Genomic DNA, 72089 nt, shown 5'->3' with positions numbered 1-72089 from the left:
TATTAAGGGGTAAATTTTTTTTTGAGATAGACTCACACTTAGATTTTTTTTTGGGAACGCATTACATAGAAAGAAAATTTCATTAAAAGTCCTATTAAAATATGATCAAATGCCGGACAGAATTCCTCGTACTCCAGTTGAAACAAGAAATAGTGAAGGAGCAGGAGTAGCAAGATCAGGTTTAATTCCGCGAAGTTTAGAGCGTGAGTTTGAAGAAATTGCGCGGGCCGATCGCGAAGGGACTGAGTTGGAACAAGAGAGGTTAGAAAGCGAACAAGAAAGCATAGAAGGAGGTGAAAGAAGCCAGATAGGGGAGGATTTAAGAGAGGAAAATAACGGTGGACAAGAGATAATTAATAGAAATCTAACAAGAATGGCGGTTAATGACCAGGGACTTGCTGTTTCAATTAAATACGCGTTAGAAGCAGTGCCAGTCTTTGATGGAAATACGACGCATGTTAGTCATTTTATAGAAGGATGTCAGGAGGCCAAAAGAATGGTGCCACCAGCAAACGAACGTTGGCTAGTGCAGGTGCTAAGAAATAAACTTAGAGGGGAAGCGCGGCGGTGTATTCAAGGAACTGATTTTGAAAATGTAGAGGATCTAATTAAATTTTTAAAGAAGATGTTTATGCCAACCAAAACACTATTTGAATTACAAGGAGAGCTGGGAAGAGTAGTGCAAAGAGACAACGAAGGAGTCTTGACATATGCGAATCGTGTAAAAGATCTCAGTAACAAGATTAAGGAGATGTATAGGGTTAACGCTGGAGGACAAGCCATAAATGCAGCCACAGCTGAGAGTTTAGAAAGAGAATTTGTTAAATGTTTTATTAAAGGATTAAAATCGCCATATGAGCAGCGGGTTCCGCGAGACAAGAATTTAGCGGAGACAATAGATTTCGCGATAGCTACTGAGAAAGAGTTGAGAGCCATAGAGAGTTTAAGAGATAATAATCAAGCTGAGAATAATAATAGAGATAGAAGAGAGTACAGGAAAAATTATAATAGAGTAAATATGATTCAATCGAATCCAATAGTTTGTCAGCTATGTAACAAGAAAGGACATGAAGCGTCGAAATGTTATAGCTTAAATAGAGGACAGGGCCCGTCCCAAGGCAGACTAATTAACGGAAAGACCACAGAGGGAAACAGTTATGGAAGACAGAATTTATATTGTGAAAATTGTAAAATGACCGGTCATACAGTAAATTATTGTAAAAAGAGAGGACGAAGTAATTATCGAAATTTTAATGAAAGTATAAATGACAGGAGGATGCAGCAAGCTCCTCATAATTTTGATCCATATGGAAATTCTAATGAAAATAGAGGCCCAGGGGGTACTCAGAGTTTTAATAGAGGCCCAGGAGGCACTCAAAATTATAATAGAGGCCCAGGGGGTACTCAGAATATTAATAGAGGCCAAGGAGGCACTCAAAATTTTAATAGAGGAGGAGGTAATGGCGCCCAAAATCAGGGAAACGGCCAGCCCCTCCCGCATTATGGCGCAGCGCGGGACACGGGGCGAATTGCGCGCCCGGTCTTGCATATTCAGGAATCGGAAGAGAGTCAGACACCGGCCCAGGATTGTCTAGAAGAATATACTCTGTGGCCACAGTTAAATTAAACTGTGAATATATAGCGCCGACAATAATAATTGATGCAAAAGAATTTATTCGCCCGGTGGAAATTATGATAGACACGGGTTGTGAGATTAATTTGATGAAAAGAAGTTTAATTAGAGACGAAGTGTATGTCGATAAAGAAAAAATTTTAAAGTTGAAAGGGATTACGCCAAGTTTGGTAGACACAATAGGAGAGATAATATCTATCCTTGAGGGATTTTCAGTAAATTTTCAGTTGGTACCTGACAATTTTCCAATAGCTAGAGATGGAATTTTAGGGTCCGACTTTTTAGGGAGAAACAACATTGATGTCATGTACTCAAAGGCATGTTTAAGGTGGGATGATGGTTATTTACCTTTTCTGCGTGAAGAAACAATGATAATACCAGCAAGAATACAGCATGGGTTTTATGTTCGAGTGACAAACCCGGAAGTTAAAATTGGATATGTCAAGAAGCTAGAGGTCAAGCCAGGGGTTTATTTAGGAGAAGCAGTAGTCACAAATCGAGAAGGAAAGGGGTACATGTATATCTACAATACGAGAGATCAGGATGTAGAGGTGGCGGTACCAGCCATCGAGCTAGAAGAAATCTCACAGTACAGAAGAGAGGATGATGAAGAAGAAATGAATGCAAATGTAGCAGTAATTAGTGTACAGCAAGAGGAAAGAGTTGAAAAGATTCTAGAGCTGATGCAGTTGAAGGATTTGAATGAGGAGGAAATAGACAGTATCAGGGAACATTGGGAGAGACATTCTGACAGATATTATCTACCTGGGGATAAAATAGGGTGTACTGATGTTTTGGAACATAAGATTCCAACGACAGATGATATACCTATCAACACGAAGCAGTACCGTTATCCTCCACTGTTGAAGGATGAAATAAATAGACAGGTAGATGACCTTTTGAAGAATGACATTGTACAACCATCTCATTCACCGTATAACACTCCTTTATGGATAGTACCTAAGAAGCCTGATGCACAAGGGAATAAACGTTGGCGCATGGTCTTAGACTTTAGAGCATTGAATGAAAAAACAGTGGGAGACGCCTTCCCAATCCCACAAATATGTGATATTTTAGACCAAGTAGGAAAGGCACAGTATTTTTCAATTTTTGATTTAGCAGCAGGTTTTCATCAAATTAAAGTACATGAGAAGGATAGGCACAAAACTGCATTTTCTACGGCTTTAGGACATTTTGAATTTAAAAGAATGCCTTTTGGATTAAAAACAGCAACAGCAACGTTTCAACGATTGATGCACAGTGTTTTAAGTGGACTGATTGGTATAGTAGCAATTGTGTATGTAGATGACATAATTGTTTTTGCAGAAAGTTTAGAGGAACATATGATAAAGCTCGATAGACTAATGAGTAGGTTGAGAGCTGCAAATTTAAAATTGCAACCAGAAAAATGTGAGTTATTGAGGAGAGAGGTTGCATATCTGGGACACATTATCAGTGCGAAAGGGGTACGACCAGATCCAAATAAAATAATAGCGGTGAAAAATTTTCCTGTGCCAAAGAACATTAAAAACATCAGGCAATTTTTAGGACTAGCTGGCTATTACAGGAGATTTATTCATAAGTTTTCTGATATAGCGGAGCCACTAACTAATTTGTTAAAGAAAAATTTACCGTTTGAATGGAAGCAAGAACAACAAGAGGCATTTGAAAGGTTAAGAGATGAGCTGTGCAAGGAGCCAGTGTTACAATATCCTGACATGACTATACCATTCATAGTAACAACAGATGCATCTGGCTATGCCATAGCAGGTATACTGAGTCAAGGACCTCTAGGGAAAGACCGTCCTGTTGCATATACATCCAGAATATTGAATGAAAATGAAAAAAGGTATAGTACTTATGAGAAGGAAGCTCTAGCAATTTTGCATTCAGTGCAACAATTCAGACCATATTTATATGGTAAGAAATTTACACTAGTCACAGATCACAAACCCTTGGTGTGGATGCAAACTGCCAAGGATCCAACTTCGCGATTAACGCGATGGCGACTAAAACTTGAAGAATATGAATTTACTGTAGTCTATAAAGCTGGCAAGACAAATATCAACGCAGATGCACTTTCTAGGAATCCACCTCAAACCGATATGGAAGTTGATAGTAACCAGGCTAAGCAGGTTATGATGTTAACGAGATCTAAAGCTGCAGCAGAATTAAAATCAAAATCTACAGATCAAGTTAACAAGACTTAACCAACTGAGGATATGGAATTAGGAGGAAGACGAAAGGTTTCTCAGAAGAGAAAAATCGCCAGTCATGATGAAGGGACACAGCCTCCCAGTGCTAATCCAGACCCGAAGAATAAATCTAAAGCTCATAGCTCTGAAGAATCAGAGAAAGTACCAAGATATGCAACGCGGTTCCAGAAAAGGAAGACGCAACAGGCATTGGAGAGGGAAGAGAAGAGTGGAAGAGGTCGCAGGAAAAGCACAAAAGGGTTGGTTGCCAGTAAGATTGCAGCAAAAAAATCATTTGTCAAGGAAAAAGTTGCACAAATTCCTCGAAAAAGAGGGAGACCGAGGAAGATCATAGAACTCAGCTCGAGTTCAGAAGAAGAGTTGATAGAGGAATTAGAAGAAGATTCAGATGGAGAAAGATCCAGTGAGGATGAAGATTTAGGAGAAACTGAAGAAAGTAGTAAAAGCGAAAATGAAGGAAAAAGGTCAGACAGCGAAGAAGTAGATGAGGAGCTCAGGAAAAGTGAGGAGCATGCCAGTGGCAAGGAAAGAGAGGAAACACCACAGGGCTGGTGCAGGTCAGGTGTCTGGGAAGAAATTAGTATAGACGCTGACACAGAAGATTCAGAGATGGGGGATTTCAGTGAAGAAGAAGAAATTTACAATGAAAATATTGAGAGTGAAGAAGAGCAAGAAGAAAAAATTGATGATAAACCAATGAGATCAGGAAAAGGGAGATACGTCATAGAAACCAGAGATCAGATTTACATGTGCAGAGTAAATTATTTGTATTTCCTAGACGAAGAAGGAAATCCACAAGATGAAGGGTCAAAGAGATTGAAAGAAAGATCCTTATTACCAAGGTTTAAGCATCTTGAAAAGAAAACAATAAAAACAACGAAGATAGGCAAGAAAACACATATTGCAATAATAATAGGAAGAAACTATCAAGAAGATTTTAGATGGATGAAGGATCCTTTTCGAGAGTTATTGAAAAAACTTAAATTAAAAGCAATAGCTATAGCTTTCAGTAAAACAATAAACGGAGTGACATGGAAAAAAATGTTTAGATATATTGAAGATAGTGTAGAAGAAGTCAATACAGTAGTAGTGGTTTGTTTGGGAAAGGTCAGGTATGTCCCATGGAATGAGCGTACAGCTGTTTTAGAAGAGGCTCATGCAACACCAGTAGGGGGTCATAAAGGGGTCTCAAAAACTTATCGAAGGATCAGACTTAGACATTATTGGGAAGATATGAAGAGGGATGTACAAGATTACATAAAGAGTTGTGTATCTTGTCAAATAAAAAAATTAAAAAGAGTGAAAACAAAACAACCTATGCAGATTACTGATACACCAGATGCAGCATTTGATAAAATTGCATTAGACATAGTGGGACCATTACCAAAGACAGAAGAGGGACATACACATATCCTGACAGTACAAGATTTGTTAACAAAACTCACCATAGCCATACCATTGTGCAAAACAACCTCAGAAGAAATAGCAAGAGGATTGGTAAAAAGAGTAATATGTGTATATGGAGCTCCTAAGACAATTCTCACCGATCAAGGAGCGAATCTGACTAGTAAATTAATGAAGAGGTTAGCAAAAATATTTAAAATAAAACAAGTCAGCACAACTGCATTTCATCCACAATCAAATGGATCATTAGAGCGATCACATCACTCATTAATAGAGTATCTGAAGCAATATACTAATAGGGAAACAGAAGACTGGGATGAGTGGTTAGAGCTGGCCACCTTTTCTTACAATACAAGTGTACATGAAGGGACACAATATCAACCTTTCCAATTAGTTTTTGGACGACCAGCAAGACTGCCATCGAGCAGGGTTGGAGAAGATGATGATGTAATGACTTATGAAGATTATTTGGTAGACTTAAAGACGAAAATATATGATTTACAGCAACAAGCAAGAGGAAACCTGATTCATGCTAAAGAAAAATCAAAGAAATATTATGACAAAAGGGTTAATGAAGTAAGATTCACAGTAGGAGATTATGTGTGTCTAGCAGTAGGTAAGAAATCAGGGAAGTTAGAGAATCAATATGAAGGACCATATAAAGTAATAGAAATAATGCCAGATGGTAATGTACGCATTAAAGTTGAAAATAAAGCAAGAGTAGTGCATCCTAATAGACTTATACTATCAAATATTGATAGTGGCGACAGCGAGTAGAAAAAAATTATTCTTGTCATATTTCTTTTTTTAGACTGGTGACGAGATGGATCCAAGTCTAGAAGGGATAAAAGTGGTGGTGCATATAACGGGTTTCTATGATGAGAACGGACAATTGATACCTAAAGAAATAGCTATAGTAGGGGTGGATGAGCCAATGATAGAAACTTGGATAGTGGATCCACCTTATGATTTCTTTAAGATGAGCCCTGAGAAGAGAGACAATTGCACGATAAAGGAAGCACTGCTGGGAATTAAATGGACACAAAAGGGGTATGCTTGGAATCAGAGTTTAGAAAAATTAGCAGATATATTAAATAAAGTTGGAGACATTTATGTGATGGGAGCCGAAGTTGAAGAGCAAGTGAGAAACTGTCTTAAGACACGAGTTTTTATGGTATGTCCACCTGATTATCCTTTTTACAAGCTACAAGCTACAGCTGAGTGTGAGGCGAAGGTATTTTTTGGTTACGAAGGGAAAGTACCTGAGGACTGTAGAGTAATAAAAAACTCAAGTCAAGGGATACAATGGCAAAAGCTGGTGAACAGCAAGGGGTAGATATACACTACGTATTACAGAAGAGACGTGAATGTAAGCACTTATCGAGGAGAGATTAGAAAAATAGATATAGCCGGCACAGGGATAATAGGAATAGATAGTTGTCACATAATTAACTCAGCAGATACTTTATTATATGGGGAAGCTTTTCAAAATAGTACTACACCAACTGCTATTCATAGGAAACTGTCATTTGATGTGAAGATAGAAAAAAGTTCAGAGGCCATAGAAAACTCAAATAAAAGTGCAATAATTGTCAAGACAATTTATAACGAAATAAGTCGACAGATGGAGAAATTGTTAGAGGAAAATAAAAAAATAAGTCAAATAATTGAAAATTCTGAGCATAAAATATTTAAAAATAAGGTAATTACTATAGTGCTCAGCTCATTAGTTGGTTTTCTTATTATTGCAGGTTTAGTCAGCAAATATTTCCGAAGATCGCGCAAGTTCACAATAAAAAAGACCATTGCTACTCAAGTAGAATTAGGACCAATATATGATGTGCCCAAGCCACCGCAGCAAGCTGTAAGATTTACCTTCCCTGCAAGGAGCTATACTGACATTGAAGAAGAATTACTAAATGAGCCTCAAGCTGAGATAATAGATTTGCTAAAATAATAGGAGTTATATTCCCGATAAACAGAGTATCACCAAGCTGACTTGACTGCTAAAGTTTTTTCTTAAGGTATTTAGTGTGAAAATTTACACCATAAAGTTTGATTTTTCTTTTTGCACAAAATGAGTGGAATTAGTATTGAAGTTGGAGGACAAGAAGGAGCAGAAAATTATTGTTGTATGTGTAATGATGAAAATTGTCCAATAAATAAATTGGGAAAGGAAGCGTGGAATGTTTTCCAAGAAAAGGCTCGGTACAATGGAGACTTTAACATACATACCAAGACTAGAATTGTGTTCATTAAGCTAAGGGGAGAGATGACAATGGGAGAAGATTATGATATACACTATGCAGCCAGACGAGCAGCAGATCAAATGCTTTGGAAACTTCCAGTAATTAAGGCTAGCGTGTTTGGAACAGCAATGTTGGGACAACCTAGTGAACAAGGTTCTATGCCTGACATTACATCTCATCAGCAAGGATATGGCTGCGTATGTCTAGCAGAGGATTGTATGGTTACGCTGTTGGTAAAATTCTGTAAGGCGAAAATAAAACAACATGATCCAAAGTATTTTGTAAGTAGAGGAACAACAACTCTCTCAACAATAGTGTTTTGTGCAGTAGGAGAAGTTTTGACGATGCAGGAGGACTCAAATGCAAACGTACATAGTGCTGCACAGGGTGCTTCAAAGAAAATGATTGAGCGATTTCAATATGCAGAAATGAAGAGAAAGGAGAGTTGCAGCACTAGAAGAGAAGCAAGAGAACAACATGGTCAGCAAGGATCAGGTGTAAAAAGAACAGGTAAAGAGTTACAAGTCAGCGTGAGAAATCGAGTAGCAGGTACCACGAGCATCGAAGGTATTGAGAGAAATCAAAGGGAAATAGAAATACAGCAGTGGTTAATGTAAAAAAGAGAATACTATAAGAGAGTAGCAACCAACGAAACAACAACCCCTGAGAGCAGGAATGAAAATTACAACACACCGATGTTGTGCGTACGATATCTAGGAGGGGGAATTCTGAGCCATGAGTGCAGTATAAAAATGAGCGGAGAAACCGAACTAGCAGCCATTAGTCTTGGAACCACAGAAGCAAAAGCAATTTTCAACTGTTTGGACATCATCATCAGCCAACGCAATCATCAGCCAAGCTTGTCATCCAGCTACCACTCAAACTAAGAACAAGACGAGAAACAAGATTATCAGATAAGAAGATACCTTTTTTTCTTGAGTTTTCAAAAAAAGGGGAGAAAGAAGAAAATGGCTAGTGCTGAAGGAGAATGCTGTGTAGGATGCCGTTATAAAGCGTTGAAAATTAGGAGCATGAGGACCTTGGGACAGAAGCCTAAAGTAATAATTGTGGAAGAGCCGGGAGAGAGAGAGTTGACAGTAGAGCTGTGGATTGGAGACAGGTACCAAGTCGGGAGTCATCCAGACGTATACGAGGCACTGTTACAAGCGATTCGAGCAGCAGAAGACCGATTGGATTTTGAAGTAACCAGCCTATTGAGAAAACACGATCAACTCAGATCTTTGCTGGCGCCTTACTGATTCAAGTTCAGCATCAACAGCCATCAGCACTATTTAATTAAGACAGAAGCACAAAATGTTAATAAGCAACACCTTCACAACAAAAAGGGTTGGGGATCAGCTGGGTCTCCGTGAAGTGCAGAGATTGCCGTGAACGTTATTGCAGTGTGACCAAGTTACAAAAGCAGTGTCTGCGAGGTGAGTTCAAGGAACTCACGTACCATACCAGGACCATCCGAGGAAGTGTGCTTGTGAAAATAATCTGTGAAGGATACAAGGCATATGGGTATAGCCACTGCAGACACGCTGCAAAGACCTACGCTGCAAGGAAGATGCTGAAGATCCTAGCATGGAGAAAGAGGAAGACCCAACGAAAAGAAGAAAGCACCAAAAAATTGCACCGGCGTTATAGTGTGTGAAAAACATATAAATGGACATTAGTAGAGACTCTAGAAAAATATATATTATTAAATTGTGTGTTATCCATGGTACTTACATGTCTGTATTAATCTTGTGAATCATGCTTAAGTATTTGTGTTAATCTTGTGTGTTATTTATCATATTTATGTGTTTACAATGCTTGATTTTTAAGGGAATATTATAATCTATTGACAATGTGTATGTAAACGAATTAAATATTGATGTTGTGTGCAAACAAAAATATACAAAAAAATACAAAAATACGATAAACAAATAAACCTTTTTTTTTTACATAAACAACACTGACACTACCTCAAATAAAACATCCTCAATAAAAACACTACCTCAATAGAATAGTACTAATAACAGCAATCAACCAATAGGGCCAATTTTGTAAGCATAAGTTTTATGTAAAATTGTAAAGGTAGCAGAAAGTTGAGCGAAGATAGAAACAGGGGGAAATTTAATTTGGATTCGCGTAGTAACCATTGGGATACTAACGCTTCATCCTAAAGTGGGGAGTTATGTTATAAACTGGGTTTATATTTTTTTTTATATTAATAAAAACTTTAACAAGAAAACGGTGGAAGCAAAGGAATAGAAGTATCAGGAACACAGAGAAGAAGAAAGGTAAGCAGGCAAAGAAAACCTACAAAAATCAATAATAAAAAATAGAAGCGCAAGGAAAAGGGTCTACGCAATGACAGCTCAGGTAAAAACCATGTGGGGGACATAGAGCTTCGAGGCGCATGCTAAGTAAGCACAGGTGAATCCTGCGTGGGGAAGCGCTAGAGCCAAAAGATGCGCCGGACACTGACCAAAAGGAGAAGGGAAAAATTTGCGTAGATGATTGGAGGAAATTAGGGCTAGGCCTAAATAATTAAATTAATTAAAACTTTGGATTGGAGAACGCCAATCTAGAAGCTTCCAAAGGATGCGCGGAAAGCACCTTAAAAAGCGCGGACTTGGACGCAAGAGACACTCTCTTCCAAATTTTTACTGGGCACGGTGCAAATCCGAACTCAGCTTGATAAAATTTTTCAAACTCAGAATACTTTTAAATTAATTCTTGATTCAACTCTAAAATTCAAAGAATAATTTTTGGGCTTGAAACATACTCATCTGAGATTAGATAATCCTACGTGGATTTTCTCTCAAACAAATTGCATATTTAAATTCTTTTATTTTAATTTATTTATCTCCTAACAAAAATTATTAAAATAAAAATCGGGAGTGTAAGAAGAAGGAAGATCAGTCAACTAGAAGGCTTCAACGAAGATTTCCAACGAGCCAACGACAACCTTTCACCAAGGCAGCCATAAAACCATAAAATCATCTCAACTACGCCGAAGGACGCCGCACCAACGCCGAGAGCTGAGAATCGAAGCATCAACCAAACCAAGCAACTGCAGCCTTTCACGCGTATACAACCTTCTGCTACCTAGCTACCTGTTTAGCCAAGCTGTAAAACAATTTAGTGAGTAAAATGATGACAAAAATTAAATAAAGAATTGACTATCATAAGAACAAATCTCTATCTTTCTTCGAGAAAACTAAATGCACCAGTGTGGTTTGTAAAGCACTAAGAACCTTTCCTATTTCTTTAATTCTCCATCTAAAGTACATTCTGCGTGGTCTCCGCACCCATGGTGAGTAGAGGACGATTGGGTCTTGACTCGAAAAAGAGACTATTCTGTTACTGAGACGTAACAATAGTTAAATATCAATTTTTGATTAGATTGATGTCTAAAAAATCACCTCAAGTAACATGAAATTTATTTATTGAGTTTAATTTAAAGCCAATGTACTCATATCAGAGTACTTAAAAAGGTCATACATAAGTTAATAATCAGATATATAAGATTACATAAAATTCATATATAATTCAGGAATGATTCTAGTAGAATAAAAATTAAGGTTTGAATCTCATGTGAATCTTATGTGATTCTGATATAATTCACATGTGAATTTGATGTGACCAAATTCGTATATGAATCTTATAAGAATTATATCAGAATCACATAAGATTCACTCATGATTCTGACCTGAAATTTTTACCTGGGTGGCAGCATCATGCTCGCAGATGACCTCAGTCATCTATACTAAAAAGATGTTTAATTCATATCCAAAATTGATGTTGCCCTTGCACTTTGGCGACAATTACAGTAAATATAAATCGAAATGATCAGACTTGTTAAGTATTAATTGATATAATGCCTGAAAATGACTTAAGATACACAAACTGATTTGTTATTATCATTTCTTTCAGTTATAAGTACTAACAACCTAGCTCAGTTTCAAGCCAGTGAATCCAAACATGTAGTTTAAAAATAAATATACGTATGCCATTGATTGCGAGTGTGTTGACTTCGTTGTTAAAATGCCATACTTCTACTTTGCCGAACCGGGTTTAAATCGAGTGATAACGATTTTTTCTTTCCGCTAAAACAGCATGTAATTAGGATTTAAACACGCTGAAATTGAACCAATAACAAAATTTGTATTTTTTTTATAATTTTTCTCCGAAATAATTGAGAAAGAGTGAAAAAAATATTTAAACGATGAAAAAAAAACTGACGATTCTCAAAACTTCACGGATAAGCTCTATTCCTGGTTTGGGTAATATTTTATTTTGAATAACTGTAACCCACGTTGTCACACACTTTACTGACTTGTAATTAAATCTTAATTCTATTTTGGATAGGTATAAAAAGCCGCGCTCCCCCCCGTCCGAAGGACGGAATTGAGTACCTCGCCTCTTTGGGCATAACTCTGGGAAGGCCTCGGGCTTGTTACGTGTAGTAACAAGCCCAAGGCCTTACGACATACCACTACGAGTCCGACCTCAATTGGCTAGTTGTACCTAGGACTACATGTCATATTTTGACTACGCAGCCCCAGGCACAGGGCTTGAAATTTAGCCTCCCGTAGTACCAACTTTCTCCGCTTTGGTCCGGAGACCCCGGGGGCCCTGCAATGCCGGGGGCCCTGGATAGGTATAAGAAATCAAAATTACACTGAGTACGATGGAACTTGACTAACCGTAAGGTTCACCATTTTTAAAACTATATTGTAAAATATTTGTATGTCGCCATCTAATGACTATTAGACTAACGACAGTTTGTTAGTTAACGACGTTTGCTTGACGATTAGATTATTTATAGCAACGAGGGGAGATTATGTTTATCTCCAGTTTTTGACTGAGACTTGAGTTGACCGTACGGATTCTTTCTTTCTAATTTATTGCTGTCATTCTTTAATAAACTTTTTCCTTTATTTATTAATTTTCCTAAGTTGTTATTTGATCTTATTTTACATTGGTGTCAGGAAGTGGTTCGTTTTGCGTGCTGTGAAAATTTTTGTTAATGATTTTTGAAAGAATATTTAAAAAATCATCCCAAAGAGTTCAAGTTGGAGGCAAACTCGAGCTGGAAGGAGAACTCAATTTGCCGTTTGTATCGAAGAGGGTACCAATGGAAGATTTATGGCATCAGAGATAAGAAACTTAATTACTACTATTAATAATCATAACTATCATAAAAATAATGTGGGAATTCATAATTTAGAACATAATTCTAATAATTTGGTTGAATCGGTCTCAACTTCTTCAGTTAATAATAGTTCTTTAGCTTTTGCAAAACCCGGAAAATTTGATGGTTCTCAGACGTGGGAATCTTATTACCGTCAATTTGAGACAATCGCTCGTCTGCATAACTGTACAAATGAAGTTAAAGCATCGATTTTAGTGTCCTGTATGAAGGACAAAGCTCAAGTCATTTTAGAAAATTTGAGTTTAGACGATTTAAAGGATTTTAAAAAATTGAAGAAAATTTTGGAACATCGTTTTGGTGAATCTCAATTTTCTAGAGCTTATTTTAGTCATTTTTAGACTAGAAAACAGTCTGAAAATGAAAATTTAACAGAGTTTTCAAATGATTCGGATAGGCTTGTCAAACTTGCGTATCCTCCCGTCTCTTTTGAAGAAAGAGATAGAATTGCTGGTTTGCAATTCATTTCTGGATTAAAAAAATTAAAGTTATAATTTTCCCTTCGTCCAGAGAGAATTGAGTCTCTTCAGTTAGCAACTCAGAGAGCTTTAGAGCTTGAGTCGATTGAAGATTTGACCTTTTGAGGTCAGAATAAAAATAAATTTAATAATAAAAATAATAATAACTTTAGTAAAAATAATTATAATTTCAATAAAAATAATAATTTTAGAAATAATTTTAAAAAGGATGATAAAAATAATTCGTTTAAAGGAAATTTTAGGCCAAATTTCCAAAATCAAAATTCTTCGCAAATTTTCCAATGTTGGATTTGTGGTAAAAAAGGACATTCTAAAAAGAATTGTCAAGTTCTTCAAGCTGTCTAAGCTAGTTTATCAAGTATTCATAATTCTAATGAGTCTACCGGTGAAAGTTCATCAAAAAAAAAATTTCGTCAAAACTAAAAATTAATTCAATTGATTTTTCTTATTCTTCTGGTTTTAAACCGAAACTTTTACTAAGAGGAAAAGTTAATGGCAAAAAATGTGTTATGACAGTTGATACTGCTGCTGATATTACGGTTGTTAATTCTTCTTTGTTTAAAGGGATGGTAACTGTTTCGAATAATTCTTCTATTTCTTATTCTATTTTTACAGTTTCAGGTGATAAATTTGATTTTGATTATATCGAGACTGTAGAAATAAAGATTTCCAATATTGAGGTTAATTTAGAGGTTGTATTTGCTGAAATTGAAGAAGAATGTATTCTAGGATTAGATTTCTTAATCAAGTCTGGTTGATTTACTGATTTCGAAGATCTTCTTGATAAAAAATTCTCAGAAAGTAATAAAGTTGTTTCAATTAATGAAATTAGTTCTTCTTTGAATAAACTTCCAGAAATTGTTTTAGATTTGTTTGAAAGATCTTCAAGATTTTTGGATGTCAATGATGAATTTCGTTTTGAAGAACTTTTACTGAAGAATATGGATATTTGTGCGAAAAATTCTTTTGATTTAGGAAAGTGCAAAATTTTACAACATAAAATTAATGTTGGAAATCTACTTCCTATTAAACAGGCTTCTCGTCGTATTCCTCTACATTATAGGGATAAAGTTGATTCAGTTATAGAGGAAATGAAACAACAGAATGCAATAGAATCTTGTAATGGTCCTTGGGCTTCTCCTGTTGTTCTTGTTCCAAAAAAAGGTGATGAAATTAGATTTTGTATTGACTATCATGAATTAAACGATGTTACAGTTAAGGATTCAACACCAATTCTTCATCAAGAAGACATATTGAATATGGTTCTTGGTGCTCAATGGTTTTTTACCGTTGATTTAAAAAGTGGATATTGGCAAGTTGAAGTTGCTCCGGAGAATAGATCTAAAACTGCTTTTTGTATTTGGAAGTTTGGCAATTTAAGGTTCTTCCTTTTAGTTTGTGTGATGCTCCTGCTACCTTCGTTGAACTTATGAACATAGTTTTAGAAGGTCGTCTCGGTAAAATTTGTTTAGTTTATTTGGATGATCTTATTATTTTCAGTAAAAGTCTTAATGAACATTCTATTCATCTTCAAAATGTTTTTGAAAGACTTTTACAAGCTTCTCTTAAGATAAATCCTAAGAAATGTATATTTTTCCAAAAAAAAGTTATTTTCCTTGGACATGTAGTTTCTGGTGAAGGACTGAAAAGTTCTCCAAATAAAATTTCTGCTATTATTAATTGGCCTGTTCCTAAGAATAAATCTGAACTTAGAAGTTTTCTAGGTCTTTGTTCTTATTACAGGAAATTCGTCAAAAATTTTGCTACTATCGCAAAACCTTTATATCTTATTAGTCAGGAAAAGAAAGATTTTATTTGGGATTATCCTAATCCAAATTATCCTTTTATTCTTGATACTGATGCTTCGAATGTTGGCATTGGTGCTGTGTTATCTCAAAAGATTCCAGTTAATAATAATGGTGAGACTGTTTATGAAGAAAAAGTTATTGCTTACTTTAGTAAGACTTTAAATAATCGAGAACATAACTTTTGTGTTACGAGGAAAAAATTATTAGCTATCGTTATTTCTGTTGAACATTTTCGTTATTTTCTTCTTGGCAAGAGGTTCACTATTAGAACTGATCATGCCTCTCTCACTTGGTTACTTTCTTTCAAAAATCCTCAAGATCAAATAGCTTGTTGGTTTGAAATCTTATTTCGATATGATTTCGAAGTTCAACATAGACCTGGTCATAAAAATGGCAATGCTGATAGTCTTCCTCGGCGTCGATGTGATTGTAAAAAATATCTCAAAATAGATTCTGATGAAAAATGTGATAGTAGGCATGTTTTCCGTGTCATTTGTGAAATTAACAATGATTCTGATGGAATCAAATTTCAGAATGATGATAACATTTTCAGTTTAATTATTAAATTCAAAAAGGAAAATAAAGTTCCCGAGTTTAATGATGTTTCACATTTGGATTCTACTTTTAAAATTTTTTAACTTTATTGGAGTTCTTTAGAATTAAAAAATTGTGTTTTAGTTAAACGTTGGAAGGTCCAAATCTTTCTCATAATATTTTTCAGGTTGTCATTCCTCGAGCTAAGGTGAATGAAATAATTCATGAGGCTCATAATTCTCCTTCTGGTGGTCATTTTGGTATTTGTTCTTACTTCGAGTCGGCCGGAAGAGAAAACTAAAACTTAGTGGACTGTAATGAATAACAGCAGAATAAAGAAAAAGATTAGATGCTAGAAGGTTCCTTAAAATAGTTTATCAACACGATAATTGTATGGTTTTCTCACTTTTATTAACAATTAACAATTACTAGTACAATAGAAAACACGAATCACTAAGGTTCATTGAGTTGTCCGTAATTCAACTATTTCTACACTTGTGAATTGTCTGCTGGTCAATGTTTCACCAAAAAACATCTCAAAACAGTGAATAGCAACATTCACGTTATACACCAGAGTTGTTCGGGTGTGCGATGTATATGTGAATGTCCGTGAGGCACTATGGCGCCGACGCCAGTTCAGCTTCGCGCCCAAAGACACTACAACTGACTGTACTGGACCACTGGCACTGATGAGATTGATTATAAAGCTTCAGTTATGGTCACGAGCGTTGCCTGAATCTGTTTGACCCTATTTGTAACTACAAAGGGTGAGCTGACTGCAAAAATCTGCGATTCGACTGCGAAAAGTTATACAGAGATGACCGCGTGATTTGCCTGGAGCTAACTGACGCCACAAGTGCTCGACCGCGTGCTTGTTGGCGTCACTAGGGCCGTAGAGTTGCCTTCTGGGCCATGAGGGAAATACTTCCCGATCATTGGTCCAGTGAGTTGACTGACGCGCCGGTAGACAAGTCCGGCATTAACAATTTTCGAATATTCTGAGACTTGCTGACTTGGGGCCCTCCAAGTCAGAACAATATTAATAAAACGATTTCAAAAATTCGTCAACGATTTTTCTGGGCAACTCTTAAGCAAGATGTTGAGATTTGGTGTAAAAAATGCAAAGTTTCTTTCGCTAAAAAGGGTCCCCATAAAAAGTCTTGTGGTCAACTTCAAATTTATAATGTTGGTTCTTCTTTTGAAAGGGTCACCATTGATATTTTTGGTTCTCTTACTAAAATCTCCTTTGGAAATAAATTTTTACTTGTTGTTACAGATTATTTCACTAGATGGCCTGAGGCGATTCCTCTGCCTAATCATCAAGCTTCTACTATTGCTGAGGCTTTAGTGACTCAAATATTTTGTAGATGTGGTGTTCCTATTGGAATTCATTGTGATCAGGGTCGAGAATTCGAATCTGAAATCTTCAAGGAGGTGATGAGTCTTTTTGGTATTAAGAAGACAAGAACCACACCTCCTCATCCCCAATCGAATGGTTTAGTTGAAAGGTTGCATAGGACTATTCTTCAATATTTGTCCGAATTTATTATCAAGAATTAAAAAGATTGGGATAAGTAGATTTCTTCATTTTTGTTGGCTTATCGTTCTTTAAAACATGAAACTACTGAGTATTCTCCAGCTTTGTTGATATTAGGTCGTGAATTAAGGTTGCCTATTGATCTTCTTAGAGGAATTAATCCTTCAGATAATTCTTTTGAGGATAATTCTATAACTGATTTTGTTTTTAATCTTCGTGAACAATTAAAGATTGTTCATGATAATGTACGGGATAAGTTGCAAATTAAATCTGAAAAACTTAAGTATATGTATGATTTGAAATCTAATATTCTTTCTTTTGATGCCGGTCTGGTTTGGTTATTCTTCCCTAGAAGAGTTAAAGAAAAGTGTCCAAAACTTTAATGTGAGTGGGAAGGTCCTTATATTATCAAAAACAAACTTAATGATGTTGTATTTCGAATTCATAAAAATTCGAATGGTCGTTTGAAAGTTGTTTATGTGAATAGACTCATTCCTTATGAAGATGATTAGTTATTTTGACTTTTTCTGGATTCCTAATTTCTGTTGAATTCAGGGTTTTTGTAACTTCCAGTCTGAGAATTTTGGCTCTCATTGATCATTTGATTGTTGATTTAAATTTACAATGTCTGTCCTGGAGCGTTCTCGTGGAGTTACTGTAGGATATACACGGTTGGAGTCATTGTATCGGAATCCTTTTCTCCATTCATTGGCCAAAGTGAAGCAAACTGAGGTACTAGATGTCCATGGTATCCTAATATTTTTGTTCGGATAGTATGCGTAACTGTAAGCCCAATTTTTAATAATTCAGTTTACACAGTGAGCAGAAGCTATTGAACTTATTTTTGAAAATTCCTTGCGCAAGGTGGAATTGAATTGGATGTTTTAATGATATTAAATCATGGATTTGAGAGTCAGATTTTATTTTAAAAGGATGCGAAGTCGGAATTTATTTGGAGAATTGACTCCATGAAATGTGACCATTCAACCTAATTATTAATTGAACATTGAATTTATGATTAAAATGGAATTTTTAAAGAACTTTGATTCTGTGAGGATCTTTTATTTTGTTTAGTTCCATGACCTTCCAGTTCTTGGCATTTCCTACTCTTTGAGATCGTTTGGTTTTTCCCAGTGGTTCCTCCTGATGAAAAAGAAGGATGGAGAGGGAATTGAAGACGGAAATTTTAATTCTTAATTTGACTAACGGACGATTAGTTTTTTTAAGAAATTTTTTACTGTATAGAATCACGTTTTTTTAGTTTAATTTAGATCATTTTGGTCTGTTTGGAGGTTCTTACCCGCCGCAGGATTTTTCCCTCCTAATTATTTGTTTTATTTATTTTAAAGCAGACAGAGTTGGGAAGCGGCAATATTGGAATCTAGGATGAATGATTACAGTGGTTAACAATGGTTTTGCCCATGAATGATAAAATACAAAAATAGGCAGTATTTAGTAAATACTAAACATCAGGTATAATATTACAAGTGTCTTAGCTCGAGTTATCGAGCTATGCAAGTTTAATCTGGTATTGTGTCCGCCGCACTCTCGCAAGTTTCGACTTGTTCGTTATTATAGCACGGCTTTACTTTACTAGATTTAATACATCATAAAGAACGTTAAGAATGCGTTGGCGTTCGCTAATAAACACCGTGAAAATACAATCAGTGTATGACGTGGTAATAGCACTATAACATACAGCAACGTTTTAAGTGCAGCAAACAAATTTTGTTTTCAGTTTTTATTGTAAAGTTTGAACTAAAACTTTGTGAATTTATATTTTTGATATGCCTCGTTCCTGTGAAAGCAATCCTAACAATTTTTGTTACGTGTGTGGTAAATTCACTACAAAAAATACGAGCGAAAACTTCAGTCCCAGAATCTGTCGTCGAATCTACCGATGCTGTGGAATGAACAAAAGGATCACATTGAAGATTGTTATTTTTGCATAAATAAGACAGAAGGTCTTAATACGCGCAAAAAGAGAAAACATAGTGACATTGAAACGCCATCTGCTCAAAGACCTCGCCCGCATGATGAAAATCACCCCGTTCCGGCGCCACTAATGGATGCTTCTGAAGGAATTGACCAGCTTAGCACTGAAGAAGACGATCTTACGGATCCTGATTTTAGTCCTCACAGCCAGGTACTGCAACCACATCTAATTACCTAACCAGAATTAAATGATCTAGTACGAAACCTGAGTTTATCAAAATCACAAGCTGAACTTTTTAGTTCGCGTCTCCAGCAATGGAATCTCCTGGCAAAGGGAAAAAAAATTACTGTTTTTCGGAACCGACACGATGATCTTGTAGCTTTTTCTAGTATGGACGATGAGAATCATCTTGTTTACTGCAACGATATTGATGCGCTGTTCGAAGCTTTCGGTATGGAGCATGAACCAAATGCTTGGAGATTATTCATAGACTTGTCTAAAACCAGTTTAAAAGCTGTATTATTGCACAACGGTAACACGTATCCTTCTATTCCTGTCGGTTATGCTGTATCTTTAAAAAAAACCTATGAAAATATTAAACATCTATTACAAATGATAAAATATCGAAGATATTCTTGGGAAATATGTGCAGACTCTAAAGTGATTGCAATCATTTTAGGCATGCAACAGAGTTACACAAAGTATTGTTGTTTCTTGTGTCTTTGGGACAGTCGCGACAAGGAAAACCATTACATAAAAAAAGTGTGGCCATTACGAAAAGCTTTTATACCAGGAACTGAAAATATTTTTTATCCACCTTTAGTGCAAAAAAAAAAATATTATTATACCACCTCTGCATATAAAATTAGGATTGATAAAAAACTTCGTAAAAGCTCTGAATCGCGAAGGTCAAGCTTTTCAATATTTAAAAAAAAAATTTACGAAAATGACAGATGCCAAGTTAAAAGAAGGAATTTTCATAGGATCTCAAATAAAAGAATTAATGAATGACAAGACTTTTGAAAGCACATAGAATAGCAAGGAAAAACAGGCCTGGACATCCATGATAAAAGTTTTTCAAAATTTCTTGGGTAAAAAAAAAATCTGAAGACTATGAAAACCTGGTTAAGAATATGATCCAAGCACTGTATGCTCTCGGTTGCAAAATATCCCTCAAAATACATATTCTCGACTCACATATGGATTTTTGTCCTGAAAATATGGAAGATGTTAGCGACGAACATGGTGAACGTTTTCACCAAGATATTTCAGGCATGGAACAGCGATACCAGGGCAAATGGAGTCCTGCTATGTTAGCAGATTACTGCTGGACGTTGAAGAGAGAGGCTGTAGATATTATTTATAAACGGAAAAGCAATATATTGACTCATTTTTAAATTTTATAATATGTGAATTATGAATATAATGTTATTTTATGTTAAAAGATTTTTATTTGATTCCACAAAAAACGCGAGCTAACTCGACCTAAAACTTACATCAAAATGTATGTTTAGAGGTATTCTTTCGCATTTAGCACTCATTTCATATAAGTTCAATAAACTCATTTCATGGATTAACAAAACCTTAAAGTTTGTTAACCAGTGTTATTAATTTGATTTTCATAATTTCGAATTAGAAATTAAATTTTAGATTTTTCATGTTATTTATTTCAGCCTAATTCAATATTTTCACCCAACTGATAGGAATTGCCAGGTGGCAATTTTTAGAAGATCGGGAGAAGTGTAAAATATTTCTATGTCGCCATCTAATGACTATTAGACTAACGACAGTTTATTAGTTAACGACGTTTGCTTGACGATTAGATTATTTATAGCAACGAGGGGAGATTTTGTTTATCTCCAGTTTTTGACTGAGACTTGAGTTAACCGCACGGATTCTTTCTTTCTAATTAATTGCTGTCATTCTTTAATAAACTTTTTCCTTTATTTATCAATTTTCCGAAGTTGTTATTTGGTCTTATTTTACAATATTATCAGTTTAGATTGGTACTGAACATACATGTATAGGAGCATGTATATATATTATTATGACCATTTCTGCCCCCTTAAAGTGACAAAGTTCAAAATTAAATACATTTGTGAATTAAGATGAAAGAAACAAAAGATATCATAAATACAAACTTTGAACGTAACAAGCATTAAATTTGAGTAAGAAATATTAATATAAAAATGTGATATATGATCAATATATTGTTTTTCTTAATCATCGTCGTTTGGTAGTAAACATAATCTAGTTATCGGTCTTTTAATTTCTTCTCCCGCTGTTTTAACAGTTGCTACCCTAGCAACTCCGTCCTTTTTAGGATGCAGGGTAATGATAAGACCTAACTGCCATTTTAGAGGTGATAAATTATCTTCCTTGATGACAACTCATGAACTCATATGAACTAAATCGGGTTGGTCAAACTTCCATTTGTTGCGTTGTTGTAAACTTTGTAAATATTCTGACTGCCAACAACTCCAAAAATTTTGGAGTAATTGCTGAGTACGGTGATATTTATTTAGACGATTTTCTCGTACATCTCGCACATCTCATTGCGGCATTACAGTCAATGAAGTGCCAATTAAAAAATGCCCTGGAGTTGAAGGTGATTCATCATTTGGATCCGATGAAATTGGAGTTAAAGATCTCGAATTAAGACAGGCTTCTACCTCGACCATTATTGTGTATAGCTGTTCATATGTCAAATGAGTATCATGAAGAACTCTAGTGAGGTGAGTTTTGGCTGCTTTGACTCCATTTCCCCATATCCCACCAAAATGTGGAGCACGAGGTGGAATAAATTTCCATTCTATTTCGTGATTGGTCAGAAAGTTTTGCACCTTATTGTTTTGATTGTCGGTGGTTAACATTTCTGTCAATCGGTAGAGTTCGTTTTTTTCTCCAACAAAATTGATGCCGTTATCAGAATAAATGCAACTGCATTTTTCTCTTCGTGCAAAAAGTCTTCGTAAGCACATTAGAAAGCCATCAGTGCTTAAATCGAAAGCTAGTTTGAGATGTATCGCTTCGGTTGAAAAACAAACAAATAGGCACATATATGTTTTGACTATTTTTCGATTTCTGAGTGTGACGTCTTTAACAAGAAAAGGTCTAGCAAAGTCTACACCACAATGCGTAAATTGACGTGATGGTGTACTACGTGACTCTTTTAAATTTCCCATTACTTGCTCTTTTTTTTTAGGTTTGGCTCGACAGCACTTGATGCAACTTCTTACAGTCTCGCTATTATGATACCAAATAATGGCCAGTATTTCTTTCTAATTGACGTCAATAACGCCTGTTTTCCTGCATGTTGACATGTTCATGATCCATAATCAGTTCTGTTAATTTATGATGTGCTGGAAGTGTTAATTGATGTTTTTCGTCGAAGGGAATATTAGAATTTGTTAATCGACCACCAGTCCTGATCAATTCCCAATTGTTTATGAACCTAAAACACCATGCCAATACTCTGCGTAGTTTGATTATAGACGAAAAACGACCAAATATTGGTATTTTGATTGAGTTGGTGAATAAAACTGTTCTTACAGGCTTTTGCTCGAATGTAACATTTTTATTTTTTTTTATTATTGGCCACTGATTCTCTGGCGATTGCAAAAATGACGGTCCATGCCACCAGAGATGTAAACTTTTTAACTCATCACAGTCTATTTCTCTCGAAATGATGTCTGCAGGATTATCTCCACCAGAAACATGCTTCCAAATTGCTTGTATACCTTACTTATATTAATTGTTAATGATGCTATTACTTTGTGTGTCAAGCGTGTCAGCAACAAGGCTCCACACAGTTCTAGTCGAGGAATGGTTTGTGTTTTTAAAGGTGTTACCTTGGACTTGGCGCACAATAAGTTGATATGATACTGTCCAAACTTATCCATGGATCTTATATACACACAAGCTCCGAATGCTTGTTCTGACGCGTCACTGAATTCGCGAAGTTCATGTTGCACTGTGTCTTGATGTATAACTCTTTTTGGTATTTGAATTGATGGAATGCTCTGAATTGATTTACGATATTGAATCCACTTCGTATAAACTTCTGGTGGAACTGTTCCATCCCAAGATAATTAATGCTTCCATAAAAGCTGAAAAATGATTTTGCCTATGATAATGATTGGACCAAGAAGACCTAATGGATCAAAGATTTGTGCTATGATTGATAATATTTCTTACTTGGTGAACTTTTTACTCGTGTCTATTTTTAGGTTGTATCGAAGTATGTCTTCCTTTGGATGCCAATATATGCCAAGAGCCTTGATTCCATTACTGATATTTTCTGTTTACGTCGGTATATCTTGATCTATGAGTGATAAGCTGTTCGAGTTCTATTTTCGAAGGGGAAATCCATAATTTGAAAGCAGTTGTATTATTTCTCTTTTAGTTATTTTGAGTTCTTCTTAGTTGTCATTTCCTGCTAACAAGTCGTCTACATAAAAATCTCGTTCAATAATTTTGCATGTTTTTCCAAACATTGCCCTATTATTTTTTGCTACTTTTTTTAGACATCTAATTGCTGGAAAGGGTGCTGATAATGTTGCATTACATATTTATACTGTCGGAATCTTAATATTATAGAAACTAATTCATCTTGAATAGTTGGACCTACAATTTGCAAGTTATTCATTGATTTGCCTGTATCGATTTTAACTGAACCATCGAATACAACTCGTAAAGCTTTGAGACTGCCTTTCTTTTTGACGACGTGATGTGGAAGATAATGTGCTATTACCTGTGAATTATCTATATGCTTTGTATCTACTATTGTCATATGACCTAGATTTAAATATTTATTCATGAACGCATAATACTCTTTGGCAAATTCCGGATCTCGTATAAACTTTCGTTCCATTGCATATAACCTTTGTTTGGTCTTCATGTAGGCACTTCCTAGCTGTTTCAAATCTTGTTTAAAAGAATTGTAACTATAAATCTTCCTTCTTCATTTCTTGTGATTGTTGAAAAAAAAAAACTTCTGCTTACCGTTCTTCTTTCGAAAGTTTTTTGGGTGTCGTCGAACGATCTTTCTTCTACCAAAATGATGCTACTTGTTCTTCTAATACTGAACTGAAATTGCATGAATATGTATTTTCTTGATTGTTAGACTTTCCCCTTGTGTTTATTTGGCCGCTAACAATCCAACCAAGTACTGTTCTGTGTAAAACTGCTGGGTGTTCTTTTAGTTTTATTTGTCCAACTCGAATCAAATCCCAAAAAATGCCTGCCCCTAATAGTAAATCAATTTTCGTTAGTTGATAAAATAATGGATCTGTTAAATCAATGTTATTTGGAATGTCAATTGCTGTATTAATTGGAGCTGTTGGTAATACATCTGTAAGTTTAGTAATAACTAGACGGCTCAAATTTGTACTGTAAGAGTTGTATCTCGATCTGATTGTGACTGATGCTTTATTTTTTACATGAGTTGTTGATCCAGCTACTTTTAATACTGGAATATTCGCATTGCTAAGTGATATTTGTAATTGACTGCAAATTCGTTGCGTTATAAATTGAGATTGAGATCCAGAATCTAACAAGGCTCTACATTGATGGGGTTATTTGTTGTGATCTAGGATTTCTACAACTGCTGTTGATAATAAAATGTTAGTGTGTGTTTGATGAATCGAGTGTACTACTGTTGTTGCTGAAGCAGAGCTAGATTCTTGTGTACTTAATGTCTCATCCGTTTTAGTTGGTTCCGATTGACTTAATAAAGTATTATGTTTGTTTTGGCATATTTTGCATCCACTTAACTTGCAATTTCTCATCAAATGATTTTGCCGTAAACAATTCAATCATAATCCAAATTTTTTAACCTCTTCACTTCTTTGTGAAATAGGCATTTTCAAAAACATTTCACAATTGTAAATGTTTTGTGATAACTTGCAAACTGGACATATTGTTTTTGTTGTTGCTACACAATTTGCTGTGTTGCTTTCTTTCACTAGTTTCTTTTTGTTTGTTGAAGAGCTTGAAGATGTTTTGTTACCTGTATCTTTTAATTCTTTATTATTTGCTATACTGGAACTGTTCATTTTTTCTAGAAGCTTGTTCTATTGTTCTATTGTTCTATTCTCTGCTGCTGATTCCCATTGTAGTTTAGAATTATAGTCTAATTTTATTGATAGTATGTGATTGATGAATTTTTCTAAAAGTTCTTCGCGAGAACATAATGTGTCGAGTGCGTTCAGATGATTCTCTGTCTCATTCAACAATTGACGTGATTCGTTTCTCAGCTTCACCTTTAAAAATTGATTTATATTACTGTTTATACTAATCCTGGTTGAAGGAAAGATTTTCCTTCGGCTATAACTTCATAATAAAGATCTTTTGTGTATATTCTTTCAATCTTTTCACGAGCACTTAAATTTTCTGACTTGTCTAATAATTCGATTTCTTCTTGTGTCTTCATCATTTCACTCCATAATAATTCTATTTTTTTCAACCTGATTTTAAATTCGTAGGAATCAGTTTGCGTATTTGACTCTAAAAACGCGTTTTTGAATCTCGTTATTTGAGATGTTGAACTTTTAAAGTTTCTATTAGAAGGCATGCGTTTACTTGTTTTATTTAAGAATTGTTATTGTGTTGACAATTCCTGAGATTGTGAAGTTATCTTGTCAATGTTTGATGTCCGCCGGTAATTTTACTAAATTCCGTTTTTATCGACACCTGATTGACTAGGTTAGGACAGTTATTTTTAGTCGATATCGATTAACTCGAATTTGAATGGTTATTTATTAAGCGTTGTTTCAGCTCGTGATGCTGTATAGATGATTATCAATAATTGAGCTTTGTTGCAGCTCCCAAGTCACTTAATGATTGCTCTAGGCTGTTGAATACGTTTTCTGAATTTGTCTGGTGTCACTAGTTCGGAATTATCCGACTCAAAGTTCTACGGACGCGTTACCTGGACTTTTGTCATACACAATAGCCGTATTTCTCGAAGGACCAGTGGTTCGGGTAATATTTTATTTTGAATAAGTGTAACCCACGTTGTCACACACTTTACTGACTGGTAATTAAATCTTAATTCTATTTTGGATAGGTATAAGAAATCAAAATTACACTGAGTACGATGCAACTTGACTAACCGTAAAGTTCACCATTTTAAAAACTATATTTTCAGCTTAGATTGGTAGTGAATGTAGATGTATAGGAGCGTGTAAGTATATCATTGTAACCAATTCCCAACTTTCGTGCTCAAGCCTGCAGCTTATAATTTACAAGTATAAATAATAATAGTAATAAATAAATAGAAATTGGTTTTGAACAAAACGGAAGTAAAATGGAAGTCTGGCGCTCTAAACACTGTGCTATAATATCGTCTCTGACAATTTGTTTACATTTACTAGCACATCATGTGCACACTCTACGTGCTCTTTCTTTTCTGTCAGTAATTATCATAAATACATTGTAACACCATCTTGTGTAACAAATTATGATTTATACTTTTTAGATAATTTATTCAAAGACTTTTAATAATAAGTAGGAAGAACATAAAAAAATATCTTACTGTATGATTTAACTCTAACATGCATACAATCGATAGCTCCAATAATGCGTATAAATCTAGCTCTATAAAATTTTTTTTTGGGGTCTGCCATATGGCTGCAGAAATTAATGGAAATCTTATGTAATACATACGTTAACTCGCAAAAACCCTGGAAGTCCGATGAATTATATGGCAAACACTTGATTTGCTGATTCCAGTAAAATTACTTATCTACTCTACTATATAAATTTCTGGAGGCTGTCTGTTCTTCTCGCTCTTTCTGTGAGTACCTTGCACGCTTCTTCTTTTTGCTCTATTTCTTTTATGCTTTTTTGCTTGAGACAATGAGTCCACCAGACTAGCTGTCGCGACTCTATTACAGACTTACTAGTGAATCAGACGCGGAACGCTCCAACGCCACACCACATACAATTACAAGATTAATTGACTTATTAGAATTGAACAGTAATTATTAAATTAAGCGTTGTGATTAAAAGATACTTTAACGTAAAAATTTCAGGGAGTATTTATGTTGGTCGTTTAGACGTTGTTTACAAATATTGAGTCTGTCATACACACGACAACAACGCGTAACCTTAGCCAGCAACGACTTCGTGAACCTTCGAGACTTTAATTGAGTTTTAAGGTGTTAGTTACTTGAGAACGAAGTTAAATGTACAGTTAATTGTACAATTACTGGATGATAAGAAAATAGTTGAAATGACAAGAAATCCATGCAAGGAATAATAAGATGTAGAGCAGGCTCATGCTTGTTGCGTCGTATCCGCCTCGTCGAATTCACTAAATGGACGTCGGTAGCTTCTGCCGGTCTTTCTGGCTCCTCCAGACATCTGTCTTGCTCTGGCTCAAGATTCCGTGAGGATACACTTATTCCACAAGCTGAACTATTCTTCTTGTAAAGTGATTCACCGACTTGGGTGACTTGATTACGATAAGATACCCTTACTTTGATTGCTGCTCGATCTCAGTGTATCCCTACTAATGAATAATTTAGGGCAGTGGGACCACTGCACGTTTCCTCATTTGGTTATCAGTTTTGAGGGATAGCTTAATTCACCCGACGGCACCCGATGTTAATCGATTGCCCATTGCGAGCATTGACAGGCTAAGCACAAGATCGCTACAATCATCGTTTCATGCTGTTTCTTTGACCATCGGGCTTTTTAGTTGCAGATTACGCATGCTATTTTTTGCGGTTTATAATACTGCATAATAATTTTTGCACGGGATTGTTTGGTGGCTGCACATTTCACAGTTTATGTTTGGGACCTGTTATTTTGGACATCGTTGAGATTATCTTCTGTCTCTTACATCATTCTACATATTGCACTTTTTCGTGGCGCTGGCAGTGATACCCTGGTTAAACATTTCAAATCTTATAAAAAAAAACTTTGTAAGAATTAATCGGAAAATAGCATCAGAAATATCATACTTTTTATAAGTATATATAAAACATTTTCTCATGAATTCTTATAAAGTAAGTGAAATTTCTGATGCAATTCTCCGATTTGTTTATATAAGATGATAAAAATCTTTAAAAAACTTTTGTATTGTTTTTTATCAGAATTTATAAGAATTCATTAAGAATAATCTGATGGCTTTGTATAAAAATTTATAAGCACGTTTTGTATCGTTTCTATCAGAATTTATAAAAAATCATTGAAAATATTCCGATCGCTTTGTATAAGAATCTGTGAGCGCGTTTTGTATCGTTTTTTATCAGAATATATCGTCTTACCTCAAAAAGAATAGGTTAAACAACGGAAATTTTGATTTGCTCTAAAAGTTTTTCGTTTATACGAATTCGTTGTTTAAATATACACCTGAAATGAAATTAATTAGTATTTTAGTCCGAAAATATCCTGCAGATGAGATTCGATCCTCGCATCCTCGGCCCACAGTCCAGTACGCTGCCAACTGCGTTATTCTAAAATACGAAAACATGATTTCCACTTAATCTATTTAAGTTTTAAATAAAAAATAATTCAAACATTTATCAAGTTTGCTCCCTAGCATGTATTTCAAAGAAAAATAGAATAATTTTTATTAACATATTAACTATTTTTATAAGAAACAACCAGACCGTTTGTCATAAGATCCTATGAGAATTTTTAAGTAAGTGACGCCGTTTGATCTTCTGTTTGGTTCTATATGATTCTATTAAAATGAATGTCATCAGATTAAATAAGTTATTGGTGAATAATCTTCATTAACATATCAACTTATTCTATAAGAAATTCTAGGATGGTTTTTTATAAGAATATTTTCTCATCATGATTTTCTCTATTAGGATTTTGCTTTTCAGTTGATACAATACTCAGAACAAAAGAAAGGGTTATTACTATTGGATGTTGGAGGAGTTCAACCGATTAAATAATGCTGAGTTTTTTTGCCACATTTAGAAATAAAGATAAATGTTTTAAGTCGGATTATCTTATTGAATTGATCGATTTTTTGTTCAAATCTCTACTCTCATATCCTATAGAACTCTTTTTTTGGCTATTAAAACGCTAACTTTTTTTTAGAATCTTGTAATATTTGATTGGTACATTCTTATAAAACTTATTCAAAAATTAAAAAATATGATTCATTTATAATTTCTTATTGAAACTTATCAAATTGTTCTTATCCATTCTTACATATACTTATAAAATTGATCAAGAGGTTTTTAATTCTCATAAATTCTGATTAATTCTTGTTGAATAGTAATAAGATCATTTTTGGTCTTCTTATAGGCCCAATACGTTCTTATTCATTCTTATAAATTGTGTATTAGAATCTTTCGGAAAATAGATGTTTTTATCAGTTTGTTTTACCAGGGTAGTGGACATTTACCGAAACTACTATCTTCACATCAGGCCCCGAAGGCAAAGCCAAGCCCAGTGTTACCGACAATGTGTCATCGAGCTCAGCTAAGAGACCAAAGAGTCAGATGAGCTCTGAAAAGTGTTTTTGTCGAAGTTGCCATCATCAAGAAGACCCGCTAAATTCACTTCGCAGAATATTATGAAAGCTATAAATGAATTAAACACGTCCATCTCCACGTGGGGGGGAACGCGGGCTGACCATGGTGCGGTTATTAGTCTTCAGCACCTTATCAAGCAACAGGCCATGAACACAGAGCTGGTGATATGAAACTTTCCAATAAGTGATTTACTTACTAATCCTCAACCATTCGTTATGGCAGTGTTCGATGCCCTTGAACTATCTGTTTCTTCTAGCAAGATTGTCGAATCCAGGTTTATGCATGGATTGCCTCCTGGATCTACTCCTTCCAGTTCTACTGTTGTCTCTGCTCAATTGCTGCCTTCATCTTCTTCTTTTTCTGCAGTGCTCTCTTTAGCTTTTACTTCTACTCCGACTGGTGTTATCAGGAGAACATCCAAAGCTAAGTCGACTGTCTCTATTGCTGTGAAATGTGCTATGCTCACCTTCTAAATCAACTATTGCTGCCAAACGCAAGCTCGACAGGTTGTCCCCATCCATTCTTAACTGCGCCAAACTAGCACAGGGTACCACGCCGATTTCCTCTCAGAACTTCGAGGTCTCAGTTAATGAGCTGCTGCCCTCCAGGGCGTCATAAATAGCCATGATAATATTGCTATGCTAGTAGCGATTTATTCATCAGCAAAACAGTGATAAATTATTTATTATAAAAATAAAATTCTAAAATTATTGATGTTAATATTTTTACTATTTTCTTGACCTTTTGCTAAAATTTCATTGAACAGCTTTTCGATCATGGCTTTATTGGTACGAACATGATTGTAGCATATCAGGGTAAACCTAGAGAGATTTTTATGGTGTTCCTTGAAACCACAACTGAACAATACTGTCTTGCAATCATTTCTATAAAACAAGTTTTTACCTCTGTATGATTTATACTGTTGAGACGTAATAATTTCTGGAAAAAATTTTTTTTGCGAAACAGTCAAAAAAGCTTGTGCAATATGTTCACTCTAAGGAATTCAAAAAAAAAAAACTAACTCTTTCCACACGAGGAAACCTACGACTGTTAAGCACATGTTTTAAAATTGAAATAAAGTATTACAAAGGACCACATGTGTCTTTAAATGGCAAATAATTACACAGATAATCAGTAATTTCCAATTTATAAGGATAGATATTTAAAAATAACCAAAGCGATACGCTCTGTAGTGATTTTTTTTCTTATTGGTTAATAAAATATACACGTCTGGTAGAAGAAATTTGTGAAAAAATATTGATACTAAGAAAAATAAAAAAAAATGCTACACCTCAAATCGTTTATTTACCAAAGCGTTATGAGATCGTATAAAGGTTCTAAGAATGAAATTTTCTTTTATGAAATTGAAAATGCAAAATCCTGAAAAGAATAAAGTTTTCAAAAACCCTTATGAAAATTGTAATTTTCTGAAACTTCGGGTGTCTATAGACTATAGAATAATTAAGAGAATGAAAACATTACTATGAGATGTGGTCTGTTATTAATGAGATAAAGGAAATTAAAGATAGAGAGTTTAGAAAAGACATAATTATTAATAATGATAACAACAAGTTCTGTAAATAACACCTACAATAGCATATTTTATGGGTGGGTAGAAGATGCGGACTATCAATAACTACATATAAAATTACCACCTCAGTTGAAGACAAGAGTGGTAATTACGTGGTTTATAATCGTTCACTTGTACTCCCAAGATTTAGATATTATTTTTTTCATACTAGTGTAAAAAGGCAAAAAGATAACGTTCAATTCGAATCACCATGGAAATTAAGGAGATCTGTTTAGAATTAAGAAGGGAACCAAGGTAAATTGGTTTTAACGACCATTTGACATACATCTGAATTTTATTTGTTGATTATCAAAAGACTGCTTGAATCAAGGACAACTTCTCTTTTTAGACTCAATTGTTTTCACCTTTAAGTGATCTTTTTCTGTGGTTCCATCACATATGGTAAATTCTGTCGTCTCGGCTGATTCTTTACTTTGTCTGTTCAAATATACATCTTTATATATTAATCTTTTTATAAATCTTACGTGTCTCGACGCTATCAACTTTCTCGTGCTGGAATGTCATAAAATATATCCTGTGGATGTATACCCAACTGAAACAGTTTTTTACAGGTACCTTACTGAACTTTGTCTCAACGAAAGGTAACTTAACGTAAGCAATACATCCAAACCTTCTTATTTGCTTCAAATGACAGTTAGCTCTTGGTGAAAATTTAACTAACGGTACTTTATAGTCAATTGATTTGTGAGGAGTTCTATGATAAGTGTAAACAGCTATTTCAGCAGCTTATTCCTACATGCTTGATAGTAAGCCTGTAGTAATTAACGGCGAATTTTCTGATAGATTTCTATCTAATATATCTTGTAGGCTATTTACACTTTTGGAATCATCTATTTCATCCGTTTGGCATGGTACAAGTTATCATTACACTCTAAACGTGATTTCTCTGAATTTATTTCTTTAGAATCATCTGAAACAATAAAGTTCTCCAATTTCTTCCTCCCGATCGGAGACTTTACACCTATAAACTTATCCGTAGACTTTGAGTTGATTCTCTCCGATCTAGATATTTGTTTATCTATTGTGATAAAATAAAGTAATATTATACAGTCCCGCACGATCTTCGAACGTTCCGGAAAATTCTAGAAAACCATAAAACCTAGAGAGGAAAGAACTACCTATACAAAGGGCCCCAAAACTTGACCTAAGAGCAATTATTATAGACTAAGTCGTGAAGTAGTAATTTTTGTAAAATTCGTTTGTTTAAATCATTATAACAAGCCAGTAGGCAAGGTGTCCAGAGATACCTCCACTGATTCATACGGTGAGGAGTCCACCACTACCAAAGACAAACCGAGCCGTGAGGGCCAATCCGTCGTAGAGTGCCTCCAAAATAATTCTGGACTGAGTGGTACTAGACAGTCGCTGTGAGAGTCCACCTGCAGGACAGGATAAGGTGTGACTCGTTTCCGGGAGAAAACATCAAGCCTTCAAGAGGTGTCCACATCTCCAACTTGCCTAGAGAAAATATACCACGTTTTCGAAAGATTACCGAGCCTAACACACCCCGTAAGAAAAGCCTGAGGAGTTTAGAAACCACAAAGTGAGTTCCAACTACACTCCAGGAGCACCCAGCGGTAGCCAGACCATTTCCATCCTTACTGTGTCACGAGAATTTGCAGAGTCACCACCATAGTTCCACAAGCGTGAAGAGAATCTTCACAAAGTATCGGAATTATATTTATCATTTACTCAGTCATTTTCAGCATGACCTCAATAATTTGCTATCTATCGAATTTAAATTTTTATAATTTTCTCAATAGCTATTGTTTAATGTAGCTAAAGAATTCGATTTTAAACTTAGAGCTCTACTATAACAAAACCTAAAATATAAATATCCTAAACTTCCAGCCTCTTGCAAATAAATCAACACTCGACGAATACATTACAGGAGACTTTTGCATAAAGATAACGCCAATGACTATTTTTACGACACCATAGTTTGCGATTGCTCGGAAACCTCATTCACTATTGCTAAACATGCAGTATTTTTATGACTTAACTGATGTAGATTACAGATAACAGATCTTATGACTTCAAACCTAACCACCCAATTTGGGTTTTTATAAACCCCTTCAAATATCGTCTTATCATTTCGTTTGTTATAGATTCTGAATATCTTCTCATCCAAAAATATACAAAACCCAGCATCTTCTAATTTACATAATGACAATAAGTTTTCTAGAATGTCTTTTGCTGCGATACTGTTAGTTAATTTTATATGATTATCATTTAGTTAATCATTTTTATGCAAAAGATTTCCTTTACCATCTGTTACAACGTCAGCAATTTCATTTTTACTTATAATAACTTATAATAACACCTTTCTTGTTTTTTTTCAAATTGCTTAAAACGAAACTTTTATTAACAATATGACTTGTCGCTCCCGAGTCAGCTATAAACTCTACATTTTTTGGATTATTTAGGCTTTTATTACACAGTGCCTTACTTACGGACTCAGCATACTTGTTATTACTCTGTTGAATGGAGTTTTGGTTCTCTATTACTTTCTCTCTCTCTGGATGTTCTTTAAATATTTACTTCAGAATAACCTCTAAAGTTGCCACTTTCACCTCTGACGTTGTCTGATCTTCTAACTCTTTTTTGTTGACGCGAGTTTGTCTTATTTTTTTTGACTGGAGATTCACATTCGCTGAAATGACTTTTAACAGCTCTTGTGCAGTCTTCACCTTTGTGGTTGGTGATACAATTATAACTATAACAGACCCATTTTTTTTGTTCCATTTGATCGACAATGATCTTGCCAATGTCCTTCCTTGTTACATCTAAACTATTTGCTATTGTTCCTCTTGCTCTTTTGTACTCTTACTCTTAATGCTGCAACAACGTTTTCGACAGAACCTCCTTTATTTTCATCATTTTTTCCTTGTATATGATATATTGTTTTACTGAAGCTTTCATGTCCATCTCTTTGCCAGTGGTTGAAATAACAGTTAAATCTGTGCGTCTGACTTCAGGCATGACACCTATGATGGCTTGATAAAACGTCAAGCGTTTCTCTTGTTCAATTTTTTTTTGAGGATCGTCATGTTCTCTAATAATCTGATTGAATCTTTCTCAAAACTTGTATACTCGTTCATCTTTATTTATTTTTTAAAATACAGTCGAGTTCCAATAGAAGTAGGTGTTGAGCTGACTTCTCCTTTTCTGCTGCCTCTTAGCTTCTTCAAATTATCCGTAGGTTCAGTTAAGGCTGGGCTGTACTAAAGAAAAGTTCCGAAGTTGACTTTGCAGTCTCTTCTTGGGCGGCGGAGGGCGGAAGCTCGATGTCAACTGAAATTGAGTAGGTAATAGGAAATATCATTAGAAAAATGATAATTTTCAAGTATGCACTAAAAAAGGGAGCCTCAGGGCACCAAAAAATTTAAAAATTTTCAAATCACGGCAAATTTTTTCTTCTTTTTTTCAATAGCATCGAAATACAATTTTAGTCAGCTAAAATCAATCTTAATTTTTTCCATGACTATTCTTCCTATCAATAACAGAAGAGTAAAAAGAATTTAAATAGTGTAGAAAAACTTATTTCTATACAACTATGTTAGTTATAGGATTACTTTCAAAAAAAATTTTTAGTAATGAACAACAAGAGATAGTTAAAACGATCCGCGGTGAGTTGCTATGCTTTGCCGGTAGGCTATATCCCCACTCTCCGTACCCAAGCCTGCAGCTAAAAATTAATAAACATGGGCTTTTCAAAAGAATGTATGCTAGCTCTGTGGTTGGAGCGCTAGACATTTATTTTGCTAAGCAGGGTTCAAACCCAGTCACAGCCAATTTTTTTTTTTTGTAAAAACTACTCATAATTATCATAGTAACCTATTCATATGAGTTTAAAATTATTTTCTAAAATTTTCCCAAAAACTACATTTATAGTGTTATGTCATTTTGCTCTTTGAAGGTGTCAATATGTAAACCATATGCTTAACCTTAGAGACTTTAAGTTCCTCTTTTTAGTCCTAGCCTTTCGACCAATAGACAGAGATGAGGGGATCGTCAATAGAAAAAGTAAAAATGTGTGATTTATATAACAATAGTGACAAAATTTATTGAATAAAAATTATTAAAAAGTTGTAATAACAATCTGAACGTTAGCAATAGATAATTTCTTTTACTCTGGTCGAGATGAATCACAATCAATAGGTCCTTAGTTGATGCTCCAGTCAGCGCAATTATTCACTTCTACTCGCGAATTAATTTAAATATCAATTTAAAAATAATTTGACGATCAAATAAACTTCATACAAAAATTTGCAAACTTTGAAATATTATCAATACAATGTTCAAGACAAAACAAGACTTACGATTTCAAGAGATGTTCTACGACGATCTGATCTCGATCTTATTTGTTCGACAACTAACTGATGCATCAAACCTTACGTATTTATTTAGTCGAATGTGACATAATTAGAAGTCCCTTGCTTGGGGCGCGCATAAGTCCCTTCGCATGGTCTTTCCCCTTTTTGGAAAAGATAACGCTCTTTTTACGTCACGTACTCTTTTTTTATAATTTTATTGCTTTCCGCCACGGAGGTTTTCCAAAAGCAATAAGATATCTAAAAAATGATTTCCTCAACTATTCTTCGAAATTCCTTCTATTTTGACGAAACCTTAGGAAAACTCAAAGAAAAATAACTTAAGTAATAATCGTTAATCTCAGTTCTTAAGTTTTATTGCTATTCATTTTTAACTTCTCTTAAAATATATTGTAAACAATTATGTGAAATAATTGAAATACATTCAGACATTACAATAGTTACCACAAATTCTCTTTATTAAAAATGTAGATTGTGTAAAACTTTAGAAAATAATTGTTAACTAATAAGAATAGATTATTATTTTAATTGTGTGCAATTTTAAGACATGAAAAAGGAAAAAAAATTGGCTGTGACTGGGATCGGACCCTGCCCGGCAAAATAAAAGTTTAGTGCTCTGACCACAGAGCTAACATGTACTGACATAAGAAATACACGTTTATAATTTATAAACTGCGAGCTTGAGTACGGAGAATAGGGATAGAGCTTGCCGGCGAAGCGCCGGAACACGCCGCGGATTGTTTGAACTGTTTTTCATCATTTATTACTTCTGATTGTTTAAAAAAAATCCTGCAACTAATGTAGCTATATGAAGATAAGTTTCTTTACACTATTTGAATTTTTTATCACTCTTCCATCATTGATTGGAATAATAATTATGAGAAATATTAAAATTGATTTTGGCATCCTTAAATTGCAATTTTAACGAAAAAAAGAAAAAAATTAATTTACAGCATTGTAACAATTCCACATTGCTAAATCAAACCGTGGTTTTTTACCTTTTTTTTCGTTGTGACAAGATTCGCCTGTGCAAGTAGCCTCGAAGTATTTTTATAACTTATGCAGGATTAATTAATTGTAGATTAACATCAGCTCGTGCTCGATCAATTGCACGTGAAATAGATTCAGGTTTTGGCAACGCAGCAACAGGTGACATAACAGTGCGTAAAGAACGTGATATAACTTTCGCAGGTTTAGCAGCGGTTTTACGAGCTCGTTTCATTATTTTATTTTTTACAATTTTGGCTTGTACTGCAGCAGCATCACCTGGATGATCATAAATAGGCCCAATGCCTGTAATATTACCTAAATAACAAAAATCGAATTTAATTAATCAAACATACACAATAACATTTATCCACAGATATCATGTCACACTTACCGGTGCGAAGATCACCATAAGTGCGAATTAATAAATTGCACTTAGAATTAGTTGCACAACGCCAAGATATATCATTTGGATTTACTCGTTTTTTAGAGTACGAAATACCATCATGGACAAGTAACTTATTACCTTTTCTGCGAGGTCAGAAATGTTAATGGCATCTTACAAAACTTAAATGTACATAGGACACAACAAACAATTGAATAAATAATCAACTAATAAACACGCGGTAATTGCTACAATACCTCATGTATAAATAAAACTACCAAGAAACAATAACCTAACATGAGACAATGAAGAGACAAAGTTAAATATTTGATCCACAGATGTCACTACATTAATGATTTAAAATTACCAATGATAGATAACTCAATCAGTGTTTAATATTCTACCAGCAGATGTTGCACGAAGATAATATTAGGTAACAAGCTTCATTTTTTAGAAAATTCAAAAATTAATAAATTTAGATGGAATTTAATAAATTTTGAACAAAAAATTAATCAAAATTTAAATACTTTTTTATTAAAAGACACGTTCTGCAGATTTAACAGGGATTCATGTGAAGTAAATTTTAGTAAAAATTAAACACTTTTTTTTTAATGAAAGTAAGGGACAAAATATACAACTTCAGTTAACATCAATCAATTCGAAGGATGAACTGTCGGGGATATTACAAAATATCCTCGAATGTATTCATCAAACTTAAGATTGATTATTTTACACTTATATAGGGACCACCCTACATTTTTTGATCAATTAAAAATTGTTTTAGCCCTCAGAACACGGGATTAGATGTTCTACATTTATAAAAAGACAATCCTACATTTTGTCTGCTTAATAAAAAATCGCTTCAGCCCTTAATACACGGGATCAGATATTCTACACTTATCTAGAGCCAATCCTACGTTTATTTGAAAACATAGCTCTTGATGAAATACTTTGGAATTGAAAAATGCAGGGATATTTGGTCTGGCGATATTTTGTCGGGAGATCAAAACACCTGATACCATTGTTTCTTGCAGAATTTATTCAACACTATTTTATCATTACGATAATAGAGTTTGCTGTAAATTTCTAGGCAGGATCATAGTTAGAAATCAATCTATTTTTTTGTATTATCTTCACAACTTTTGCTTCTTCTTAACTACTGTGAAGTAAATATTTTTTTTGTGAATACTTAAATATCATATACACACGATATTATCAAATCATGAAAATAATTTTTCGGGTTAACATTCACCGGTAGCAAAAGAAAACGTTAACTGTAAAAAACCAATTATAGCGACCGGGTGAGAGTTAATAGTATATAAATGCAGATAAATTGATAGAAGTACGTCAGAATTACAAAAAAAAACTTATTTCAAATATACAGAATATACAATTAAAAAATTTAAGCATCATGAATATGCCATTTTTATACATGTTCTAGATAAAAGTACATTTTATATATTCCAGTCATAGGAAACATTAATATATGTAAATAATTTTTTTTTACACCAAACAAAAAAATAATTTGATATATACAATTTCGAAATGGAATTTCTTATTTATGTTATGTCCGACTAATTTTAATTAAATTCCATTTAATTAAAATAGTATTATTATTTTATTTATTTAATGGATAACATTATGCCGTGAGGTTATGATTTAATGGGGATACTATAAGAAGGAAAGGGGTGATTGCGGGTAGCGTTTGAAGGATTGGAGTTGTCGGACATGGACAGGTAGTTATCCTAAGGGAAAGAAAAAAAAAACAAACTTCTTTTCCCTTTTTTTTTTCTTTAAGAAATATTTTTTTAAGGGAACGTTAGAAGAGCCTGCACTCTTCTCCCCTCTTGACGATGATGAGTCTCCGTTCAGAATAGGTGGTTGACAACGTAAGATGAACTTACCTTACTCCGTGCTGCTTGCCAGGAGGACAATTACGCTCCAGTTACGGTAACGTTGAGTGGTGAGTCTCGATGGGAGATGTGGTACTCGAGGGGAGTAGGGATTCTCCTGGATCACGAATAACTCACACACAACACCTCTTGGTTAACAAATATTCCTTTATTGTTCTGTTTTGTCTTTTATCACTTACAACACTAATAATGAGATTTTTATTTTCTTTATGGTTTTTCAAGTAACTTGTAACGTCGGTAGACGGAAACTCTTTATTGAATAGGATTAGCAATATAATTGTAAGAGAGGATATGCGCGTTACTGCGTCTCGGGAGAGATTATTATAACGACTGAAGATAGAATAATTTTTATTGTGTTCAACGCGATGATAGATACGCGGGCCGCCTTGACGGGTCTATGGTCTTCGACGAAAAGCCCAGATAAGAGCTGTTTGGTCTACGAAGTGGCCGCGTGTAAACAGAGTCGCCGGAAGTAACCCTGCACTGGTTTGAATGTCAGCAGCCGACATAAACAACGATCCAACAAAGTATTGCTTTGTAAGGATTGAGTCGTCAATTTATGTATGCGTAATTTCTGGTGAAATAGAGAGTTTCTCAAGCTGATTAAGCTGGGAAACTCCCAGTCCACAGAACAAAACAGAAAAAAGGTGCACCGTCTGCAGTTTGGGGCCCCGGGCCCCGCCACAAGTCGAAAGGCTTGGGAAAGAGCTGACCATCGTCGACGGAAAAGAAAAATGCTGGTCAGCGGTCTAAATCCCATGCAAAAGGTAGAAGGAAAGGGGAAAGGGGGAAACAAAAAAAAGAAAAATAAGGGATACGGGATGGACGGGAATTAAGTCGGACATAACATCCCCTCCCCCCAAGGCAATCGCCCCTCTCGGGATCGATTGTCTTGCGTTAGGAGTCCGACTTTCGTGCAGGAGTGACTGGTAAGGCGGCCTGAGCCAGCGAATGGGCGCCCTCGTTACCGTAGTGCCCAACGTGACCTTGGAGATAGTGGATGGTGCTGTCGAGGTTTCGCATGTCTTGGGAAAGACTCAGCAGCTCGTCTTTATAGACCGGGCTGCGGCCTGACGTGGTACACCAGTTTCTGCTGCTCCAGAGCGGCAGCCATTCATTCAGGCTCTTCACAACAAACTCCGAGTCGGTGAAAATAGACAGGGCTCGAAGCTGGTACCTGCTCGCGATTCTGCCGGCCTCTTGAATGGCCTCCAGCTCTGCTCCATTGTTGGTGGAACGGCCGGGCGCGGCCCGAGAGACGTTCTCGACATGCCCGGGCTCAAAAAAGACCCCTATGAAGGCTGTCGCATTGGCAGTGCCGTTTTGGGTGCAGGCCCCGTCGGTGTACACCCGTACTCGACCGTCCGGACCCCGCGTGAAGAGGGTGTCCGTGAGGAGAAGCTAAGTGGGAGCAGCAACTTGGAGGAAGCGTAAGGAATCGGATAGGAAGGTGAAGCGGCGGAAAACGGGGTTAGGAAAGTAGTTTACTTGCAGGCGGCACGTGTCCCAGGTGGGGAAGACGCCGACTCTGCGACCATAGGCCACCGCGTAGTAAGGCATGACTTGGAGAAATTTGTGACCACAATTACCGTGGCGGCCCGAGTTTCTAGAGTGCGTGTCGTAGGTGAACTTGCTTAATTAATTGACGGCTTATTACCGCAACTTAACCTAGAGATTAATATAACCAAAAGACAAATTGTAGAATAAGGTGCAATTGGTAGCGGCTAAAACGCTGCAGGGGCAGGAGAGAGAACGATCCTCGGGCGGGTGGTGGTCCTCGGCTGTGTTGCCCTGGAGGTGCCAGGGGTAGGTTCGATGGCTGGCCGTGGCTCAGGAGACTCGTTCTTCGGGGTGACGATCTTAAGAGGGATATCGTTTCCCTGCCTCTCTCGAATGCTCCGGTGTCGTCGTAGCAGAGATCTTGAGCAGACCCAGAGAGGGCTTCTTCCACACTTGTAGATACACAGGGCGGTGAGGATAAAGCTAATTATCCCGACTACCTCTAGCGTGCTGCTGATCCAAATCCTGTTTCGTCGTTCTTGGTGGAGACCAACTCGGTTCAACTCGTTCTCGATCTGGTCCAGGCCACTGCCCCAGTTGGCCCGAGTATCGGCTTCTTGCAGATGAAAAGTTGGAGTGTTAATAGACGGTTCTAGGGAAGAGTCATGCAGGATTGGTGAGAAAGACCTGAAGCTAAGAGAGGTCTTGGGAAGTAGGCCAGTTGTTTAAAATCATGATGTTACATTGTTACATTAACACCATTCTTTTATTTTTAATAAAATGATGAAGCTAAGACTACAATTTTTTAACTAATATATTTAGTATAAGGTTTTCGTTAAGAGTCTGTTTCAAGTACTCTCATGTTTACTTAAGTATTGGTTTCCATTCATCTGTTGATACTTTTATTACTTTCATGATGATTGTACCAGCACATGAGTCTCTGATCGACGCATAATCAGGACAAAGAAAGAGATGTTTGGTTTTCAATCAAAGATATCTTAAAGAAAATGAGTCAGTCTTTAAAAAAGTTCCAACGAGTGCACTGTGTCGTTTTGCTGTAATTAAATACATCTCTAGTGTGGTCAATCCAAATTGGAATTAAGCCTCTGATTTTCTCTTTCATTGTTGTTTGATCAATTACAATAAGTCATATTGCTGGATTCAATCTTCAACTAAGTTGTGAGTCAAGTTCATTATTGTTTGGATCAAGCCCAGCCTTGATTCTTCTTATGTTACTAGATCAATTGCGTATAAGTCACATTCTTGAGGAAGTTAAGATGGTCTTCCACGAAATTATACACGATTTCTGCTGACTTATACCTTGATCTATATCTACAATTGATTAAAAATGAGACATATCAACTACGTAAACAGCCACATTCTCAAGTGCTGAGATTTTCTCAAATCTCAATGATTTCCAGATAGGAACATCTGCTGGCTAAACTGGTTGATATGAAACATTCTAGAAGATCAAGTTTTGTTGTTGATTTTCAATTGGCAATCAAGTGAGTCTCTGATCACATGTTATTGGAAGATTCAGCATGAATCTTCACGAAGTTTATTTTACACTTCTGCTGACGGAACCACTTGATTCAATTCTAAGAAAGTTTGATTAAAAATGTTGATTCAATGTTGTGTCTAATTACGGGCATACGTTTCACTCTCTGAGAAAATACCAATTCATATTTTCTTTTAGGATTCAACAGCTTCAACCTCTTAATTATTGTTCAAACACTGGTCTGCGATCACCTCGACGTGTAACCAGCTCTCTACATTCTACGTTATTTTAGATCAGCTATTTTAATCTCAGTTATTAATGCCTAATTCAACTTTTGCTAATAAATAAGTTTAAATAATTAATTAAAATTTCTCTTATTCTTTTTTTTTTCCATTTGATTAATTAACTTTCAAACACATTAATTCTCTTTTATTCACCAGTGATGTTAGTCTGGAATTCCCCTAAGCTGAGGATAGTCTCGTAACGGTTAGTAGCCATGCAGCCCGGTCGGAGATCCAGCACGCCAGCGCCGTTGAGATGAAGAGTGTGAATTTGCTGGCCTTCGCAGACGACGTTGTAGACTTCCGGCTTGCAAGTGGAGAATAGCCAGGAGTTTTGGTGGGTCAGGGCGATCTATTCGGTGGCCTGGGATAGCGTTACTCTGATATTTCAAGTTCTTAGGGTTTCGTTGGAACGGTCCCGAATGATTTCAGTTTTGCAGATAGGCCGGTTTTCCGAAAATTGGACTGCTCGTAACGGTGCGCAGGCCAGGCCGTTGCCAGCGGGCAGGCAGTTGGACAGCTTTTCTCTAGAGGCGAGAAAATAGCGGGCGTTATCGGCTGACAATACCAGAAAGTCTTCTTCCGGCAAGATGGTGAGGGCCGATGGCTTTCGCCCCCCCGGCTGCGGAATTTTATATGGGCGCAAGTGGTAACTCCTCCACAGATGTTTCTTCAGGAGAGGTATCTCGACGACGGTTGCGAAGATATTACCCACCCGGGTAGCGGTGACACGTGAGATTTTTGAGAGCACTTGGAGGTCGATGTGGTCAAGCGGTTGCGGCGGGTTCAAGTGTGGCCGCCTCCGTTCCATGTCGTTTAAGGCCACCCTCAGGTGTCCTGCTGGGACGGTGATCGGGTTGAGTATGCCTCTCTTAGCTACTTCGATGGCTGTGATGGCCTGTCGCATCAGGGAGTTGCGCTGCTGTAGGGTGCGGAAAAGGTAGAGGCCCAGCAGCATGTAGTCGCGCCCCTTTTCGACCATGTGTCTCCAGTGGTCTTGTTGTTTTGAGATCGCAACGGCGTAGGAAGCTAGCTCATCGATTCTTTTGTTGGTTTGGGCAAGGTCGCTCACGAGGGAGTCGACTTCCGTACGTATGATATGCGTGGCGTTGTTAACTAGGTGGACGATAGACGCCTGATCTTGGTAAAGGTGGGCGATCTCATGAGAAAAATGTTCATAATCATTGTAATCCAGGGTGCCAAACAGCTTTCTGAGTCCAGTTCTAATGAATTCAATCCAGGGTGAACGTTGGTTTCGGTCGTTAGAGACGTCCCGGGTAAGGGTGCGCTGATTGCTTAGCCGGGTATCCTCGTCTAATTCGGCCCGAACTGTGCTTTCTTGAAGTGCCGTGGTGCAGAACTGCAGCGCGCAGGTCTCTCGGCAAGTGTCCAAGTGATTGTTGAATGCCTGGGCGTCTTGTCCGTGCGCGTTGATCGGGGCATCCACGTCCAGCGTAGAGAGGATTCTCCAGGTTTCGCTTACCAGCTGGACGGACTGGTATTCCTCATAGTACAGGCCAGACTGGTGTTGAAACATGGTGACCCGGTATGAGTCACCAGGGTGAGCGACAGAAAGGTGCAGAAGTAGAACCAGACTCAATAATAGTGGCATGTCTGGAACAGATGGAGAAGTTATTAATGGAAAGATTTAGGAGGCACGGACGGGATTGTCTCAACGACGAGGTTAGCACATAATGCCCCGTGTAAGCACCCTTGACCGGACTTCTCGGCCAGTATCCAAAGAGCGTTGATGGCCTCGACGGTTAATTCCCCCGCTTGGCGTTAGCGATGGCCCAGGCAGGTGAGAGGAGCTGCAGGGACAAGGTGGCGAGGTCCTGAGTAATAACCTCGGCCTCATCTTCTTGAATGGGATCCGCTGCCTGGGAGTTAGGAGCAGGAGTGGGTACAGGTTGCGTGTCAGTGTTAACCTCGGCTTCGGCGGGAGCTGCTCTGATGTCTAGAATGGACTGCGGGGAGTAGTGAGCTCTGCCTCGAGCCGGGACCTCGCGAAGTCCCTGCATGATGGCGGCCTCTAGCAGACGTCTCCGTGTCCTCCTTGCGCGATTCCGACGAGTCCTAGCGGCCGGTGCTCTGCGGGATCTGGAGATGGTTGCCGGGTTGGCGCGGTGGACCTTCGGTTGCTGGTCCATATCAGCAGCAGGGTGCCTTAGTGATGCTTTGCTGAGACGGCTGGCTGTTAGGGGTTAGTGACAACTTAGAATAACTTTCCTTTGGTTAGTTACAAGCTGTTTGCGCCATCAAGCAGGGTTAGCATTTAGCCTTACTGTGGGGTATGTTCTGGGAAGAGAAGGGAAGGGAGGAAAAAATGAAAAGGAACAATAAAAACACAAATATAGAACATTAACTAATTTTCCGAGTTTATTGCGTTATATTGCATTATAACCATATATATGTATAGGAGAGAGGATGTGAAGTGGGGTGAGTTCCGCCCGTGGAGTTCTCATCCCATCGGAGTCCGTAGGCGCGTCTACGTCTCTGCTGGCAACTTTCCATTTCCCTTTAATCCGTTATGATGGAGGGATAATTAAGATTAGTGAACGGGGTGGAGGTACAGTTTAAAGATAACGTCAACCAAGTAGAATATAAGAAGTTATAAAATTTTATTAAGTATGTGTCAGTTTACAGGATATCAATTAGTCTATATCAGTACAGTATATCAATTAGTGTATCAAGGAGTTCAGTAGTATGATCCTCCATGACGGCGGCGCTCTCTCCGCGCTTGCCTTCGGCGTTGGTTGTGGCGCCAACATCGCTCACAGTGAGAGGAGGCGGGAGCAGGAGGGAAGCTACCGATCCGATTCCATTCCTCCACGAAGTCCGAGAACTCGCTCACCCTCAGTAGCTCCGGCGCCGGCCTCGCCCAAACGTACCGCCCGATTCGCAGGAGGAGGGCTCGAAGAGCTGGCCTCCGTTCCTGGATCGCGCGGGCCAGTGAAGCTAAACCTTCGAGGAAGCGGTCCGTGAGTACGGAGGGCGGCTCGAGCAGCTCGGTTGGTGGAACAGGGTCAGGACCCCTTGGAGGTGCGAAGGTGGTTGGTGGATTACGGCCTGGGCGACATTCTGTTACCAGCCGAATTCCTCGTCCGAGGATCCACTCAGGTCGAAGACGATGGGGCTGATCCTTCGGCGTGGCTCCGACACTATGGCCTGGCGTTGAGGCGGCTCTGCCTTTGGTTGTGCTTCTTGTGGCTGGGTGGAGGGGAGTGGTTCCAATACCACCCAAGGACCGGGCCCTCCCAGTTTAGGATCCAGTTGCCAAGACGAGGCGGTGACTCCTAGACCCTTCCACATTTCCTGGCAAAAGGAGGGAGGGGTAAACAGATTATTGTCAGGAGGCGATACAAGGAATTGGCAGGCTGTCGTCGGTCTTGTCGGTAGGCTTAAAGAGATGAAAGAGAGAACGTCCTGCTTTGGGGGAAGGCCGGCATGCATAAGGCATGCTCAGACATCAGAGGGCATACAGGGGCGAGAACGGGAAAGGTGAAGGAGAGGGGTAGGATTCGTACGAAACACACTTATAATATATGTTGCGAATGTTTCGATCCGATCGCTCTTTCGATTTCTCCTTAGCTTTGGTTAGATTGTTCCTCGCTAACCTCCGAGCCTCGGAAAGTCTCATTGAGAGGTCCTCGAGAGCTTCGGGGTAGGTGTGGATCTCCGAGAAATCAGGCAGGGCTGTAGGAGCCCGGGCAACTTTTCCATACAGTAATTCGAACGGAGAGAATTGGGTGGCCGAGTGGACTGTGGTATTGTAGTTGAACATGGCCATCGGGAGGTATCGATCCCAGTCATGATAAATCGACACAAACGAGCGTAAGTATTCGACAAAAGGGTGATGAGAGCGCTCCAGGGAACCATTTGACTGCGGGTGGTAGGCGGACGTGAGGACCCTCTTGATTCTGAGTATCTTAGCTAGCCGGGACAGGAGTTTGCTAGTAAACGAGGTTCCTCGATCCGATAGGATGACCCTTGGACATCCGTACAGGCAAATGAAGTGGGTCACCAGGGCCTCGGCGATAGTGGAGGTGCGGATGTTCGGTAACGGGACCGCGCAGCAGTATTTCGAGAAGTTATCCTGGATTGTTAGGATATGGAGATTGCCGTCTGGAGTCATTTCCAGCGGGCCGACAGTATCGATGGATATCTTCTCGAACGGTTCGAGAGGCGTATCCGTGATCACTGCCGGTTTCTTCTTTCTGATACGGTCGAGCTTCTCGGTCTGGCAGGTCTGGCAGCTCTGGACATACTCATAAATGTGCTGCTTCATTCCGGGCCAATAGAAACGCTGTCGAATCCTCTGATAGGTCTTGACAACGCCCTTGTGGCCTCCCACTGGTGTATTGTGATTTTCCTGGATAATTTCCAGCCGTCTGTCCTCGGGGGGATTTTCTATCTTACCCTGGGTTAGGGTGATCGCCATCGGGCTTGTGGTGAACACGTGGGCCAAGTAAGGGCGAATGTTTACGTGGATCTCGTCGCCGCTCTCGGCCATTCGAAATGATCGCACGTTGTAATACTCCAAGGCAAGCCTGAGGTTGTTCAGAGCGAGAAGAATCTGTTCCGGCGGGGGTTAGTCGAAGTGGTGTTTCTTAACAAACACCGTGAACACTCTGTGCTTGCCTAGGGGGGTGGCGAAGACCTGTCCCACTAGGGGATTTGCCGCCTTGAGGTCATCTACGGATATGTAGTGGAGAGCTTGTAGCAGCTTGCTGACTGGTTGAGCAAGCTCACAGTCAGCCGAGAGAAAGTGGACGACGTTGTCCCGGGAATACGTAAGTCCATCCCGGCTAACGGTTATGGTAACTGCCTGCGAGGGCGTCCGGGGTGTAGGAACGGATTCCGTCGCGATTTTAGGTTTGGGCTTAGAGTCACAGGAAACTCTCCTCTCGAAACCAGAAGTTTCAGGGTACACGATTACTCCTTGGCTAGCTACAGCCGGTAACGGTGGGGACGGCTGTGACGGCTGAAAGGAGGGGTTTACGGGAGTTGCGGGGAAATGGTGAGTTAAGATGCTGGAATTAGCGGCGGGACTAGTATGAGCGTCGAACGTAGGAAGGGTCGAAGGACGTCCTAGACAGTGACGCAATAACGAGTCCTGCGAGTTGCGTGTAGGAGTGGAATGTTGTGGAGTCTCGATGTACTGATAAGCGCCTTTGTCCCAGTACATATTCTGGAACGGAGTGAGGTTCAGCGCCTCTTGGACTGGCGGCACAGGCTGAGGCGACTCAGGTTCCTGGTCCCCCCCATCGCTCCCGATGCTCTCCTCGGCATCATCCGAGTCTTCTGGGTTCTCGTATTCCTCCTCATCATCCTCTTCCTCACGTTCGAGTTCGTTGGTTTGTTCCAGTCGAGAGCCAGCTGGAGTGCTGTTTTCTCTCTCCCTCCGAACCCTGTCATACGACTCCAGGGTTGACCTAACGCCATCTATCACCTGTGGCGACACGGGGAGACGTGGATAAGGTACTAGGACCGGCACTCGTCTCCTACCCCGGCTAAGCACCGAGTCTTCCAGGTTCCGAGAAGAGTCAGGAGGAATCAGTGAAGTCTGTGAGTCGCTTGGCTCCGTCGGGAGGTTAACCTCTGGGGCCGCGGCCCCCCCAGTACCCGATCCTGATGGTTCGGGAGTGGGTGGGACCCGCGTTGCTTGCTGCAGGGCGGGCGACGAAGTGGCTTCTGACCCGCTCTCCGGCTGCTCAGCGATTGTCTCCATCCCCCTTACCCTCTCCTCGGCATCTGAAAGCTCGGCGCTCACCGCTAGAGGAGGGGTTGGTCCGGAAGCTCTTGAACGCCGGGTGCTTGGTAGAGTTGTATGGGGAGAGCTGGTTGAGGGGTGAGTGAATTGCGGACTTGTAGTGTTCTCCCCTTCGCGTTGTTGTCCTTGCATGTGTCTCCTAAGTCTTGATGCTATAGTGTCGGTTACTTGTGGCGCTCTGGGGCGGTTTCTAATTCCTGGTGGTCGGCCTCGTTTTCTTGGTTCGCCTCCGTTACCGTTGGTGACTGGTAACGCTGTGTGGTTACCGCCGCGTATTAGAAGGGCAGTTGGAGGGGTTAGTGGATGGTGTTCAGGAGGGGCTTCGGTGGCCCTTGGGTTTTCGTCCTTATTACCGACCGGACAAAATAGGCATCACCAAAAAAGGTAAAAAAATCATGTACTCTAAACCTTTTGCTCTTAAATTGATGCTCTCATAGTTGCCCGCGAGCTGATTCGCGGTTTTCAATTATTTCAAGTAGATGGGATTAGAGATCAGACTATTCTCTATCAGTCTGCAAATTTCTATTCCTTATTATTGATATTGAAAGAAGTTACAGATTTTGAAAAGTGAAAAAAACATGTTTTCTGTCACTTATTTTCTGTACTGGATGCTTTCGTGCCAGTAGTGTCTATCTTCTTTTGCCCCTTGAATATTTTACCTATTTTACGCCTTTCTATGTTTAATTCTTTTGTGATGTTTGTTGAAAAATATAGAAAAGGTTTACGATGGATTATCCTTGCCGTTAATGACTGTCATAAACACCTGCATAATTTTTTAAATGTTACGTATTTTCACCGTTCGCTATTCATTATTCGCGATACATTCTCTATAATTTTTTTTCTTTTATATCGATGTTGTCTCATTTTTCTATTATCATTTAAGGCCGAGATATTGTCCTTTGATATTATTTGTTGTTACTTTTTTGTTCATTATAGAAACGTTTGTTTCCAACTCAATTTTATTTTTAAACGTCTTCCCTAACTACGATAAAATTTTCAATTCGATCCCGATTTTTTTCGCATTGCTACGATCGTATAAACTTCCCTCATGGAAAATTGACCGCTAAAAACATGGTTTTTTACCCTAAAAAATTCTGTAACCCGCGAAGTTTTTAATTCATTGCATTAAAATATCTAAAGGAGTTGTAAAATCGGTTTCTCTTTCTATTGATTCCTCACGCAACTTAATGAAATTATTATTTTTTTTTATATTGCTTTTGAAAGTGAGGGGCCTATGCTTTTTACGCCGATAATAGTTACTCGAACGCTGTACTAAAAAGAAACAAATATTATCCAAAATAATTATAAATAATTTATACGAGATAGTTATTAATGATTATTCATATTAATTTTTTCGAAATACCATTTATAGAATGAGTGAATAAATACTAATTAGGCTGCGCTTTTTTTTTCATGTTTATGTGAACAAAAATACAGCATTATCAGGAAATATTCATAATTTTATGTCAATTAGTGTATTGATTAACGAACCATTAAAAAACATAAATGTGATACTATTTACGTGAATTACCAGAAAATATGATATAAAGAAAACTGTCTTCAACTTATTCGATAGATATATATTGTATATATTGATTACATTAAAACACAAACGTGTGCGCATACAAACTATTATTAATAGCGTATTTATATCTTGATATTTTTCGATTTGCATTTATCTTTAGAGTACTATAATAAGTCATTTAATTAATAATTTCGAACACAACAATATGTTTTTTTTTGTTCATAACATTGTACTCCATAACCCCAATACTTGTCACGCTCGTATTGATGCGGTCGCTACGCCTCCATTTGTGATTAGAAGATTTACAAGAGAAGCGCCAATAATCAAATAAATATTTGTATAATTTCAGTGAGACAAAGCAAAGCTGCTTTATTTACAAAAAGTATAATTTATAAATTACATTCACAAGTCATTATTCGTATTTGATGAGTATACATCGTTTTCTCAATTTATTTCGATTATGATTTATTTATATATTTTTATGTTACTTATGGATAGTAAGAATAACATTGACGCATTGAATACGAAGGTGGCATCGAAGGTGGCATTGAATACGACGATGGCATCGGAGGTGGCATTGAATACACAGGTGATATAAGTTGTGGCTGCTTTACTGCTTCTTTTTGGTTTTCTGAAACAAGAAGATTTAATGAACTTTTTAAATTATAGCTAACCAAAATGAACAGTATAGTCATGAAGTTTCTTTCGTGAAATAAATGAAATGTACTAACCTTACATTGCTCTCATAATCGTGCCTTCATATCGATATTTTCTTTTTCCAATTGTCTTATTCGACTCCATATACGTTTTTCACATTTTTTTAGTAAACGATCTCTTTTCTAAAGGTATTCCGCAGTTACATTTTGAGGTGGTCGCAGATACCTTGATGACTCTGATTCTCCATTATCAACAAACTGTTGATTCGCTGCCAACATCGATGCACCAGTTTCTTCGTTTTCTACGACTGTTTTTTTAGTCTTCTGATTAACTTGTTCAGAGTCTCTTTTGTCTAAACGTATTGGCACTGATGCTCTTCGATCTATAATATCACAATTTATTGTAGACGTCACTTTACTTCATTCATGGCATACTTTGTAGTTGACTTATTTTAAAAAATATATATTATATAAATTATTATTAACTTACTCTCAGAAGTCGCTTTATAATTTTTTTTATACACGTTGTTCATACAGAGTATATGTATTCTCTTCAATTTGTTATATTTATGTCGAATAATATTGTGTACTATCAAACACTGCTTATAACCAAACCAACAAGGAATGTTGACGGAGTGTAACTCAACTTATCTAAATCCTACTACTTTTTCTATACAGTTTGACTGTACGGAAATACTTCATACAGAGAAAACAATCGTCCAAAACTCCGCCTTTATCTTCAGACTTTCTATGCTTATGCGTTAAATAAAACACATAAAAGAATAGTGGGGACAACTTCTCTGTTACTAAGCAAAAGATGTATACAGATTTATTTTTGTTTACTTCTTTCATGTTCGCTTAGTCCAAATACTAGTTTTTCTAAATCTTCCTTTACCGACTTTGAGTAAAGAAAAAAACTAAATATGCCCGAATACTTACAATCAGAATAATATTAACCCTGAAAAAAACCTTATAACTTTGATTTCTTGTTAGTCTTACTTCGAGAGTGGAATACAATCTGAAGCCTATTCTGTTAATGCCAACTTAGATGCTCTTATTTTGGCACAGAGAATTATTAATTTTCACTCAGCTAATATTGTTTGTTAAATTAATACGCAATAATGGATAGAAAATAAATATTTTACTTAAAAGTAGATCACTGACATGTATTATTTATGCTAATGATTCTTTTTGCATACTTTATTCATGAAAATCAAAACGAATGATGTTGCTATTTTCATGTATCCTTTATAAATGGATTAGACAAAATATGGTGTTATCGACAAATTTATTTATCATTAATATATATTTCAAGATTAGTTATTTTGAGAAATTTGATTGAAAAATTGTATGATGAAAGATGAAATTTTATTAAACTTTTATTTCAGTTATTTTACAGCTTTATTAAAATTGTCCTTTCGTACATAACTATTATAATTGAATACATATATATACTATCACTAAATTGGGAAATTACATTAACATATACATTACAATAGTATTAAACAGATGAAATTGTTTATTTGTATAATTCATATATTTTTTAGATTTAATGCAAATTGGCAAAACCTAACTTATTAATATTTCTCATACATAGACGGACATTTACCCCGACTCAAAACTATTCTGCTACCTGATGTTAGCAGCTCTATGGCGCACAACATGAAAGCATGTACTTTAACGTACTCTTCGAAATGTTCTGAATAACTCGTGATAAATAGTTAGATATTACTTTTTAACTAATATAAATCTAGCTTTTGAATGATAAAATATTAATAAATTAATTTATCTATAATTTACAATTTGTTGTTTAAAAAATGGTAATAAGTTTTTTAAGAAATAGAATTTATATCCCAGGGACGATTGGGCAAATAATACTAAAACTACATAAAAATTTTTTGACTTTCTGGTGAGCTAACCGTAAAACAATGATTTTAGCACCTGTTTTGATCCAGCACAAACAATCGCTGTGGAATTTATTATGAATGAAGCTGATACGTACACTGTTTCATGGCTTGAACTCACTAAAAGGTATATAAAATTATTATACATAAGCTGATAGAAGAATCTCTTTAATCTATTTTAAAGTTAATTGATACAAATCAATACTATAATTATTATTATAGCGTATATATGCTATCTTACGTGATGTAATTCATTCATGCAAAATTACTACTGTTTCTAGAAAAACTGATTTATTTGTTTTTTTTTTAACAGATGATCCATGAAGATGTTCAAGTACCTTCTCATGATTGCGAGCAACACTGTCCAGAATTGAATGCTTGTATAAATAAATCATTGTGGTGTGATGGTACTTCTCATTGTCCATCTGGTTACGATGAAGCTTTAACCATTGCTCAATAATTCTCCGACTTCCACCGCTTTATTTAGCTAGTCGAACTAACATGCCTCGATCCGTTGACCTTTTGGAAAGCAACGCTGACCACCGGGTACAATACTGCGGACTCTGGACGTCTGGAACTGGACCACGATGTCTTCACTCGATTAGATCTCTCTTGTTCCTGTCAATGGAACTACCGGTTGACCTCCGGACTACGGGATGTCTTCCCTCGTCGTGGAATACGCAATCTTCTTGCCAGACAACAGTGCCGACAATAGTCTTGAATGAAATTGACTTGTCTTGACTATAACGATCTGTCTCAGTGCACTTAATTATGACTACAATTGACTTTATAAATGAATTTATAGAACAACGCAATTGGTAGAGCTGCTCCTTTAGATGCCGTGTTGTCTATAGGAAGCCCCTGGGCGATCAGGCGAACTGTGACGTCGGTTGTGCCGGCTGGGAACCTCGTGGCTTCGGTTATCCCCTCTCTTGCATGTATGTCTCCCGCTCAATTCTTGATGTTGTGTCTCCTGGTGTTGGAGGACGGAAACTCCAATCAAGGGGGTTAGTTTCCGTTGATAAAAGGGTTAGGAAGCTCAAAGAAAGTTGAAAGAAAATTAGTAGAACTGTACGATAGTAACTGGACGTTCTGATAATACGTATAAATGCATAAATAATTGTATCCTCTAGTAGTTTCTCATTTGGTAAAATCTCAAATATTAAATCTTCATCGATGAGATTTTGAACCATTGCATCATAATTGGCCACTACATAACGAGCTATTTGTTCAAACTTCTCTTTGGTATTTCCAGCATTTTGTAGAATATTAGAAATAGATTGTACACAATTCTTATGTAATTTATCTTCTCCTGTACCAGGCGTCTTAGTTTTGTTTCGAGCATTGATGGTAAATTGCGCTTCGCGAATTGGTAAATTTCTATCTTCTTCACTGTCAATTATTACTGGAAGAAGAGCCTGCAAATAAAATCGTTCAAGCTTAGGCTTCGTTTGATCTATCCATAAAATGTCATCACGTTCTATCAAAGTTACTTGCATATTTGGTTTTTTAACGGTTGCAAAATAGCAAGAATCTCTGCATGTTATATGGAGTTGTCCTTGAAGATTGTAATACCAGATATTTATTTTCGGAAGGTGTTGACGATTCATCAAAGAAGATAACACCTTTGAATTGGCTTTGTGCTGCTTTGTAATTTTCAGTGATATGTTCTTATCATCTGAAAAACGAACAACAACAACAATCACATCATGATTAATGAAGCCATCTGGTCGAGCACAACAAAAATATGAGTCATCCGCACTAGTAATGAATATTCCACACCGATCAATACGATAACCAAGATATTTTGATAAGCGTTTAAGAGCATCTTCTCGATCTTGACGTATTGAAATTAACGTTTTTACATCTAAATTGATCGGTTGACGTATTTTTTCAACAACTGTTGCAAAAGAACTCTAGTCAGCCATACGACATATTTTACCGAACAAATGTGACGAAATTATGTCTTTTTCAGACTCTGTTAGCATAACAGTTCAATAACTGTTCAGCATCTTTGCTCAAATCCGTGTCAATTTTTTATTATTTCTTCATAAAAAACTAATTCAGTCAGTCGTGGGACTAGATTTTCTCTACTGATGTCACAATCCAACTCTTTAGGACAATTTTTGTGATCATGTGAAACATGATTAGGGATTAGTTGTATAATTGCACGTAACGCCTCGGTTTGTTCATAAAAAATCGCATTCTGTTGCACTTGAGGAAGCATTGAGTTTTCATTAATTTTTTGTTGGAGTCGAAGTACGTTAGAATCAATATCTCTGCGAATTTTTATTCCGCAGTTTTTCACTATTAATCGCATTTTAGTTATGTCTACTTTCTGGGTAAAACATAATGTTTCATTAATTGTTGCTGCAGAAAGTGTATTTAATTTTCACCCTAAATTACGATGCATATAACTTTTACATTTTATTCGTTTGGGTATAATCTTGACGCGTGCATAGGGATTAGCTTCAAGTTAGCTAAAACGTTAGCAAATGGTTAGAAATTATTGATTGTTGAGAGAATTGAACCGCGTTCTGATTTTCAGCATTTTCAACATCTATGTTACCATTACCTACAGCATTAGAATGTATTACCTGTTCATTAGGTAAATGACTAGAATTATTGTTGTTATGACTAGATACGCTAGCAGTGGTTGGTAACATTTTTAAATGAAAGATCAGAAATCGACGATCTTTGTGAGAGATGAACAGCACTCTGATTTACAGCATTTTGAATATGTATGCTATTACGACTTAAAATATTAGACTCTATGACCTGTTCCAGTTGGTTATAAAGCTTTTTAATGAATCAACTGAAATTAATACAACTGATAAAACATACATTACAAACATCTACACAACAAAAAATGAGCGATTCATTATTACTCCAATAACATGGTGAAGTACTAAAATTAGAAATAATAGAGGAGTAGCTTAGTAGAAACTGTAATCATAATTTCATCCTTTTGAGCATGAGAATTGATAGGCGGAATAATCTGGTTTTGTACGCAGTTCACATGAGGTCTAAAAATAATAGCAACATTTAACTTGATAAGAGAGACTGTGTTGATTTATGGAAGATGACAATGATACAAAAATCAAAAAGTATGAAATGCTCGACAGTATGTAAAATTTCTACAAAACTCCAATTTCACAATTTTTTTCATGATAAAGCAAAGTAACTAAATATGGACTACCATTTTGTTTTTGCTTCAAAAATAAAAAAACTATTAAAAAATTACCCATCTATTGAAGTCAAAATAATTACACATATATTTTTGATGAGTCAAGTAACAATCTTATGTTCTTAATATTATAATATTGTAAAATAAGACTCAATAACAACTTCGGAAAATTAGTAAATAAATAAAAATGTTTATTAATGATTGACAGCAATTAATTAAAAGAAAGAATCCGTGCGGTCAACTCAAGTCACAGTCAAAAACAGGAGATCAAAAAAACTCTCCCCTCGTTACTATAAACAATCTAATCGTCAAGCAATCGTCGTTAACTAACAAACTGTCGTTAGTCTAATAGTCATTAGATGGCAACATACAAATATTTTACACTTCTCCCGATCGTCTAAAAATTGCCACCGGGCAATTTCTATTAGTTGGGTAAAAATATTGGATTAGGCTAAAATAAAAAACATGAAAAAAATCTAAAATTTAATTTCTAATTCGAAATTATGAAAATCAAAATAATAATCATTCAGCCTAGATTCCAATATTGCCGCTTCCCAACTATGTCTGCTTTAAAATAAATAAAACAAATAATTAGGAGGGAAAAATCCTGCGGCGGGTAAAAACCTCCAAACAGACCAAAATGATCTAAATTAAACTAAAAAAACGTGATTCTATACAGTAAAAAATTTCTTAAAAAAACTAATCGTCCGTTAGTCAAATTAAGAATTAAAATTTCCGTCTTCAATTCCCTCTCCATCCTTCTTTTTCATCAGGAGGAACCACTGGGAAGAACCAAAAGAACCCAAAGAGTAGGGAATGCCAAGAACTGGAAGGTCATGGAACTAAACAAAATAAAAGTTCCTCACAGAATCAAAGTTCTTTAAAAATTTCATTTTTAATCATAAATTCAATGTTCAATTAATAATTAGGTTGAATGGACACATTTCATGGAGTCAATTCTCCAAATAAATTCCGAGTTCGCATCCTTTTAAAATAAAATCTGACTCTCAAATCCATGATTTAATATCATTAAAACATCCAATTCAATTCCACCTTGCGCAAGGAATTTTCAAAAATAAGTTCAATAGCTTCTGCTCACTGTGTAAACTAAATTATTAAAAATTGGGCTTACAGTTACGCATACTATCCGAACAAAAATATTAGGATACCATGGACATCTAGTACCTCACTTTGCTTCACTTTGGCCAATGAATGGAGAAAAGGATTCCGGTACAATGACTCCAACCGTGTATATCCTACAGTAACTCCACGAGAACGCTCCAGAACAGACATTGTGAATTTAAATCAACAATCAAATGATCAATGAGAGCCAAAATTCTCAGACTGGAAGTTACAAAAACCCTGAATTCAACAGCAATTAGGAATCCAGAAAAAGTCAAAATAACTAATCATCTTCATAAGGAATGAGTCTATTCACATAAACAACTTTCAAACGACCATTCGGAATTTTATGAATTCGAAATACATCATTAAGTTTGTTTTTGATAATATAAGGACCTTCCCACTCACATTGAAGTTTTGGACACTTTTCTTTAACTCTTTTAGGGAAGAATAACCAAACCAGACCGGCATCAAAAGAAAGAATATTAGATTTCAAATCATACATATACTTAAGTTTTTCAGATTTAATTTGCAACTTATCCCGTACATTATCATGAACAATCTTTAATTGTTCACGAAGATTAAAAACAAAATCAGTTATAGAATTATCCTCAAAAGAATTATCTGAAGGATTAATTCCTCTAAGAAGATCAATAGGCAACCTTAATTCACGACCTAATATCAACAAAGCTGGAGAATACTCAGTAGTTTCATGTTTTAAAGAACGATAAGCCAACAAAAATAAAGAAATCTACTTATCCCAATCTTTTTGATTCTTGCTAATAAATTCGGACAAATATTGAAGAATAGTCCTATGCAACCTTTCAACTAAACTATTTGATTGGGGATGAGGAGGTGTGGTTCTTGTCTTCTTAATACCAAAAAGACTCATCACCTCCTTGAAGATTTCAGATTCGAATTCTCGACCCTGATCACAATGAATTCCAATAGGAACACCATATCTACAAAATATTTGAGTCACTAAAGCCTCAGCAATAGTAGAAGCTTGATGATTAGGCAGAGGAATCGCCTCAGGCCATCTAGTGAAATAATCTGTAACAACAAGTAAAAATTTATTTCCAGAGGAGATTTTAGTAAGAGAACCAAAAATATCAATGGCGACCCTTTCAAAAGGAGAACCAACATTATAAATTTGAAGTTGACCACAAGACTTTTTATGGGGACCCTTTTTAGCGAAAGAAACTTTGCATTTTTTACACCAAATCTCAACATCTTGCTTAAGAGTTGCCCAGAAAAATCGTTGACGAATTTTTGAAATCGTTTTATTAATACCAAAATGACCACCAAAAGGAGAATTATGAGCCTCATGAATTATTTCATTCACCTTAGCTCGAGGAATGACAACCTGAAAAATATTATGAGAAAGATTTGGACCTTCCAACGTTTAACTAAAACACCATTTTTCAATTCTAAAGAACTCCAATAAAGTTAAAAAATTTTAAAAGTAGAATCCAAATGTGAAACATCATTAAACTCGGGAACTTTATTTTCCTTTTTGAATTTAATAATTAAACTGAAAATGTTATCATCATTCTGAAATTTGATTCCATCAGAATCATTGTTAATTTCACAAATGACACGGAAAACATGCCTACTATCACATTTTTCATCAGAATCTATTTTGAGATATTTTTTACAATCACATCGACGCCGAGGAAGACTATCAGCATTGCCATTTTTATGACCAGGTCTATGTTGAACTTCGAAATCATATCGAAATAAGATTTCAAACCAACAAGCTATTTGATCTTGAGGATTTTTGAAAGAAAGTAACCAAGTGAGAGAGGCATGATCAGTTCTAATAGTGAACCTCTTGCCAAGAAGAAAATAACGAAAATGTTCAACAGAAATAACGATAGCTAATAATTTTTTCCTCGTAACACAAAAGTTATGTTCTCGATTATTTAAAGTCTTACTAAAGTAAGCAATAACTTTTTCTTCATAAACAGTCTCACCATTATTATTAACTGGAATCTTTTGAGATAACACAGCACCAATGCCAACATTCGAAGCATCAGTATCAAGAATAAAAGGATAATTTGGATTAGGATAATCCCAAATAAAATCTTTCTTTTCCTGACTAATAAGATATAAAGGTTTTGCGATAGTAGCAAAATTTTTGACGAATTTCCTGTAATAAGAACAAAGACCTAGAAAACTTCTAAGTTCAGATTTATTCTTAGGAACAGGCCAATTAATAATAGCAGAAATTTTATTTGGAGAACTTTTCAGTCCTTCACCAGAAACTACATGTCCAAGGAAAATAACTTTTTTTTGGAAAAATATACATTTCTTAGGATTTATCTTAAGAGAAGCTTGTAAAAGTCTTTCAAAAACATTTTGAAGATGAATAGAATGTTCATTAAGACTTTTACTGAAAATAATAAGATCATCCAAATAAACTAAACAAATTTTACCGAGACGACCTTCTAAAACTATGTTCATAAGTTCAACGAAGGTAGCAGGAGCATCACACAAACTAAAAGGAAGAACCTTAAATTGCCAAACTTCCAAATACAAAAAGCAGTTTTAGATCTATTCTCCGGAGCAACTTCAACTTGCCAATATCCACTTTTTAAATCAACGGTAAAAAACCATTGAGCACCAAGAACCATATTCAATATGTCTTCTTGATGAAGAATTGGTGTTGAATCCTTAACTGTAACATCGTTTAATTCATGATAGTCAATACAAAATCTAATTTCATCACCTTTTTTTGGAACAAGAACAACAGGAGAAGCCCAAGGACCATTACAAGATTCTATTGCATTCTGTTGTTTCATTTTCTCTATAACTGAATCAACTTTATCCCTATAATGTAGAGGAATACGACGAGAAGCCTGTTTAATAGGAAGTAGATTTCCAACATTAATTTTATGTTGTAAAATTTTGCACTTTCCTAAATCAAAAGAATTTTTCGCACAAATATCCATATTCTTCAGTAAAAGTTCTTCAAAACGAAATTCATCATTGACATCCAAAAATCTTGAAGATCTTTCAAACAAATCTAAAACAATTTCTGGAAGTTTATTCAAAGAAGAACTAATTTTATTAATTGAAACAACTTTATTACTTTCTGAGAATTTTTTATCAAGAAGATCTTCGAAATCAGTAAATCAACCAGACTTGATTAAGAAATCTAATCCTAGAATACATTCTTCTTCAATTTCAGCAAATACAACCTCTAAATTAACCTCAATATTGGAAATCTTTATTTCTACAGTCTCGATATAATCAAAATCAAATTTATCACCTGAAACTGTAAAAATAGAATAAGAAATAGAAGAATTATTCGAAACAGTTACCATCCCTTTAAACAAAGAAGAATTAACAACCGTAATATCAGCAGCAGTATCAACTGTCATAACACATTTTTTGCCATTAACTTTTCCTCTTAGTAAAAGTTTCGGTTTAAAACCAGAAGAATAAGAAAAATCAATTGAATTAATTTTTAGTTTTGACGAAATTTTTTTTTTGATGAACTTTCACCGGTAGACTCATTAGAATTATGAATACTTGATAAACTAGCTTAGACAGCTTGAAGAACTTGACAATTCTTTTTAGAATGTCCTTTTTTACCACAAATCCAACATTGGAAAATTTGCGAAGAATTTTGATTTTGGAAATTTGGCCTAAAATTTCCTTTAAACGAATTATTTTTATCATCCTTTTTAAAATTATTTCTAAAATTATTATTTTTATTGAAATTATAATTATTTTTACTAAAGTTATTATTATTTTTATTATTAAATTTATTTTTATTCTGATCTCAAAAGGTCAAATCTTCAATCGACTCAAGCTCTAAAGCTCTCTGAGTTGCTAACTGAAGAGACTCAATTCTCTCTGGACGAAGGGAAAATTGTAACTTTAATTTTTTTAATCCAGAAATGAATTGCAAACCAGCAATTCTATCTCTTTCTTCAAAAGAGACGGGAGGATACGCAAGTTTGACAAGCCTATCCGAATCATTTGAAAACTCTGTTAAATTTTCATTTTCAGACTGTTTTCTAGTCTAAAAACGACTAAAATAAGCTCTAGAAAATTGAGATTCACCGAAACGATGTTCCAAAATTTTCTTCAATTTTTTAAAATCCTTTAAATCGTCTAAACTCAAATTTTTTAAAATGACTTGAGCTTTGTCCTTCAAACAGGACACTAAAATCGATGCTTTAACTTCATTTGTCCACTTATGCAGACGAGCGATAGTCTCAAATTGACGGAAATAAGGTTCCTACGTCTGAGAACCATCAAATTTTCCGAGTGTTGCAAAAGCTAACGAACTATTATTAACCGAAGAAGTTGAGACCGATTTAACCAAATTATTAGAATTATTTTCTAAATTATGAATTTCCAAATTATTATTATCATTATTATTATTATTATTATTATTATTATTATTATTATTTCCATCTTGCGATTCGTCAGAGGTGTCTGGCCAGGGATCCTAGGGCTCCGACCCACCTGGGGCCTGACCAGACGGAATTATCCTGCAGGCATCTGACTCCCTCAGGTTTGAGGGTGTGCCGGGGCTGCAGCCGTTCAGTCATTCGTTACAGACGTCTCAGGATTCGGAGAGAACCAAGGATGACCGCTTTCTGCATACGAGCCGCGAGAATCTCAGCCTGACTACGGCATTTAAGAACTCCGAATGAGTATAGCAAGACTGGGACAGCGAGCATATTCATGGCTTCGACTTTGTTAGGGCCTGATAATTCAGAGCCCCATATTCTCTTAAGTCGCCACTTGTACTCGCTGCGGAGAGTATCTTTGATGACAGACACGTCCTGTAAAGAAGATTGTGCCTCTCCTAAATGGCACTGCTCTGGTAGACACTCTTGTTTCACCAGATGTTACGGTGAAACGTGTCCTCTAGAGCAGCATCAGATGTTCGATGCATCTTTCTATTTGTGGGGGTGACGCATCGGTCTACTAGCAAGTTCTCCTTGCAACCTGTCAAGCCACGCTTGCTGCCACGTTGTTCGTTTATCTGTCTCTATACAGGTTCTATTGCAGTCAAAATCCTCTTGTTCAAAATTTTCGTAAACAATTTGTAGAGAGTATTTAGACATGCAATAGGCCTGTAGTTTTTGGGGTTGGACAGATCACTACTTTTGGGGATCAGCACAGTACGCCCTTCAATGAGCCATCCAGGAATGGGTGTATCTCCTCCTAGATATTCTGAGAAGATACGAGCCAGATGCTGGTGAGATGACGTCAATTTCTTCCACCAGAAGGTGGGGATTGCATCTGGCCCAGGGGCAGCCCAGTTCTTTGTGCCCCTTAGAGCATTTCTGATCTCATTCATGCTGACTCGTTGAAACTCTTCAAGAATTCGTGATAGATGTTCGTCACAGAATTCTCTGAAAAGTTGAAGAGCTGGAGTGTCTACATCTAGCGCACTAGCGCGACCATATATTTCGATCCAGTAGGTTTCGACTCTTTTTGCACTTGAAGGTTTATAAGTTACAGGGGCTTGCGGCTTAAGAAAGCGCGAAGGGTCAGATTGGAACGGTCTGTTGTCTCTTCGTCGCTTGTACCGCTTGGCTGTTGACTTTTTAACGGCCATTAGCGATCTTATTTTGCCTGTGTACCTCTCCTTTAGGATCAGTAACTCGGCCGTATTCAAAGTGTGATGTTCACGTCTAATACTCGCCACGATACGCCGAATTCTTGGCGTATAAGGCCTGTGAGTATTTAAGTGATCCATCACACTTTGAATACGAGATGCACCCTGTCGAGCCTTCTTGATCTTAATTGCAATCTATTCGATGCATCTTTTCAGGCTTAATTCAGGATTGACAGGTGTTCGTCTGACCTGAGTAAACCCTCGAGCCACATCATAGACTGCATTGTTGAGTGCAAAAAGATCTACACTATCTGGTACCCGATGGTCGAGATCTTGGTTAGCGCTAGCTAGGTGTTCTGCAGAGAGCGTAATTTTCCGGAGAAAATTACCCTCTCTGCTGGTGAAGTCCTGTTGATTGGTGCCCTCAGGGGGAGGAGATGGGGGTTCTGCAGTGAGAGAAGGGTGGAACGGGAGTATGCTCCACCTCGGTGCGTCTGTCTCGGGTGTCAGTAAGACTTCGTCCTCAGTCTCTGAAGCGTTTGATATTGAAGAGTCAGAGTCTGACTCCTCTTCTATCCGCCGTCGAGACTGAGTATACTGCACCTGCGATGCGAGCGCCGCCTGCGTTAGATGTTGTAACTCTGGGTGCATTTCGCACCACAGAGTATGCAGGCGCCTGGCATAGCCTAAGGTCTGTGGCTCGCATCTCTCCCAACACTGCATCAAATCCCGTCTCAGCTCCTCTGTCCACCTGAGACGCTGTAGGGGTGGTCCGTGGTCGATTTCCATGTTGGAACGTGTCCGAAGAGGGCCGGTGCAGTTCTATCGTTAGTAACCTGTTGGGATCCTTTGCAGGGGTAGTTAGCCTACTGCAAAGGTGACGATGTTTAACGAAACCGAGATGGATAGTTTCGTTCCTCACGCCCAGAAGGCCATCACCAGTGAGGAGGAAAAACTGGCTGTACAGACTTATTCCATTACCGTAGCAAGAGGAGCACCCCTCGGCCAGACAGAGGCCATTTTATCGAGCAGAAAAAATTCTGTCTGCTTCTAAATTGGCTGTAAAATGCGCTCTTAAACTAAAAAGATATAAGGGCGGAAAGGTCACCGATAATATGAAAAATCGAAAAATTCATTTCTTTTAAATATTAATTAGAAAACGATTAGAAAACTATTATGAACATTCGAGAATTTCTAGATTTTGTTTAAATATCATATTTTTTTTCAAAATGTTAATTAAAAAGACGCTCAAAGGCATATTCAGTTGAAGCGCCCAAAATGCTCGATTTTCAGTGCGCTTTCTCAGCGCTGTACATTTTTACCTATCTACGATAGATAGGTGCTCTTACGGACTTTTTTGTAGAGAATTCAATTTCCAATAAAGAAGATGTTAACTTTTTTTTATATCGATCACCGTTCTCGCTACGTAAGCGGTAAAAAGTGAAAAAACGCAATTTGCCAAACTTTGACACTCGATAAACAATAGGAATTATTGTTTCCGAGTAATAAAAAGTTGCACAAATGCTCGGCTTATCATCCTCTACAAGAATCTATGAAAATCGGAACAAGGGGGCTGTGAATACGCCCATAGTGCAAGATAAACAGCACGATATCTCGATGCTCGTCACACTCATCGCTCGTTCTACAACATTGAATGTATACCTATGAGACTCCACCCAGCAGAAGAAATGGTCTTTGTAAGAAAAGTTGAACCTCCTTCTATACTATTTGATTCTTTGGGAAATAGAGAGAATTGAGAGTAGAGTAAAAGAGAGGGATGTTAAAAATTAAGAAAAATGTTCACATTTAGTGTGCATTTTCAACACCCCCCCCTTTCCTCACTCCGCTATTAATTCTCTCTAACATTTAGCGTTAGCAAGATACCAATGTTTCAAATGGTCAAAATTTTGAATTTTTCGAAGTTAATAAATTATTTCTGTATGTATGTAATATACTTAATTACTTAATAAGTAATTTTGAGAATGTTTTGGCTTATATCACTTCAATGATTACTTAATAAAAACGTACAAACGATAATATGTGAGTGTTGAGAAAATCTCAACTTCTGAATTAACCTAACCGTTCAAGGATAGGGATGATTGTACCGGAACAGAGCAAACGGAAGTCAGGTTTTATAACAAAAATAAAATATCTTTATTTTCAGCACTAACAGGTACACTAAATACACTGACAAACTTGAGTTGTTCACTAGGAAGACTGAATGTCGGTCAAAATCACTGAATGTCTAAAAAATACTCAACTTGGTGTGTTCAGTATTATTGACCTCCCACACGAGCTCAGCACGCTTCTCAAGTTGAGCAAGAATATGATTGTGCACGTGGCGTTAGCCTATCAATGCAATGCAAAATGAATTTGATGAAATGTCTTCAATTTACAATGAAATATCGTGAAATATTACTTGATTATAGATTTAGAGTAAAGCCTGAATTTTTCTGATGATTTACAATAGCACTAGTACTGATGATTGACTCAAACTTGTGAGATTTGTTAAGAATGAATAAGAATGGCGTGTACACGTGAACGAGAACAGTGAAAGAAAGGCGACAGGAACTTCATTAGTCAAAAAGGACACTCAAAAGTAGTCAAATGAGTGACTAGATAAAGAATTATTGATTATTAGGTCGATTGGTTATCGACCCAGTCCCAAGATGGCCGCCGAAGTTCCTGTCGGCTGGCAAATTCAAATTGAGAATTAATTAATTCTCAACAGTGAGAAACAGTCAATTTTGAGAGAAATTGTCATGATTTTAAGCTGTAAAAAAACAACATTTTTCGTATAAATTTTTTTTTATTCGTTTGTTGTTTTGTGTACATTAAGAAAAAATATATGAAATCTTCATCCGATTACTTGTAAAAAAAGTTATGCGTGAATAAGTGCGGTTACATGAGCATTTAAATACCTGAAACTGATATAAGTTTTCATTTTTTTAATTCCTGTAATTTTTTTCGCAAATCAGCCGTAGAAACAAAGATTTAAAATAAAGAAACATTAAAAATGTTGATTTTTTTATTTTCTATAGCCAAAGAACAAAAAAAAAATTATCAATATTTGTTATTCAAATGGTACTTCTGTAAAACCAGTTTTGTCTACAGAGAAATATCAACAAACAGAATTCTTGTTTTTTCTTGTGACCTAAAGATATGCTTTATCTATTAAAGGTAAATAATATTTAATACCAACACCGCTATGTTTGTCGTTCTCAAATTCATTTCGCCAAAAAGTTATGACAATAAAACCTCCCAGTTACTCTATTTGACTTTTCAGAAAAAAGAAAAAAAAATAGATACTTTTAAATATCTCAATTTGTAATGCTGAGTCTAGGAAAAATAAGTTAAAAATTAAGATTTCTCAGATATTACACTTAAACCACTGGAGCGAAGTCACAGTATAACACACAAACTGATAATTTCATCATTTATTTATGCTGAAGTGCATAAAATCATATATCCAAATTTGCATCTTGTTGGCGTCTATCACCTAACACTCATCATTTTCTGAATTTCATGGTCATTCAGTTGTATTTCTATGTTTTATGTTTCGAAAAAAATTGCAGTGTCAAGCGATGCATAATATAATTCTAAATATTCACCTGTAATTTCGTTTATTTCTAAACAGTCTAAATATCGAAATTTTCTGTTTGAAAAATAATAGCTCTGTCGGTAACTTCAATAGCCTTTTAACAGACTGTTCTTGCATATCGGTTCAATAGTCGATCAATAATAATTGATTATTGTTCACGGACGAGCCGCATAGCAGCACCACTACCTCGTTTTTTCACCAATACTTGAATGCGTATAGATTAAATTGATCATTGCCTTACAATATATATACCATTATATCGAAGGTTAATTAATCGATACTTAAGTGCATTTTGACCTAGATGGCATCTAGAAGCATTCTAAGTAACTCTTGTCGGAATTTGAGACCACGTGTTCATTAATGTTTCCATAAAACCATATACAGTCTTGAATTGGTGAGTATTGTGTATTTTAATTTTATAATTGGTTAATTATTAATGATAAAACGTATGTAATTATCCTCATTTGTTAAATTTTTTTCAACTTTATCTAATTAACCCTTTGAGTTATGCTTTTTTCTACTGCATATTTTGGCCTGAAATTTTGTACTCGGTGATTTTTGGGGTCACTAATCACGAATCTGAGGTAATATTTTTATAATTTTCAAATCCAATATGGTGGACCAAATTTCTGAGCTTCAATCAAATTTCACTAAAATTGGTATACAGATGTTTTTGGAGATGCTGATCACGAATATGAGCTTAGATTTGCAAAATTTAAGATGGCAGCCTAAATTTTGTGCAATTGAATCGTTTAGACCAACCGATCAGACATAATTCTATTGCATATTTCGGTCTGAATTGTTGTACTAAGAAGTTTTTGGAGTCGCTAAACATAAATCGGAGGTTATATTAACAGTATTCAAAATGGGGGATCTACGATTATGGACATCATATGTAAAATTAAACTTATATTTTAGACTAACCAGATAATCATTATTTCACTGCTTGTTTTGATCTGAACATTTGTACACGAGGGTTTTCAGGTTCGTAGATCACAAAACCAAAGTTATATTTGCGAAACTACTACTACCCCTACTGATTAAAGTAGGCTCGCTTCATTATGTAGCATAAGATTTGAATGACAATAGTAGTTACAATTGATTCTCATCTGTTGTCAACTCAGTTCTTCTGCTCTGAAGGTCGTCAAGACTTGGAGTAAACTGGCTGCTTCCGAAACAGACTATTTGCTGTCTTCTAGTAGCCCTCGGGTCTAGTTTAGCTTTTCGTTTAATGATTTCACGTTCACCAGGTCACCTGTACACTTATTGAAGGAACAAGTCATCCTCAGTGGTTCTAGTGAAGTAGTCCTGTCCTCGATACTTCTTTTCTTCTCGACTTGCGTCTTGAAACAGGCAGAGGGATACAAGTAACTAGCCCGAGGACTTACGATATACCACTACAAGTCCGACCTCAATTAGTCAGTTGTACCTAGGCCTACATGTCATATTTTGACTTTGTAGCCCCAGGCACAGGGCTTGGAATTTGGCCTCTCGTAGTACTAACTTTATCCTCTATGGTCAGCGGTCGCTAACGCGTCTCCCGCTCGGCGTGCTTGGAATACCCATATTCAGACTACTGTATAGAGCAGTACAAAATGGGGCACGACGAAATATAATCTGTCCTCGCGTAACGTGACATATCTTAAAAGACAGTAAACACGAGGGCTCTTATGTTCGGTACTGTATGTGAAGTAAAGATCTGAAATTGTCGGCAATAGAGATTTATCCGTATCGAAAAAATGCTCAATGCGTATCCAGAACTGATGGTGCCCTGCATTTTGGCGAGTAATTTGTGTATGTGTGTGTACGGGTAATGCATGTATGTGATGCAAATGTAGCGTGTCACTTTACACTGCCCTACACTTTGATGACTATTGCAGTAATATAAATGAATATGATGATACTCATTGAATTTTATTTGATATAGTACCTGAAAATAACTTAAATATATATATTCATCTATTATTAGCATTTCTATGAGGTATAAATGTCAACAAGCGAGCTCAATTCCAAGTCTACGGATTGGAGCATGTAGTTTGAAACTAATAAATATGAAGTTCGGATTCATGGAGATTAATGGGATTAAAGGAAAATATAACAACTTCCTGTTCAAATGACTCATGTAGAGCTGAACCGATGCCTTAAAAAAATCTAATTGAACCAGTACCGTCATGTTCCTATCACGATAGCTCAACTATACATATACATCTATCAGAAAATATTGAACATACGTCAATTTCATTAGAGATTACATTTTTTTAATCTTAAATTTACATTATTGCAACAAATCGATGAGGTTTTAGACCGTTAGTTTCATAGACGTGTCTCATATCCTCATCTAGAAGAACTTCAGGATACTCATCGATGTACTTATTGAGCATATTATCTCGATTCAAGCATTCGATTTCATCATCTTGAAGAATGTTAGGCGTAGTTTTAGCTGCTTTTGGATCAATTATTTGTGCAATTATTTTTTTTGCAGCGTATGCTGTAGCTTCATGAGCGCTATATGAAAATTCCTTCGAATTTTTAATTGTGAGCATATCATCTTTCCTATGTATACTTATTCCTAGAGCTCCAATATTGATTTTCATATAATCGAAATCTATATACTTATTTTCCAATCTTATTATGCACACTTTGCCGGATGATGCTGTTATTGAATCCCATGTAAAATTGTATCTGTATCGATGTTTGGCACATAATGACAACAATTGTGTTATGAAGCATTCTTTAAGCTCACATCCATAGCACCAGTCGACAATTTATGATTTTATTTCATCCTTAATGAATCGAAATGTTATATCTTCATCAGGGAGCATTTCAGGATGTGCATCAATGTAGGCTCTCAACGCACCGTAGCCTTCTTTGAGTAGAGAATCCATTTCTTGATCTTCGAGTATCTTAAAATTTTCCTGAAATTGTTCAATTGTATTACAATGTTTGTTGAAGCATGTGCCAGAGATTCATCTACTTTTTCTTCTTCATTAAACTCACTAGTTGATTTACTTATACCAATTGCAGTGTGGTTTCCACAGTTGGATCGAATAAGTCCAACATATAATCCTTCTTTTTTAAGGAATTTCCATGAATATCCAGATGGCCTCAAGTCTACATCATGTTCAAACGCTAATTTTTCCGCTATATATGCATAGCAATCCACTGATCGACAAATATGATACTTATTTTTCGGTAAAGAAGCCATGTTAGATAAATGATGATAGATAAATTTAACAACTAGTTTACAATGATTGTATTTCACTCACGATCGAAACGTGACTGATAGATTTTCGACTTTGGTTTTCATGTTTTATCCAATTTTTATATAATGATTTTTCTCTTTCTTTCCTATCATTCCTTGCTTACTTGAAAATATAAATAATACATTCAAATCTATTTCCAAATAAATTATCAAAGTAACCTGCTTAATATTGAATCTCGGGCATGCAGCTGTATGTCTATGCACCACTAAGGCGATGCTTATCTTTTTAATTTTATCAATTATCAGTAAGATTTTCCTATCAATGTTTTTCATATGATATTTCTCTAGATTTCATAGCAACTAGAGATCATACAGCTGCAGGCCTATGCACCATCGAGAAGACGCTTATCTTTTCAATTTTTGTTAATTGCCCAGTAAATTTTTTTTTAATCGATGTTTCCTACGGGACATTGCTCTCGATTTCACAGCAACTTAAGATTATGCAGCTGCAGGTTAATGCATCTTATTAGCTTCAGTTCTCAAGTTTAAAGGACCAAGGTAATGCTTATCTGTTTAATTTTATTTATTATTCAGTAAGGTTTTCCCATCTATGTTGTCAACATACCGAGACACAGCATGCCTACACTTAGGTATCACCAAAGCAACATCTTCCTCAGGAATCCTCCCTCAACCCCCCGCCTCAACAAAACCTGTGAACCCCTCACATCCCACTTTTCACGTCTACAGCTGTAAGAGTTCTATCACAACACTCTTTGAAAAAAAAAATGTGGTAAAACTCTCATAGTCTATCTACTTTTATCATTATTAATTGTGCTATCATTGCGTTAATGTAAGTAAATAAATAACCTTTAAATTTACATCAATATGCATGTATACTTTTTAGATATAAATTAGTTACTACCATTACTTTATAATAAATTTTTATTAGTTTGTAATTAAAGTTATCACATTAATTCATAAAATAGTACATTTATAATTGCAAACGAGTAAAAATTCATTTTTTTAGTGATTTTAACTAATTCATTTTTGAAAAGCATATATATTAGATTATAATAATAATTATAATAATAACATTAGTACTAAATAAGATGTAAATCATCAACGGAAATTAAAATTGAGATCCTCTTTTGCGCCTAACGATGGAAAAAAAGGGAATTTGTGCCACTTTTAGGCGTTCAATAGGATTTTATTTTACATAAGATTCAGACCCATTTTGATACTTTTAACTGCTCAACTATTGGGAAGAAAAAGGTCTCAATGAGGTTCAATATTTCGACTCAGAATAGTAGCCATGTCAAGTTTTTGGGGTATCAAATTTTTGGCAATTAAAATCATTGAATTTTTTTGCATGAGATTTTTTTTTCGGTGTTCTATTTTTCAATGCAATGTTCTCTATCTTTTCTCATTTTTTTTTTGTTTATTCTTTTATTTTTTTAAATTCCTAGTTGGAAGTTATAGTAATGGGTCTGATTTTGCGAATCCTGAATTTTGACGTTCTAAGGTCCTCAGAGTTGAATACGATCGTTTTCCAATAAACATCTTTGTGTGTATGTACGTATGTGCGTATGTTCGTACGTTCGTTCGGAATTTTTGCGGTCAATTATTTCGAGAACAAAAAATGATATTGACGTGGAACCGATTGCATTCAATACGTAATCACGTAACTTAGGACCGATTTAATTTTCAGCTATTAATCCAGTTAGTTTTTTTTTTAAGAACTAAATTTGGAGAATTTTATTGCTTTTCTTTTTTTCGTACTATAAAATTATTCATTGTCGATTAAAGACTTTTATCCGAAATTTTTTTTAGATTTTGTCAATCTCATATTAGGAATTCGTTTCCACATTCTTCAATATTATGCTAAAAATTGTTTTGAGATCGATTGGAAAGAATTCTGTAATATCGACAAATTGGCATGATAACTGTAAAATAGTTAGTACGGTCTTTTTGATTTTTTGAAAAATGACGATATGTTCAGTTAAATATTCATGCGATATATTCGAGTACTTCCAACGCATTTTTTTTTCTATTACTAATTAAAGTTATTATCTGTATGATATAAATAAAAACATGCTTTTTTGTTCATAACAATTAAATCTGTTATAAACAATAAAAGAAAAGATCTATGCAATATATTTAAATTTCTCCTACGTGTAATTTTCTTTTCTACTAAAAAAAAGAAACTAACCATATCGAATAAATAAAAACATACTCTCTTCGTTTATAACATTGCATTTGCTATAAATAATAAAAACAAAATCTCTGCAACATATTTGAGTTCTACCAACGCTCAATTTTTTATTTTACTGAAAAAAAGTTACCAATTTTATCACACAAATGGATACTCCCTCTTTCTGTATACCATAATTTAATCTGTTGTAAACGATAAGAAGAGAAATCCATGCGATTTATCTGAATTCTTTCTTCGTGTAATTTTTTCGTCTACTAAAAAAGAGTTACCGACCGTGTGCCATAAATGGCAACTTACTCTTTCTGTTCATGATAATTGAATCTCTTAAAAACAATAAAAAGAGGGATCTATGCGATTTAACTGAATTCGTCTAACGTGTAATTCTTTCGTTCGTTTTTTGTACGACACCTAGACATAGCAGAGTCTAGTAGACAGAAAGCACACCTACCATGTAGATATACTCTTAAAGTAGTATTGTTATTTTCGTTTTTCTCTCCCCGTTTTCGACATATCAGTATTTGTTTTTAAAAATATCGTTTTTTTTTATAAATAAAACGTGAGAAAATGATCTTATGCACTCTTTATATTACAGACAGGAATAGAAATGCTAAATCAATTATCAATAAAACGATTTAATCCTTATTAATCACTATCGGAAGAAAATTGTTTATTGATAATTAATGACAATTTTTTAAATATAGAAGTATTATGGGATTAAGGGTCAAAAGTATAATCCTCTATTAGCAACTGTCCCAAAATTTCATTGCTTTTGCTCTATCTCTTATCGTTCACAAAATATGAATATTTGTCAATGAAAGTCATTGATGATATATAAATAACTGAAGATTGATGTTATTTTCATGTATTTATCATGTTATCGAATAATTTATCATTGATTTCCATTATCGTATTATCTCGATCATAATGTCCTCTATATTTATTATTAATAAATTGATATTTATAGGGATATACTATTGTTTATCATTGTCAGTGTTATAACATCTTGATAATTAATTCATCTCATAATTAGCGTCTTAATAATTTGTACATTTTGTTGACCCACTTAATTCTTTTACTATACTATAGCAACCTCACACAGGTACTAACTTTATAAAAAAAATCGTATATTTGAGAAAAATAAATCTGTATTTTCCTAAATATTGTATGTGGGGGCGTGGTCAATTATTAATTATTTAAAATAATTAATATCGAAAGACATTTGCATCCCTTACCTATTCCTGAAGTAAATTAATGAGGTTTTCTGAAATTTTTATGGCATGTTCAAGTCATTACAAACAAGAAATTGCAATTTTAAAGTGCATAACCT

At 36.0% G+C, this 72089-nt stretch overlaps 3 protein-coding genes and 1 long non-coding RNA gene across 4 annotated transcripts; 1 reads left to right on the top strand and 3 right to left on the bottom strand.

The window, feature by feature from the left end:
* Positions 1 to 21554: 21554 nt before the first annotated feature.
* LOC118070189 (uncharacterized) lies at positions 21555 to 22187 on the bottom strand. The gene has a single exon (XM_035088623.1). The coding sequence runs from the start codon at positions 22185 to 22187 to the stop codon at positions 21555 to 21557; it is 633 nt and encodes a 210-aa protein (XP_034944514.1).
* Positions 22188 to 22293: 106 nt separating this feature from the next.
* On the bottom strand, positions 22294 to 25058 carry LOC118070188 (uncharacterized). The gene is made up of 5 exons (XM_035088622.1): positions 24907 to 25058; positions 24174 to 24564; positions 24007 to 24090; positions 23580 to 23917; positions 22294 to 22429 (listed from the first exon to the last, which is right to left on the bottom strand). The coding sequence occupies exons 1-5, from the start codon at positions 25056 to 25058 to the stop codon at positions 22294 to 22296; spliced, it is 1101 nt and encodes a 366-aa protein (XP_034944513.1).
* Positions 25059 to 40985: 15927 nt separating this feature from the next.
* LOC118070176 (uncharacterized) lies at positions 40986 to 42080 on the top strand. Its single transcript, XR_004690729.1, has 2 exons — positions 40986 to 41393; positions 41911 to 42080. It is a non-coding gene; the product is annotated as an uncharacterized lncRNA (long non-coding RNA).
* Positions 42081 to 46584: 4504 nt separating this feature from the next.
* Positions 46585 to 47898, bottom strand: LOC118070187 (sialidase-like). Its single transcript, XM_035088621.1, has one exon. The coding sequence runs from the start codon at positions 47896 to 47898 to the stop codon at positions 46585 to 46587; it is 1314 nt and encodes a 437-aa protein (XP_034944512.1).
* Between the last annotated feature and the right edge of the window lie 24191 nt (positions 47899 to 72089).

This window comes from Chelonus insularis, unplaced genomic scaffold (genome assembly GCF_013357705.1).
Source record: "Chelonus insularis isolate UGA/USDA-ARS -01 unplaced genomic scaffold, ASM1335770v1 contig_55_pilon, whole genome shotgun sequence".
Taxonomy (NCBI): domain Eukaryota; kingdom Metazoa; phylum Arthropoda; class Insecta; order Hymenoptera; family Braconidae; genus Chelonus; species Chelonus insularis.
Note: the sequence above shows the minus strand (reverse complement) of the source record. Positions and strands in the feature narration are given on the sequence as shown.

Coding starts and splice junctions, on each gene's coding strand:
- LOC118070189 (XM_035088623.1), bottom strand. CDS start 22,187: ATGGGAAATTTAAAAGAGTCACGTAGTACACCATCACGTCAATTTACG.
- LOC118070188 (XM_035088622.1), bottom strand. CDS start 25,058: ATGAACAGTTCCAGTATAGCAAATAATAAAGAATTAAAAGATACAGGT. Junction 24,565..24,906: donor ACAATATGTCCAGTTTGCAA/GTTATCACAAAA, acceptor CCATCAATGTAG/AGCCTTGTTAGATTCTGGAT. Junction 23,918..24,006: donor AAACTTTCGAAAGAAGAACG/GTAAGCAGAAGT, acceptor GATTTGAAACAG/CTAGGAAGTGCCTACATGAA.
- LOC118070187 (XM_035088621.1), bottom strand. CDS start 47,898: ATGCAAGGACAACAACGCGAAGGGGAGAACACTACAAGTCCGCAATTC.